General features: G+C 41.0%; 4 protein-coding genes across 5 annotated transcripts in view; 2 read left to right on the plus strand and 2 right to left on the minus strand.

Annotated features, from left to right (window-relative positions):
* The first annotated feature begins 2,352 nt into the window (after positions 1-2,352).
* LOC114436423 (G0/G1 switch protein 2-like) lies at positions 2,353-3,456 on the plus strand. The gene is made up of 2 exons (XM_028406685.1): positions 2,353-2,469; positions 2,642-3,456. Exon 2 carries the CDS (start codon positions 2,663-2,665, stop codon positions 3,041-3,043), a length of 381 nt encoding a protein of 126 aa, XP_028262486.1. The 5' UTR covers positions 2,353-2,469; positions 2,642-2,662; the 3' UTR covers positions 3,044-3,456.
* Positions 3,457-12,452: 8,996 nt separating this feature from the next.
* On the minus strand, positions 12,453-20,303 carry ldlrad2 (low density lipoprotein receptor class A domain containing 2). Of its 2 annotated transcripts, none has more exons than XM_028406756.1 (5): positions 20,084-20,303; positions 16,700-17,185; positions 15,684-15,833; positions 15,449-15,586; positions 12,453-13,343 (listed from the first exon to the last, which is right to left on the minus strand). In XM_028406756.1, the coding sequence occupies exons 1-5, from the start codon at positions 20,181-20,183 to the stop codon at positions 13,042-13,044; spliced, it is 1,176 nt and encodes a 391-aa protein (XP_028262557.1). In that variant the 5' UTR covers positions 20,184-20,303; the 3' UTR covers positions 12,453-13,041. The 2 variants fall into 2 exon arrangements, with proteins under 2 accessions (XP_028262557.1, XP_028262556.1); XM_028406755.1 differs by having other exon boundaries at positions 15,449-15,589.
* A 3,477-nt stretch (positions 20,304-23,780) lies between these two features.
* nampt2 (nicotinamide phosphoribosyltransferase 2) lies at positions 23,781-39,641 on the minus strand. Its single transcript, XM_028406348.1, has 11 exons — positions 39,323-39,641; positions 35,287-35,422; positions 34,848-34,951; positions 34,632-34,760; positions 34,147-34,305; positions 31,862-31,992; positions 31,540-31,765; positions 30,557-30,676; positions 28,953-29,093; positions 25,122-25,247; positions 23,781-24,565 (listed from the first exon to the last, which is right to left on the minus strand). The coding sequence occupies exons 1-11, from the start codon at positions 39,368-39,370 to the stop codon at positions 24,422-24,424; spliced, it is 1,464 nt and encodes a 487-aa protein (XP_028262149.1). The 5' UTR covers positions 39,371-39,641; the 3' UTR covers positions 23,781-24,421.
* Positions 39,642-64,329: 24,688 nt separating this feature from the next.
* cadpsa (Ca2+-dependent activator protein for secretion a) overlaps positions 64,330-72,089 on the plus strand; it is a 158,598-nt gene continuing 150,838 nt past the window's right edge. Inside the window, exon 1 of the mRNA XM_028406129.1 lies at positions 64,330-64,977. Coding sequence (XP_028261930.1) covers positions 64,585-64,977 — 393 coding nt within the window. The 5' untranslated portion in view covers positions 64,330-64,584. The remainder of the gene's footprint in view (positions 64,978-72,089) is intronic.

The raw sequence follows: 72,089 nt of genomic DNA on the forward strand, positions 1-72,089 counted from the left end.
TTGTCCAGTCCTCTTGTGCCATCTCTGCTGTCAGTTTCTATGTGTTTCTGTCTACATGGTGGCGTTTGTAAAATTCACTGCAGCTGTCTGCGCACCAGCAGGTAGAGGATGTGTGTTGTTCGGCTCTGTTGCTCATGACGTGCTAGTTGGTTTGACTTAACTCCATTGACTATGCTCAGATAAGCCATGGTAATAGGCCTACCAATACACATAATAATATTAATAATATTAATATCAACATTAATATAACAATAAATATAATAGTAATAATAATAATATTGATGATTGGGGACCTTTCCAGTGTGAAATGTTCTTTAGAAATTAAAGTTTATTGATCTTTGAAAGGTGCATTATATGTCGTTATCATTATATTAGTTGAACGTGGTCTCAAAACGACAACATTATCGCTTATCGCAATAATTTCTCTTGGCAATGAATCGCCTAGCAAAATTTGTTATCGTGACAGGCCTAGACTCATGGCACCATTATATGGCTTACTTTATGCATGCATGTCTCTATTCTGTTCAGAAAGCCTCTTACTGTGTACAAACCAGAAACCTGTTGTGGAACACCACTCTGCTGCTCACGTGTATCAGTCAGCCAAGGTCTCATAGGTGAACTTGGGCTCAAAGCAGATTATAAAGCAGACCTACAAATGTTTTTCCACCACTTTTTGACCTACTTTCACTGCCTTACAGATTCCTTTTGAATAATGAGGTCAACATTTATTTCTTATTATTGACATTTTAATAGAAAACAGAAGTTTTAAGTGTGAGATATATTTTAACAATGTCAATTTTCCTAACTTGCTTTATCTTGTAGGGCTGCCCAGCTCTCAATGAGTGAGAGTTGGTGCGCGCGCCCTGGACAGGTTGCCAGTCTATCACAGGACCACATGGAGACAAAGAACCAAAGGGTGCTGTCCTGCTATCTTTAGTACCTGTGCTCATCCATTAATCAGTGTTGAACAGCTATGAAGTAGGCTGTGGAAATAGCAAGTTAGAAAGCTAGTGGGTGGCTGGATCTTGTAGAGAAGAGACTGGGGAGATGAACAAGGAGCCACACTGTCGCAGCCATGCTTTCATGATGGGAGCTGGATCTGGATGTTAGCAGGCTAGAGGTCATCTGTCTGACTTCTAGCAGTCTGGGGAGATTGGCTGGTGGTTTTCAGGCTGATAGCAGGCCAGGGCTGCTGATTGTGACACCTCCACATTGGCATGATTTTTCAGTGCATTTGGAACAAACAGCCACAATTTACATACTGTATATTAAGCAAATTTGTCACCATTTTGAACAGACGTATCTATCAGTATTGCTTTCAAACCTGCTGCATGATGTGTCTAATGTAATAGCAGACATTATAGCACACTGCTGTTGTTCATTTGGTAACAGATTCACAGTGTTAGTGTGGTCATGTGTAGTATTGTTGTTAGCTGCAACTGTAAAAATCAAAAATGTATTAGATAGTCATCCTCCATTGTCACTGTCTTGGCATGTGATGTGCACAGACACTGATGTTTCTGCTTCTACGTGACAGTAGTAAGTTTAATGTCTTGTTATGCCTGCTGCTGTGTGTGTTGGCAGAGAGAATTAGGTCAAAGTGTTTTGGTGGCAGCACTTCCTGGTCTGCGTTAGTCACCATCATGAGAACGTGTGGTACATGTGGTTGTGTATGTACTAGCCTGTCCAGCTTCTCTCTGACCATAGTTCACAGCATAAGTGTCAGTGTAGCAGCATTAAAGCTGCAGGGTACCAGGATTTACATAACCTTTCCCCTGATTTGGGGACTGTTGATGTGGAAGAGTCACATCAGCAGATGGGAATAACCCTGATCACCTGTGTGGATTTTAGACCCTCTGCCCAGATTTTATTAACCTGGCCAAGAATCTCTGGATAAGATAAGAACCTGTTGTGGCTGAATGTTTATTTTGATTAAATGCAGCTGTGTTAATGAAGTGTAATATTGTTCTTCATTTCGCTTTCTCTCCCTATTTATTTTAATTGATAAAGGATATCAGTCTACATGAAGATATTGGACAGAATTTCCTATGACTGTGTGAATTTTATTTTTACATTTTAGTATTATTTTTATGATTTTAATTATTATTTTTTTTCTCAATTTGTTTTATTTTAAATATTAAATAAAAAGATCCCAAACATGCACTACACACACAAAATAATAATAACAATGTGACTAGGTGTGTGATGAATGTGACTCAAAGTGCAATAGTCTGAAGCAGCCTAAGAAGGAACATTAGCCACAGTGTAGACTGTGTCATAAGCCTACACACAAGTGGGTCAAAGGTTCTAGCCCAGAGCCTGCTTTGACTTTATGAATATTCAGCTGCTGTCACTGTGTGGGTGGAGGCAGCAGGGGCTATAAATGACCACACAGTGTCCACACACAACTGCCACAGCGTGGAGCTTCTGAGTGAGGTGAACCTGTGATCAGAATAAAAAGATTTCACAGTAAGTCTTTTAAGGAATCAGTGTTTTTTAATCTGTTTTTTTTTAGAATACAATACTACAATATCCGAGCTGTGTAGTTAGAATGTATACAGTGTGGATCTTGTGTGGATTTACATTTTTGTAGGTGCTACCCATAAATGATGTCTGACATTTCAAACCACTTTTTTTCCAGGTTTACACACAGCTGCTAGAAATGGAGAGCTTACAGGAATTCATCCCATTTGCCAAGGAAATGCTGAGTCAGAAACCCAACAGGGGCTTGCTGAAGGTCTACCTGGTGGGCTCTGTGCTGGCCGTGCTGGGGACAGTCATCGGCTTGGTCGACACAGTGTGTCACCCCTTCTCTTGCGGCGAGCCACTAGATGCAGAAATTATTCTCATGATGGCCCGGGAGCAGAGGACTTTGGAGGCTGGGGTACAGTTCCAAGGAGAAAAGGAGGAGGAGGAGGAGGAAGAGGAGGATGAAGAGGAGACACAGACACATGAAAGTGGGGCTACAATGCAGAATTTGACCCGTTTGAAGACACAAAGATTGAGCCAGCGAAACATGGCCAACCGGCTACATGCTTCCTAAGAGGGCTCCAAGTCATTGAGGTACTTATTAGGGGACTGCTCCTGCCACACCACTGAGGTGTGCAACACGCACACAGCCTGAAGCTTTAAAGAAGGACCAATGAGGAGTCCTTGTTGCCATTCTGTGCTGCCTAAAGATTGTCTTCATGTCCTGCTATGGAAGAATTGAGACTTTGTGATGTGAATGATACAGTATCAGGTACAGGCAGGTTTCTGAGATGATGGGTACATGAAGACAGCACAGTCAGTCTGGCTGCTGTGTAGCACCATCTGTTGTCACATGGACGTATCTGACATGCCACTCCACCCACTTACTGTGTTAAAAGAGAGCACAGTTTGTTGTAAATTTTATGCTATGTGCACTTAATGTAAATAAATGTTTTCACATTAATAAAGCTTGTTTTGTTTACTAAACCCAGTTTCTTCCCTCATTCATAAAGCCTCACACAGCTAAAACACAGTGTAAAGTCTCCTGTCCTGTATGATTTAAATAGACAATGATCATACATATTTTGTATGGCAAATTGTGTCCACATGCACAGACAATGGCCATGACCCGGTGGTTAGTATTGTAAAGAATTGGAAGTCTGCTGTATTCATTCAGGGAAATTTAATATGATTTTGTATTTGTTTTAATTATAAACCTGAAAACAAACCCCTTCTTCCTATGCTATCCTAGGTCTCAAGCAAGGGTTAAAAGGTAAGATTTTCAAAATAAAACTCCAGAATTACAGGACATTAATAAGAGGCTTCATATGTGTTGTAGGAGTTGGAGAGTCTACACCTGAACACATCACTGGTCTCTGGATACAAAGAAATGGTTGTTTCTTTCTGTATTTCAATCTTGATTTCTTTTTGTTGTAAAAAGAAAATCAAATAAGCCCTTGTTTAATGTTAAATGAGTTAATAATTTTGTCAGTCATGCACATTTAGTTTCACAAATTGTGACTAGCCTAACCACTAGCTGACGGTCCTGTGATCTGCAGCTCGTGAAGCCTACAGTCCGTTGAGGTTTACATTAAAAACATTCAACATTTAACATTAACAACAGTGTGACACCTGTATTTTCTGTTAAACAAATTATTTAAATTCAACAAATACTTTTAACACACACCTAAACCTTTTGCTGACATCACTTTCAAAATTATGTGGTTTCTCTAAAATGATCGCACATCCTGTTGTCAGGGCAACAGAGCATCCTTTCCATGCAGCTGTTTGAATGTGGTGCTGGTGCATAAAAGTGTTCATACCTGGTTTAACAACACCATCTGGTGGAAAATGTTAATGTTGTGATCACCTAAGTGAGTGGGAGCAGTGTATGTGTGAGTATATGTGTGTGTGTGTGTGTCCCTCACTTACAAGAGGAGTAACAAAATAAACCTGAGATATTGTGGATTATTTTTCCATTACTTCCCCTGTTTGTTTGCTCATGGTTGAAATGGACATTAGAAGCTTATTTAGTTTTCTTCATAAACATATTTCTCAGCTTTGCTGACTGTTTTTGTCTCACAGGTCTCCTTCTGGAAATAATTTGGAGAGGAAAGTAATTGACCTGGACTTCATTACAAAGTTAAAAAAGGGAGCAACTCATTGAAGATAACACTGAGGTGATAAAGTAACCGATGATAAAAAGTGTTTTTAATAAAAATGCTTTATAAATGTCATTATCAGGTAAATGCTTAAACTTAAAAAGTGCTTCGCCATCTAGTGGTGAAGAGGAGAAATTGGCCAATTCCACAGACGCACCTGAACACAATGCATTGATGATCAGGACACATGGCAGACTGCTGGAGCTGGATCCAACAGGTGGCTTTTTCCTAATTGCATTTCAATCAGACCACATAAAGACCTTAGTATTGCAATTAGAAATGCTAAAACCACAGAAGAAGTCTATGAAATTCATATTTCATAAGCCTAACATTATTCATCCAGATTTTGAGTTTTTAATTTTGGAAATAGACATTATTGTTAAAGTTTGTGGTGGTTGTTTTTTAATCAAAGGATACGTATTTCAAGGTCTGAACAACAGAAATAATTTTAAATATCATATAGTTTTAAATATTTTTGCAAAATGGCCACTAGGGGTTTCCCTGACTGCAGAAAACCTTTCACAGCAAGCAGATGCACAAACAGGGAGCAAATGACCTAGATGGAACACCACTGTTGTTATTATGGACATAATAATTGGACTGTACACTCAAGACAAATAAAGACGAGGCACTCCTGAATCAAATGGGTTCAGACTGCAACGGTTTAGGTCTAAAAGTGAAAGCAAGCGTTTCGCCAATTCCCCAAGTGGCTTCTTTAGTTCTGCTGTGCAGTTTTTTTTCCTGGAAAAGCCCAGAATATTGTTAAATAACTGAATAAGCATTGTGTCTTAACCTGTAGGAAGATGATGTCATTTCTACTGTTGTATTTCTGGGAGCTGCAGTTGAGTACCAGGTTTAGCACTATTAACCCATCCCTGCCCTGTGTGTTAACCTGAGATACCCAGCAGGACACATTCAAGTGTTGACTGTTTGACCTGAGCCCTGCTGTTTTGCTGGCTGGCTGCAGGGTTTATAGGGTCAGAGGATATCTCAGCTGAATCACTAACACACACGCCAGCATGGCTTGCTGAGATAGCGCTTCAACAATAGGACAATGCTGCCTGACATGTGAACACGTATGAGTGGGAAGCCAATATAACGCTGAATCAACATGATGCTTTAAAAAAAGTTTGACTGATGGTCTGTGTCAGGACTTAAATCTGCTGAATGTGAGTCTCCTTAACAAAAAATAGCAGTGAGGTGTCAGTCTGGGAACATTTTTATTGGGTGAAGCACCTTAAGGATTGATTTTGGGCCCACTGCTTTTGAAATCTGTTCATTTTACCCTCTTGCACACAACACCAGCTTTTATTTTGTGTTCTCTCAGCTGTTAAGACATTTACATTTTAATGTACCTTTTAATGAGAATAAGCTTTAGTTCTATTGCATCATTTGATTGTTCTTTACTATATGGATATTTTCTGGTCCCCTCACATGTAATTGCTTTTTACTAATTTTTACATACACGTATTTAATGTTAAAAACCTTAAGAAAGAATCCAACTCTGCATGCCATCAATGATTAACTATTGGCCCTGAAGTCTGCTTTGGAGTTTCAGTCACTGAAGCCACAGTTAACTGGTTCTGCAATGGTCAATCAATGGTACATTAGCAGACAATTGTAAAGTTAAAAAAAAATGTAAATAAACAAAAGAGGAAAACAGTGTCATGTTACAAACAATGACTAAAATTCTCTCCTTACTTGAACTACAGCTTTCTTCCCTTGTTCCCTAGTTTAGCCTAGATTTAATGGCATTTTCAAACATGGTGCATTCAAGTGCCATTGGATGCTTAAAGTCCATTCATTGTGTCTGGTTTAATACTTTTTTTCTCTTTTTGTCCTTAGCCAAGACACTTGACCCTAGGTTGTACTCAAAGCAAATACTCCCGGTGGTGAGTGTACAATTTCAGTAGGTAGAAAAACATTATATACACTGCTAAAAAATAGGGAATAAGGGAACACTAAATTAACACATGCTAGATCTCAATGAATGAAATTTTCCAGTTGAAAATCTTAATTCATTACATAGCGGAATATGTTGAGAACAAAATAACATAAAAATGATCAATGTATTATTATTATGTATTATTAATTATTACTTATTAATTATTATTAATCCCAGTAACCCACAGAGGTCTGAATTTGGAACCCTATTCAAAATAAAAGTGGAAAATCACATTACAGGCTGATCCAACTTGAGTGGAAATTCCTCAAGACAAGTCAAAATGAGGCTCAGTAGTGTGTATGACCTCCCTACTATTGATGACTAGTGAAGTGGCATTTGCAATGGGTCATGAAGATAATAGCTTCCATCCGCGCATCCACCTGCCTCTGTGACAATTTGGCAGTTTGTACGTACATGTACATCAGCCATGATGGCTGGGGGATGTTTAAAGACAATGTCAAATATGAAAAATTGGGTCAAACCAAAGTAGGAAAATCCCAAAATATCCAAAATCATAGTTGGTCAATGACAAATACCTCAGACAAACAACATCTAAGTTAAGTCTTTCCAGATTGATGTGCAGCAACAGTTGCTTCTCTAACACCATTGTTTATGTCTTTCTCTCTTGTCATTGTGTTAACACACAACTGAATGTTCCAGAGCAACAAACTGTCAAACCGCTCAAAGCTTAAAGTCCATTCATTGTGTCTGGATACTTTTTTCCAATTAATTGATCTATTAAATAAACAGTATATCACAGTTTATAAATTACTGACAGATTAAAGTCAATTCATCTATTTTTTTTAATATTTATTATTTTAATTTAATTTTTAAAAGATATTTTTTATATGTGTGTATATGCACAAAATAAACAATATTAAACCCTAATCTTTAGCTGATTAGGACTAGGGTCTGGGGGACTAGGGTCTGTTAGATTAGAAGTTTTTACTTTACTTTTAAATTTACTTTACTTTTAAACATTTAAATATACCTTGATTAAACTTTAGTAAACAACACACTGTATGTAAACTCTCTTCAAATGGTTAAAAATCATGTTCTGACATTAATGCCTCTACAGAAATGTCACCATGTGTCAACACATTTGACAAAATTATAAACCCCACAAGTTGCCCAACTTTCCAATTTAAGTAGAGGTCAGAAGGTCAATTACAGATAGTCAAATAAAAGTGACAAAAGAGTTGGGAAAGATCTTTTGCAGCCTTTCATAGAATCTGGGATTTGACTTGAAAGGTTGCCAGTGGATACCAGAAGCAACACACACAGTGTGAACTGCTGACTGTTTGCCAAGCCCTCTCCGGTGTCAACCGGTTGGCCTCTGAGTCAAATAGAGAACAACACAAGCTGCTCAGTGCTACAGAGCAGGATGTGGTCACATCCTGGTTTGAACTTTTACAGTTTTTTCTGATTGCTTAAACACTAACAATGATTCTTATAGCACAATTTCTAAAACTATTAATAGTTATAGCAAAATCACTCACTGAGTTTGCAAAACTAAAAGCAAAAAAAACTGCTTTACACTCAATTTGCACTTTTGTAACACACAATTTGCAATTGTATAAATATAATAAACTTCACAGCACTCTTTTTGCTGAACTGTAAACACAACTCACTGCTTTACACACAACTTCCAAATGATCAACACACTCCTAGTAAAACTACACACATTTATGGCTGGTATTTACACTATTTTGCCAACTGTCTGGCTACACTGTCACATGTGAGAACTGTTTTACATCATTAGTTCACTTTGCAATCAGCATGAGCACTGTAAATAAGCCACAGGTAAGCTTCAGTGTGGAGAACAATGGAGGGAGAAGAAGACTGAGAAGAGAGAGAATTAGAGGAGGATGAGGACATGAGGAAGCAGGAGGAAGAGGACGAGGAGGTGAAGAGGAAGGAGGAAGGGTAAGAAGAAATAGAATTACTGATGTCATCGGAGCTACAATAGTGGATCATGTGATCAACCATGGAATGACCCTGAGGGAAGCTGGACAACGGGTTCAGCCTGAGCCGCTACACTGTAGCAAGCATCATAAGGACATATTGATGAGAATGGGTTAGTACAGTTCCCTCACACTAAGTTTTGTAGGTGTACCATACTCTAATGAGAAAAACAACAATACTGTACATGTAAAACTGAAACTGTTACTCCACAGAATTACTAGACATCCAGCATCTGGAAGGAGGCATGCGAGGATATGGACCAGGCATCATGTCAGGCCTGGATACAGCACTCCAGGAGACATGTTCCCCGGTGCCTTGGACTAGAAGACATTGCATGAGACGATGAAATTCTGTGGCCGGACCCAGAGAGACAATGAGACTGATTTTCTCTCTCTCTCTCTCTCTTTCATTGAAATTGTATGTTTTCTTGTGTTTGTTTTGATGTGTGTGAATAAACATTCATACTTGAAATTTGAATCCCTGTGTGTTTATAGAACTATTTATGACAAAAGTTTGACCTCACATGGACAGACCTTGTGCACAGAGAAAGCAAAAGCCAGATGTGTTTTCAGTTAATACCATCAGTGTGTAGTTGGCACATTGTGGCACATTTGGTGTAAGGTTGTTTTATTTGTGTGTAGAGTTTTGCACAAATAGCCAATAGTTACAAAAATGTGCTTAAGCAATCAGAAAAAACTGTAAACGGAATCATCAAGTTCAATATGAGAACTGTCCTGTTGGCAGTAGCATCTAGGACTGCTGACCTTCTCCACAAAGTAACACATGTGCAAGTCTCAGTGTGTGACTAGATGTATACTTTGTGTGTGTTGTCTGAAGTGTGTATTACTGTACAGTCTCAGCAGAAAGCAAGGCAGATAAAGAAGTCTGCATACCTAAGTGTACTCCAGCCTGGCAACCTGAGGGTCAGAAACACACTATTTGTTTAGGCATATGGCCTTATGCCTTACCCAGGACACAAGTCAAAATGCTTAAAAAGACGGAGCGCAGGGGGCTCTGTGTGATGTGGTTACACAACACACAGTATGGCAGAATGAGGAAAGGTTATGGAGCTACTCCATCTAGAGGACGCCACAAAGAAAGTTTGCATGGTGGACACATGAACCCCTCACATGGAGCATCAATCTGAGAAAAACCTTAGAGAACAGGGGGTTTTGCAATCTTTACTGTACATGACGCCATGTGAGAGGCCTGAGGACATCAATCCCATACTTAACACCTCGTCAGGTTAAAAAAAGGCATTCAGAAGTGAGTCTAGTGTTAGGCTTAAGCAGATGATCCCCATTCCGGAAGAGGCATTGTCTTTGTATAAGAGGGAGAGCAAACTCTCTGTCACCTGATTTTCATCCTCAGGTTAGAAAGTCCTCCCCAAGATGAGAAGCGGTAGTTACATCACTGCTGCAGGTCCAGAATGCTGGATGCTGCACCCAAGGCAACCGGACACTCAAGATTTATTCTGATCTGGACCAAAGTCACCAAAAAGTCACTGTGGTGGGTCTCATCTCCGGTGGAGATGAAACACAATACAGGAATGAGGTGCACCTTCTGGCCGGGTGGTGCAGAGACCACAGCCTCTCCCTGAATGTGGAGAAGACAAAGGAGATGGTTGTGGACTACAGGAGAGCACAGAGTCAGCACACCCCTCTGACCATCGACGGTGCTGCTGTGCAGCAGGTGAGCAGCACCATGTTCCTGGGTGTGCACATCACTGAGGACCTCTCCTGGACTAACAACACTGCATCCCTGACCAAGAAGGCACAGCAGCACCTCTACTTCCTCCGCAAGCTCAAAAGAGCCAGAGCCCCTCCCTCCATTCTGTGCACCTTCTACAGAGGGGCTGTTGAGAGCATCCTGTCCAGCTGCATCACTGTGTGGTACGGAGCCTGCACCGCCACCTGCAGGAAGACGCTTCATCGCATAGTGAGAGCAGCTGAGAGGATCACCGGCGTCCCTCTCCCCTCTCCACATCACAGGAGACCCCACCCACCCTTCACACCGCTTCTTCAGTCTGCTGCCATCAGGAAAGAGACTGCGCAGCCTCCGGGCCAGGACCAGCAGACTGAGGGACAGCTTCATCCACCAGGCTGTCAGGAGGCAGAACTCTCTCCCTGCTGTGCCCCACTTTCTCCCCCTTCCCTGACACCACCCCCCACCCCACCCCACCCCCTACCCCTACCACCATCCCCCCCACCCCTACCACCACCCCACCACCCAAGATAGGAACTCTTTGTACCAGCCACTTTACCAAAGGAACTCTGTGCACCAGCCACTTTACCCTGTGCATTCTCTTGCACCTTAGTCATGTCATACCAGTCTCATATAAGCTGCTATAACTTAAACTATTCCTGGACTGTTTACATTATGCCAACTGCACTGACTTGCACCATTACATCTTTTGCACTCTCATACCAGTCTCAATAAGCTGTTATAAGTTAAACCATTCCTGTTTATATTATGCCAACTGCACTGTCTTGCACTATACATCTTTTGCACTCTTACTGCTTTGTGCCTTCATTATGTGCCTTGTATTTTGTGTGTGCCTCATTGTAGGTACATTTTTTTACACTTTATATTTATCTTTAGTTTTTAGTTACATGTTATATGTTGCGGAGTGAAGAGTAACGCAATTTCGATTCTCTGTATGTCCAGCACATATAGCAGATTTGACAATAAAGCTGACTTTGACTTTGACTTTTGACAAAAAAACTTCACTTCACTATTAGCACAACATGTCTTCCTGTCTGTGACTCCTGAAAGCCCCTATAACGTCTCTGACAGGAGGTAGGAGGGCTCACATTTGAGTGTCACATTTAAATTTAATGTGGTGGTGTACATAGGGCAAAGCAAAAAAAAAAAAGATCACTGTTGCAGTATTTATGAACCTAATTGTATGTGACATGGTTAGCATGGTTAGCAGCCTTGGGTTAGCCTTTTTAAATATCAGGCTTAAACAAAAGAAAGAAAAGAGAAAGAAAGAAAAGGGGTAAATGATTGTATTTAACACAATTTAAATTACTCAAAGCACTTTACATTAATCACACACATTCACACTACTAGTGCAACTACTTGGAGCACTTGGCGTTAAGTATGTTGATGAAGATTCTCAGTCATCCAGGTCATCATACGTAGAGAAGATTGAAGCAAGGCGTCTGGACTTGTAGAGTTTTCTAGAAGACGTTTCGCTGCTCATCCAAGCAGCTTCATCAGTTCTAACTGTTTGGTGGGGAAACATGGTTTATATGTGGTTACAGACCTCAGTGGGTGGGTCTGGGTAAAACTTAAAAAAACTTACAAACAATAGCACTAAATGTTTCCATACTTACCTGTGATGTTCTGGCTGACTGGGCCAGGTGTGTCTAACGACTGGCTAACGACTATGAAACTGCCGGAGGGGGACTGGTTGACAGCCCTTTGTTCTTACTGTGAGTATGTGCAAACTTCCTGGGAATGGATGGAATCACTGCATTGTATGTGGTAGAAAGATGATGTCTGAGGCCACCACCTCTGTTAAGGGAAGGTTTTTCCAGCTTAACATAGATGGCTTCCTTGACTCCTCTTTCATACCACCTTTCCTCCCTGTCCCTTGGCGTTAAGTATTTTGCAAAAGGACACCTTGTGGTCTACACAACATGCAGGAGGAAGCAGGTCTGATTCTGATGAACATTTTTGGTTTGTATGAGCTTTACTGTCATATTTACAACGTATTTACAGTGGTGGAACAAAGGCATGCATTGTCAACAGCCTGGCAAAGTGTATGAATAATGCAACAATTATTCATTTTATGTGTTGCTACATACTTTTAGCATCACACTTTAGTTTTCACCGATTGGCAATGACACACTGTTGTGACAAACAATGACCTTCACCTCACCTGAGTTAATGCAGGTGAGAGAAAGCATAAAAAAAACATGTCAATAGTCTAAAATGCATAGTTACTGCACACAGAGTGTCATTAGAACTCACATGTTGCCATACACTATGGCATGACATGATGATGCAACCAAACGGTTTTAAATAATTCATGCTTCATGCTTAAAAATTTCATTTTAATTTTTCAGGCAGAGTTTTTGCCGTCTGCCATCCATAGTTGGTTTTTAAAGAAACGACAGTAGACTGGGAGAAGAGTGGAAAGAGTGAAGGAATTTCTCCAGTGGAGAACAGCTGCTGTCACCATAGGGGGGGGGGGGTACTTTCACTGCATGACCAATTTGTTACTTCGAAGACAAAGTAAAAATCAAGTACATGACTAATAACTGGACACACTAGCAACCTACTACTGATCATTCTCAAACAGAGTTCATACTTTCATACAATCTATAGTCACACTGTACCCTGCTTTACCTTCTCACAACACAAACATCATCACATTTAATGCACGCAAACCACAGTGTATGTGTGACACTGCTCATAATCTGCATCAGTCCAACCTTTACTGGCCACAGCTTAGCTTCATGACACACACGTCTGTACAGTCCTCCCGCATTACACAGCTGCCATGGTAACATTCTCCTCAGCGCTGTTGGCAGTGGCCGATGCTCCCGTCAGCACCCCATTCACCGGTGTGTGTGGGGCAACTTTTGCCAGCCGGTGTTCCTTGCTGTTGGTGCAGCTGCGGGCGCAGAACTGGCAGGAGGCGCAGGCTGAGTTGCAGCAGGGCAAGAAGCGACAGATGCTGATGTGCCACAAAAACCAGCCGGGAGACCAGCAGCACCAGCAGAGCACCACGCCGCCCACCACACCCAGGATGATGTAGAGGACCAACAGGGACAAAGAGGCAGGAGAGTCTGCAGGTTGTAGAATTAGAATTTATATTCAAGTCATACAGTGCATAGCTTGTGATCATTTGTTGTAAATTTGGTTCTTATTATTTGTTTTAACTGGAAGTTATTAACCTGAAATCTTGGGCTTGCACAGAATTAAAGACTGCTGGGGCTTGCCACTTGGCCCACAGACTGAAGTTAAAGAACAGGTGACACAATAAAAAAAAAAAAAAAAGCACGCATACATGGAAAATATGTCATGTTATGGTGATAATTTTATCATGATTATCCTTATCTTGACTAACCCTTAGCTATCATCTAAGGCACATATGTCAAAGTCAAGGCCCGCGGGCCGAATCCGGCCCGTGAATGAATTATCTATGGCCCCCGGGATGATATTTGATTAGTATTAGAACCGGCCCACAGGCCGTAGCCACCCGCTGGTGTTTTTTACATTTCCCACAATGCAACGGTAACCCACGAACTCACTACAGCGCAGCAAGTGGACTTCGGCTTCATCATTCATTAGCAGTCAGAGCAGATGTCAACTTTCAGCTACCTCCTCCCCAAAAAATGGCTAAACGGAAGGTGGATGCTGAGAACAGGGGGTTTCAAGCTCGGTGGGAGGCAGAGTACATGTTCACTGAGGTAAATGGCAAACCTGTGTGTCTTCTGTGTGGAGAAAGTTTGGCTGTAATGAAAGAATACAATTTAGGAAGGCACCATGAAACGTCTAAGAAACACACAGACAAAGACAAGAATATGGACACAGAACAAAGGCTACAGAATGTACAGGACATGTGATTTTTCTTTGAAGGCAGTTTGTTCTTGTCTGTGTGCCTGCTGAAAAATGTTTTCCCGATTATTCATTTAATCATTAAATAATACACTGTGTTAGGTCTTGGTTCAATAGGCTACGTGCAATCATTTCAATATGTTTTATTAAACATTGAATCAGTCCGGCCCTCGGCTTATAGCCAATTGACATCCCTGATCTAAGGCTTAGATGATAGCTAAGGGTTAGTCAAAACTGCTCTAGCTGTGGCTTTAGCAGCTTCCAATTTGTGTTTAACTTCACCTTTCTACTTTTCAGAACAGATACAATAACATACAAAACATCAGCTTAAAAGGTAACTACATAAAATAAGTAAGTACAACTGGTTAACCTGCCTAGCATTGCCTTGAGTCAGTCTGACCGGATTGTACAGTATACAATGATGGGTCCTATAGGGACAAAGCAGAGGGTGGAAGCAAAACCATAAAAAAACACCATAGTCTTGCTGGGACACAAACAGGCATGTACATGATTACATGAATTTGAGGTCTAGTGTGACCTTTGTGTGCAGTGTTGAGCCAATTAGGACAGGACTGTGTCATCACCTTACATGTAAAATACAGCTGTTGACATTTAATGAAAAGAGCAGTGGCTTCATACTGAAGTATGAACCTGTAGCATTCCCTTCTGTTGAACAGTATCAGAATCATCAATAACAAATCGAATAAGCTTGGAATCTATCATAGAATCACCATAGACATACACACAATGAGTGTGGTCAGATCCAAGCCATACATAACTACTTCTTCAAGCACACTGATTGGTCAGTTTGACACAGATAGAGCACTAAACAGTAATTACAGTACAACAAATAAACCATACATACATATATGCATGGAGACCACCAACTGTTAAAACCTGAAAATTCCTTGTAAGCACACCGGAGTGCTTTGTGATGCATCCAAGCTCATAAAACAGCTGGTAATTTGCACAGCAGGCGAATGTGAGCCCCCTTTCATCGACTCCACAGTCACAACAGCAGAATAGCTATTTTCTTAGGCCTGACTTGGCTGGGTCTTAAAAGTAATCAGAAGCTGTCAGGCTGACCCAGACAGTCTCTGTTTGCACCACTGACAGTGGAATAGAGACGGATCACTCAAAAGGCCGCTCTACGCCGTGAGAATCCATCACCATTTATTGGTTTACGAGTCTTTTGGCGAAATTAACAGCTCAATGGTGACCACCATTAGTTCTATGTCCCGTCATCAGGCCTCTTTGCATCCAAATGGGCACAAGCATAAAACAGTCAGTCATTCTGGCCTAAAAAGGGAGTCTTCCTGTGTTGCTCACTCACCTGATATTGACTCATGACTTGGAGAGCTCTCTGGCAGACCACAGTTCCTATGTGTTGGAATGGGTACTGTGGGTGGATTCACGATCGATGGAGGTGGGGTCGCTATTGGTGGTGGTGGTTCAGGAGGTAAAAGCTGACCTGCTGATGAAGCACAGATCATGATTATGACATTATGAAATTACATAGTGTGGTTTATAATCTGGGAAGGCCAGTATCTGACAATTACATCACTGACCTTTGCAACCAGTTGTGAGGTTTTCCTCCAGGTCACTCCCATCCCCACAGTTGTCAATACCTTTGTCATCACACACTAGACTGAGCGGTATACACTTTCCATTCCTACAAGTGAAGTAGGGCTCACTGCTGCACTCTGTTTGGTTGAAACCTGAAGTGGAAGATGACAATAAAGGAGATCTATTTAGCTGCCCCTGTCATTGCAGTGACTTAGCTGACTAAGGTCTAGCTAAATCTGGTCCTCTCTAGGATTAAAAAATTAAGCAAGTGTGGAAGTGCCAAAAACTGCAGTTCATCAAGCGGCCAGTAGAGGCTGGCTCCAAAAGTGAGTCAATCCCCATGTATTTTTATGTGAAAAAATCCAACTTTACTACAGAAATGACATGTTTACCGCCTGATAAAAAAGCTGATTTGATCAAGTTTTCACACAAGTCATGCAAGTAGACAAAGAGAACCCAAGCAAACAAGTTAAAAAGACATGACAGGCAAACAAACCATGATACTACCACCACCATGCTTCACAGTTCGGATAAAGTTCTTACATTGGAATACAGTTTTCAATTTGAAAAGAGGCTGCTTTGCAGCCTTCAAATTATTTATTGATTGGAAAGATTATTGAAAACTGCTACTAAGAATTAAAAACGAATCAAATCTGCTAATAAAATTTGCTAAAAAAAGAATAGAAGCTCTACAAGCTGTTGGCATTTAACTTGCATGCTCTAGAAGCATTTTTTATTGTATTCAATGACTGCAGAAAGCCCACAGGTCAGCCCAAATATTTAGTGAATTTTTGTTAAGTGCTGTTCAACAGTGAGTCAATCATGATGGCTTCCTAGTTGTGCTGGAGAATGTAGAATTTATTTTTGAGTTTAAGCTAAAGCTAAAATTTTAAATAAAATCATTTTCAGCTTAGATTTGGTTATTTAGCCTGCCTCAGAAATAATACAAAATATGACACAAAGACATGTCATTGTTTTAAACAATGACTGAATTTCTCCTTTAACCTTAACTACTCACCTAATCTAAAGGAGGTGAAGTCCCCCACAAAGTCTACCCTGGGTTGAGTACCCCGTGTTACCAGCCTCAGAGTCAGGTGGTTCCCTGTGGACAGCACTGGCCTCGGCGGACTCTTCCCACAAAGCGGAGGTCCAAGAGGAGGCGAACTTCTATCACGACCATCGTAGAACTGAACATATGAGCCAGCATGACAGGGGTCTGCCGAGCTTTCACCAGAGGTGGGCTCCAGTCTGGGGTTTAGAGGGATGGAACCACGAGGTGACTCTGGGAAGAAAGGGGCAGGGCTCAGAGGGGCCACTCGAAGCAGGCTGTAAACCAGGAAGAAGCGGAAGTAGAACTGGACCTTGTCTTTAGGAGAGCTGGCCTGCATGGTGAGGTGACAATCAGTCCCCATGGTCACAAAATAGTACTTCTTGGATTCTTGGTGTGAGTTGATGATCATGCCGTCACCCCGAATCGTCTGACCACAGAAGTCCACAACGTTCACTGTCAGGAAAACACACAGGACGATAAAAACAATATACATAAAATGACAAGTCAATGTTTGGACAAGCTGAGAATGATGTGTTTTGTTAGAGGTTAAACATCTAACAACATTGCTAATATAAAGTGAATAAATCTCTGCGAAGACATCGCTGCATATGATTATGCAAAAACTGCAGTCATGGGACAAAATTGCAATATTGTGAAAGCTTTCTGCTTTCCATTTGTCACCCTAACCATGTCATATATCTGTAGTTGCTAATCAAACTGTAAACAGTGACATGTTAAAGTTTTAGTATCAGCAAATATATACAGTGGATTTTAGTGGACATGTATTTTAAAATAAGAGCCTGATTAACTATTAAATCCTTGAAAGATATTAATTAAAGAACAGTCTATTTCTTTGGATGATCTTACAAGACACTTAAATAGTGCAGAAGCAACATCAGGCCACATATGAAGCTAGAAGGTAGAAGCTTTTAGCCGATCAAAAACACAGGGGGTGATAGTTTGAAAAGCAGCTCATCCAGAGGTAGGACCAGGACAGATGGTTGGGCAGATCTGGCTTCGGCAGCCCCCACCCGGTCACCCACTTCCCCCTGCCTCTGGGCTGCAGGCCAAATAATGAGAAAATTTATGACCACCCCTGGAGTTTATTAGCTCCGTTTCCCTGGGAGACAACTAGATCCTCCTGCACTGACCTCCAGGAATGTCCCAAAGCCCAGGAGCCCCTGTTGGTGGGAAACAGCTCATCCCCTCCACACTGTGCAAGTAAATACGAAAACCTCAAGCTGTCCAAAAACACGGGGGACCAGAGGACGCCAAGTCCTCTGTAAAGATTTTTACAGGCTGAAAATTCAACTCTTTTTAAACACAATCACTGTAAATGGAGTCCGTTTGAATGAGCAAATCCAGAGGGCGGGCGAGGGTCACAGTCCTGACTGACACACTGTAGTGAGACGTGTCTCTGAGACAGCATTGTGTGGAAAAGGGCAGCGGCCTCACTGTCCATCCATGTCTTATCCTAACAGGGGTGATGCAGTGCAGGCTGCCATGACACCACTTCAGCCCTGCTTTATGCCAAACTAAGTACAGTACATAAACACAAACCAGGCATTCAAACAACACCGATTCTGCTATTTTTAATCTTTCAGTAATAATTTTTAACCTGTCTCTAAATTTGCCTTTGTAAGTTTTAGATAACAATAGTGTCAACACAGCTTTTAGCTTACTGAAAAGGTGCATAATGTCCACTGCTGAATGTCACAAAATCAGCTCCATCACAACTCCTAAACTGAAATTATATTATTCAATCTGAAAAAACCTCAAACACACTAAAAATGTTGCTCAATCCTGTTTCTAATTTTGCAGAGCTAATATATGATAAGAAGTTGTCAGAAGTGACACCCTTTGTGCTCTTCTGCTGCTGTAGTCCATCGGCTCTAAGTTGAAGAAAAGTGAGGCAACTGGACTTCTCTGCTCCTCTACAGACCCACCCACTGAGGTCCTCCACCACATATAAACCATGTTTCCCCACCAAACACTTAGAACTGATGAAGCTGAAGGAGGAGCAGAGAAACGTCTTCAAGAAAACTCTAAATGTCCAGACGCTTTGCTTCTATTGTCTCTACGAATATGACCTGGATGACTGAGACTCATCATCAAGGCTTCAAGGTAATGGTGCATTCACACATGTTCTTCTGCAGACTTTGGTGGGACTTTGTAGTTCCTGTTGTCTTTCCATCAGCACCAGTCAGTCTACTAGGACTATTTTCCTCTCATCTTTGGCATCAACAGTGCAGTGCTGCTCACTGGATAGTTACTCTTTTTCAGACCGTTCTTTGTAAACTCTAGAGACGGCTGTGTATGGAAATCCCTGAAACACTCAGACCAACAACCACGGCATGTTCAAAGTCACTTCAACCGCCTTTCTTCCCCACTCTGACGCTGACTTTGAACTTGAATTAAAACTGCTTATCTTCACCATGTTGACATGCAAAAATGCATGTGAGACGTGCCATCTGATTAGAATAGATTCTGTATTAACAAGCAGCTAATTAAGTCAATACAGCAACAAAACAAAAACAAGACATTGCACAATGTACAACTAGAGTAGCATAAAATAAAAAATAACTTAACACAAAAACAAGGTAAAAAAACGACTTGCTACCTTTCAAGTATGAACATTTTAAGTCATTACTTTTTCTCTATTCTTTTAATGTGTCTGAAGCTTATTGTTTATGATTTTGTTCATTCATTTTAAGCATCATCCACAACAATACTGACACTGTGTTTATAATAGAATAGAAATACTTGTGTTTTCATTATAACTTCACATATTTTGCTCTAAGTTATTTTTTGTGATTTTAAAAGTTGGCCATTTATTACAGGAAGTGTTAAAAAATCCACAACCCTCCTGACCCACTATGTATTTAGTCTATATTATTTTAGCAAGTACTCTGAATCACTCAATAAAATTTTATTTTTTCCATATATAATGAGCAGAAGTACATACATATTTTATTCTAATTGCTTTTTATGTAGTTTATTCTTCTTTTTGTAACACTTTAGTGCTAGCAAGTGCTTTATAAATAAAATTCAATATTATTATATTTATTATTATTATTATTATTATTATTATATTGTAAAGGTTAGAACTTTTTGTTTTTTTGTCACATTATACCTGACATCACTCTTAATAAACGTTTAGTCAAATTACACACACAATACTGTGAGTTATCACTTCCATATTACTATTATTATGATTAAAATACAGCTGCCTGCAGCAGTGTTTTCACAGTGCGCGTTACGCACACGGCTGCGCCCCATTCACTGCGCTCCAGAGCTCATCTCCCTGCCAGTGTTTCCACTGTGAAGTTATAAAAGTGGGTAAAGTCTTACCGGTTTCGATGGCAGCACTGCGGACAGTCATGAGGCAAAAGAGGAGGAGCAGCGCTGTGACCGCACGCTGCCTGCAGCTCTCCACCTCCACCTCCATCATCTAGACTGGGAGCGCTCCAGCAGAGAGTCCGGTGGGTCAGCTCACAGAGGAGACATCAGAGTCCCTCTGACCTCACATGTGTCCACCAGAGAGGAGAAGACGAGCTGCAAGGCGGGAGGATTCTACCCACTGTGTGGTTCCATCAGAGGCAGTCTCTGGCTTTTTATTCCAGCTGGACCTCCCTCTAGGTCCCCCCCGAGTTCACGTGTACTCTCATCTCCATGACAACGTCTAACCAATCACCCCTTGCACACACGCGCGCAAACGCTCTCTCGCTTGCACACACACACACACACACACACACACACACACACACACACACACTTTATGTAAACTTTGTGAAGTTAGTTTTAGGGTAGAACATGACGGATGGAAACCCAAAAAAAAAACAATAAAGATATCTTTCTAATATCATGTCCCCCAAAACTGAATCAAACTGAGTCAACAAAACGTAATTATTTTATATTTTTGATTTAATAAAAACGAGGGATGTAAAATTAATAATATAATAGAATAGAATGTAATTATGCATCAAAATTAAGATATAAAGAAAGACAGAAAAGAAAATTGTTCTGGTTTAATGCAAAAACAAACAAACAAACAAAAACAGTGAAAGAGAAACAGACTTCCACTGTGCAGAAATCACCAGCAGTTTGTTCTCACTCTATTGAAAATGTTTCCGTCCTCCTGCCCATCCTCTGACTGACCTCCCGACCTCACTGAGAATGTCTGTGACATTGAATTGTCTTCTTCATGTCACTTGGGTGGTTGCACAGTTCACGTCCAGTTCATGCAGCCTGCAGTCTCTTTGGTTGCTGCTGGTGTGGAAATAATAAGTGCTTCTTGGCATGTGCAGGTGGGATAAATAGCCGAGCTGCTGCTTGGAGCTTCGTTTCACAGATCCCAGCTCTGCTGGGCTACGACTCCCTCTTGTGGCTATCATAAGGATGCCGACATGGATCTGACCCAGAGAGAGAGAGAGAAATCTTATTCTCTGAACCGTTCGTTCCAAAGGGGGCGAGGGGGGAGACCAGTCCAGAATGTAGTACCGTAATTCATAATTTTTGTAATCGTCATGTTTTCTCTATATAGCTTGAAAGAATTTGTGTAATTCCAGGGAGCAGCAGCAGAGCAACTTTTATTCTCTTTATTCTCTTTTATTTCCTTTCCTAACACAAAGATGCTATATAACTGAATTACACTATCTTGTAAAGGAAAGTTTTGAAGAATGATTTAAAAGCAGATACTAAAGTTGACATGAACATGTCTGATAGAGTTGATAAAGTCTGGCAGCCAAATTTTGATTTAGCTGAAGATGGGAGATGGTCTTTAGATTGAACCCCGAATAAAAGGATTTATGCTGTAGCCATGGTGAGATGAAGATGTGCATACCTTTTTCAAGGTCTACCTAAGATGGATGTTTGATTTTAGTAAGTATGATTTTCTGGATCTTGGAGATATGAAAAAGGGTGATCGGTCATGCTTTTTCACACATGGATTGGCCACCTCAGAGTCCAGACCTTAACCCTTATTGAGAGTCTTTAGGATGTGCTGGAGAAGACCATGTGCGGTGGTCCGACTACCATAATCAATACAAGATCTTGGTAAAAAATTAAATCTTGTGCCATTGCAGAAGCTTATTGAAACAATGCCACAGTGAATGCATGCCGTAATCAAACCTAAAGGCAGCCCAACGATATATTATAGTGTCTGTAGTGTCTTTGTTTGTTTTGGCTATACTTTTTTTTTTGGCCAGGCATTGTACAACCTCGAAATTTGCTCTGTCTGAGTACATGAACTCACCAAAGAATGAAAGAGTTTCAAATTTTTTTAATCTTACAAAGGGTCAGAGGATTCAAGGATACAGGTCAGTTAAAACAAATCATTTCCCACAGCATTACACAATATTACACATGATTAGTGCTGGTTTAGAAGAGGCAAACTACATGTCTAGTGTTGGTGGCATCATCAAACAGGCTCTGACCTGCAGTCTGAAATGGGATGTTGCTGCTATATTAAAAAACAAAAAAATAAACAAAAAAAACAGCAAAAAAAAAGAAAAAGCCAAACAATTCAATGCATAGTGCTGCAAGACTTTTCTCAAAAGGTAAAATCCACCCTGAGTACACGCCTGCAGGCTAATCCCACATATATAACTAGCTGGTGTTCATTGGTAATACTTCTGATCTGCTCACACAAATCAACAGCAACAACTGATTGCCCCAAAGTATTGTTGGTTAAGGCAGGTAAAGAGATGACAGCTTCTATAATAGTCTTCTAAAACACATGTAGTTACAGTGTCTGTGTTCATTTTGTAAGGATTGTTGAAAAGGCTTTCTGAGAAATTAAATAATTGTTGGTGTAAACAAGGCAGGTTAGTGGGAATGTTAGTACACTAACATCAAATAGCAGGTGGCTGTTCAATCAAATCCAGCTTCATTATTTCACCAACAATGCCTCCATTCTATCATCCAGTATATACAACAATATATACTGTCAATTAAGCAGTGCACAATAGCAGAAGTCCCAGTCAGTGTCTGCACAGATCCTAAAACAAATTCACATTTAAGAGTGGGGACTAAACACTTCTGAAATAAAACTTAGCTTGTGGGTGAAAATAGTAGACACTGCTTAAATTGATCAATTTACACTTCATTTAGACAGCAGCAGAATTTATTAGAAGACCGGATGATGAAGAAAAGGCTGCGTGTTTAATAAAAAAAGTAATAGGAAGAGACTGTAAAATATCTAAATTTTACATTTAAAAATTAAAGTCTTTGCATAAAAGATCCTGTAATTATTTTCTAAAGGGTTCATACTACCTCACCTTACAGCCAATTTCTACATTCACCCTCTTGAACTAGTGAAGTGAACAACTGCTAGCCAATTACCTGCTGATTTGACAGAAACTAACATCTCCTTTTTTCCTGTGGTAAGTAGCTACTACTGCTAATATGAGCTAATCACTACAATTCTGAATGATATTCCCACAGTTTAAAGGCATTAGCAGGCTTACGCTAGTCATTAAAAGCTAAAGAGGTTAATTCTCTGGATAACAGAGAGAGAACTGGCTAAATGTGGTAGTGAGACAGGCAGAGAGAAGCATGTTGCAGTCAGGTTTTTAAAGTAATTGTTTTGCTTTAGATTCCAATACTTTGCTTCCCAGAGACTGAATATGTAGCTATTAGCTAGCAGCTAATGGGATATGTCATGGGAAAACAACGTACACACTGCATCTGACATGTGTCACTGCAACTTAGCAGCTAGTGGCCAATAGGAGATGCTCTGGGATGAACACTGGATACATTTGACATGCTTGCTAGCTTAAAATCTAGCATGAATGGCTAAAACCTTGTTAATATAAAAACAAATGGTGCAAAGTTATTGATATATTACAGTGTATTCTTAAAACTCTCAGTGTTTTCCAGTTATTAATTGGTAAATTGTAAACACACACTGCTTTGTGGGCCTACCCCTTAAATGTACTGCTTGTGTTTTTGTGCAAACCGCGGCAGTGTAGCTTTATTTATTGTGCAGTGCTGTTAGTAAAAATGGAGCATTGTGCTTTGTGTTTTTTCATCTGTAATTTGAGATGTGTTAAAGACTGGATTTTTATTTTGAATGACAAAAAAGAAAGAAAAAAAACAGCAGACAGAAGACATTGATCTTGAATTAAATATGTTTCAAGCACTCAGCATAACTCCTACTTGATGATGTAGCACTATTATAATAATGAATAATACTGTCAATTGTTTATTAATGTGGCATAAAATACTGCCTCATATGATTTATTTTAAAAGAACATGAAGAAGAAGAAAAACTAAAGGTAGCTTGGAATATTTGGACGTGTAGGGGTCATTTTTGGCCTGATACTGCATATCACATCTTTAAAGCTACACTTTAAGGACCAAACTCAGGTGTGTCTTTAAATCCAGAAATGAAAGTATAAGAAGTGAAACTTAGCTTATCATATCTGACCCTGAGCTTCGACAGGACAGTGTAATTGTTCACATAGCAGCAGTCCTGTACATACTGCTCCAGAAGACAAAGTGAAGGTCTACCTGAACATGATTGGCTCCTTAGGATGAAGGTGTTGGAGGTGGTGTTAGTGTGTGGTGTTGACTGAAATGCTTTTCACTCCTGCTCAGTTTATACTGTGATACGTGGGCTCCTTAAAAATCACACTGCAGTCTTCATTCCAGCACCCCCTGTCTGTCCTGTGCATGTGAGAGGTGCTTTTAATGAATGCCGTTGATGATGTGATTATGGTTGTGCAGGGTGGGGTTCAGGTCCTCGTCATACAGCCGGGCGTTTTTCCTGATTTCCTCCAGGGAGTAGTCCTGCACCAGGCTGCCGTTCTCAAAGACAGTCACCAACAGATCCTGAGGACAAAGAAGACACACTGATCGCACAGCAAATACAGGAACCACGAGAACCAAGAAAAAACATGCTCCAAATAATTGCATGCTGTGCTCAATTTAACAGGAAGGACCTATGCAGAAAACATTTTCAGCCCTGCTCAGAAACATATCGAAAACGAAAATAAAACCAACACAAAAGGACATTTCAAATACATATGTTAGAGTTATTCTGTAATGTGTAAAACTCATTTTCAGTAATGTAGTAATTATAAGACATTATGTGACTTACTGCACCACCACTGCACTGCTGCATGTGCTGCAGACAGTGCTGAGAGCATTGTAAGCTTATGAGGTGAAGCAGCTAAATATGTGATGACGCATAAAAATAGCACCTTTTCTGCATGATGTTATATATTCGCTCATACTACTTTATCTGTGACAGTGCAGTATCAGCACTTAATAGAGGTCAATAAGTATATTGGTTTTGTTCTAGTATAGTATATATATACAAAAATGTGTTACATACTCTGACAAACAGTATGGTGCTGGGACGTGTCAGTGACATGCTGTGACTAACCTCTTCAGGCTTGCCAGCTCCTCTCTCTATTGTCTCTAAGAATCCATCAGAGTTCCTCCTCAGTGATAAGCGGCCCCTCTTTGACCCTTTGGATGGGTCAGTCACGGGCTGCTTGTACACATCCATCTGAAAGGTGAGAATAGAAATTGTCTCAACCACTCAAGACAAATGGAAAAACACAGTCTTTTGAGGATTACTGAATCTGTGTCCTGAAAACACCATCAGACCTTCTTATTGATGTATTCTGTTTAGTGACATGTTTACAGATGTAAACAGATAAACAGACAGCAGGGCATGTACTATGACAAGAAAATTTAATGTTGACAGAAACTGCTTTATACTGTAGCTAAGACCTTGGCAAAGTATAGCTGTACAAGTGACACCTACTCCTTTTCCCCACTGCACTTTAAAATGAGGTGCTTGACTATGCTGAACTGTACGGTAAAGCATGTGGAAACTCCACAACGCATTTAGGTGTGACCACAGTGCTGAAGCTGACATGCAAAGGGAACACTTAACACAATGTAACTCCAAGTCAGTCACACTTGTGTGAAATCAGCCTGTCCAGTTAGGAAGCAACACTGACTGTGAATCAATTTCAGCTGCTGTTGTGTAAATGGAACAGACAACAGGTGGAAATGAGAGGCAATTATCAAGACAACCCCTATAAAGGAGAGGTTCTGCAGGTGCTGACCACAGAACATTTCTCTGTTCTCATCCTTTCTGCATGATGTTTTGCTCACTTTGCATTTTGTCAGATCTCCCACCCCTAGAGATAGCATGAGGCGGTGTCTTCAACCCACACAAGTTGCTCAGGTGCAGCTTATCCAGGATGGCACATCAATGAGAGCTGTGGCAAGAAGGTTTGCTGTGTCTGTCAGCACAGTGTCCAGAGCATGGAGGAGATACCAGGAGACAGGCCAGTACACCAGGAGACGTGGAGGGAACCATATGAGGACAACAACCCAGCAGCAGGGAGGACTGCCAGAGCCCTGCAACATGACCTGCAGCAGGCCACTAATATGCATGTTTCTGCTTAAACTGTCAGAAACAGACTCCATGGGATAATAATTTTGATTTACATTAATCATTTTTATGGTATTTTGTTCTCTACGTATTCCACTATGTAATGAATGAAGATTTTCAACTGGAATATTTCATTCATTGAGATCTAGGATGTGTTTTTTCAGTTTTGCCTTTATTTTTTGAGCAGTGTATTTCACCGTCAGCTCCCTTGCCCAACTTTCAGAATCTTGGGGTTTCATTCTTTTCTTTTTAAATTAGTTTGAATTCTAATGGTTTTCTATGGTAAAGTAACTTCACGACATCTGTGCTGCTCTGTGTGCAAACGCTTCAACATGCCTGTAATGCACGCTCAAAGTAGATATAGTATGCACAGGATAGGTAGGAGGAGCAAATGACCCCAAATACTGTTACAAATTAAAAGAAATTATAACTATAATTTATATATAAAGGTAGATACTTTAGTTCCTCGTATCTTATTATTAATTTACGTAAATATTATATACTTTTTAAAAAGTTGAGCTGTAGATCCTGCAGAGTCAATATTATCTTTCTAAGGTAACAAAGCCTGTCTGGCCTGTTTGACAGAGAGTTCTGCCTATAGACAGCCAATAAATACTCTCACAATATTGTGCAGTCACAGTACTAGAGACTAAGAATCCTCGAGTACCATCCATGTTTCCACCATCTGAGCTGAGATGTCTGGGAGGTCCGGCCTCTACTTGTCAGTATTCAGTTGCAACAAGACAAAAAGAACACACCAAGGAACTCAGAGAAAAGATCACTGTCACAAGTCAGAAGATGCTACAAAAAGATTTCCAACTCACTGGACAGCCCATAAAGTTCAATCCATCATTAAGAAATAGAAAAAGTATGGTTTAACCGACCAGTGGCACTGAAGTTACACATCCTGAAGACCCTGGAAGGTCTCATTCTGGAGCAGCTCCGGCCTACTGTTAGGCCTCACCTGGACCCTCTCCAGTTCACCTACCAGCCCCTGCTGGGAGTTGAAGATGCCATCATCTTCCTTCTTCTACACCCACCTGGACAAGCCAGCGAGCACTGTGAGGGTCATGTTTATTGACTTCTCCAGTGTCTTCAACACAATCAAACCGGCTCTTCTAGGTGAGAAACTCACAGCGATGCAGGTAGATCCCCCCTTGTGTCATGGATTGTGGACTATCTCACTGGTAGACCACAGTATGTGTGTCCGCAGTGGTTTGTGTAAGACACAGTGCTCAGCAGAACGGGGGCCCCACAAGGGACAGTCCTCTCTCCCTTTCTCTTCATCCTCTACACCACTGACTTCAGCTACCAGACAGTCATGTCACCTTCAGAAGTTTTCTGATGACTCTGGCATAGTTGGATGTATCAGCAAAGGTGAAGAGTCTGAGTACAGGACTGTGGTGATTTGTTTGCCGTTTTGTGCTAGGGCAGCAGACTGAGAGCAGCAGTTACAAACAGACTCAATAAACTCATCTGAAGGGCCAGGGATGTTGTGGGGGTGGAGCTGCACTCCTTGACAGATAGAAGGATGCTGTCTAAGATGTATACACCAGTTATATTTTACTACTCACAGTATTCCAGTTGTATTATATTTAACTACCACTTAAACTTGGATTGTTTAGAATTGTTTTTTTTATTTACTTGCTAATTCACCGTACCTTATTTTATATTTCTAACCTGTTTCTGAGCATGCATGGAGCACCTGGAATGTAAGCAATTTCCCCTTTGGATTAATAAAGTATTTCTGATTCTGATATTCCATCACAGCCCACATACATAAATTAGAAAATATCCCAAAATAAAACATATGCACTCACAAGATTACTGGTGGATTCTGACTGTTTTTTTTTATTTACAACAGGCTTCTTGACTGACAGTAACTGTCAAAATCTGTCTGTTTGTTACATTGCTAATGGTTAGTGGTGAAATTCTAAGAAAATTCAAAACATTTCTCCTTATAATTAAGACTAAATCCTATAGTAAAGATAGAAGTGATTCACAAAACATCTTAGCCCTTAAGAAATGGTCTTAAGGTGAAAAAATGTTAAGAGTATGAGGAGGACTTTCAGAAGGATAAAGAGTTCCTTACAAAGAGAGGACATGGTGGAGCAACAGAGAGAAGAAACTTTCTCCAAACTATGAATGACAGTGAGCTATTAAAACACTACAGATTGGATGGAGCGTGTATAATATTTGTGGTTGACCTCATCTTAGATTGCAAGACATAACACCGCTTTTAACACTCCTCACTTGTGCACAAAATCAGGAAGAAGGTGTTAGATTGTACCATAATAACTGGGCTGAATTTTGCTTGGAGAACATTTTTTTCTCTCGTCTACTAACTGTGCTCAGAGTGTTTGCGTTCTTTTACCGCTTTCCATTTTGGTTGCAAATTTGCACCAACCAGTCCTCTATTTAACAGACAGCAATCACAGAAAGTTGACGACAGCTGAGTCAGTAGTCCCACAATATTATCATATGGGCTGAATTACATCCAAGCCCTTGGTGTTTATGATCACATCATCATTACAAGACTTCATTTCACTGTTCATTCTATGCTGTTTATAGTATTAGGAATGTATTCTCATGTTGCGTCACTTAGCAATGGGGTCAAACACCCCTCCTCACTCAGATCTGATCCTTCCTTAGAGCCGCTCTGAAGATGTTCTTAAATCACTTTTGAGTCAAGAGTCCTTACTAAGATTTTTAGGCTAAGATAAGAGCTGTCTGACAAGATTCTTAGAATCTTTGTGAATACAGATGTCCCCAGATATCTTTATGAATGTCACAGCATCCACTCACCCCCTTGCCATTGGTCTCAACGTAGCTGCACTTAAAGGCGCAGCTTAGTGTATCTCTGTTGAGTTTCTGAAGCAGAGCGCTGCCACAACCAAAGAAGACGTTCTCGGCACTCCATCCTTCATCACTCAGCTTCTGGAGGATCTGCAGAAACACAGCAAAGAGGGCATAGGAGCTGTGTTGGGGAATTATATAGCACATTATGAATATTTACACGCATACAAAAGTTAAATTGCTAAGCTGAACTACAGCTTTTCAGGTTGTATTTCATGTTTGTGTTTTGTTAAAGCCTGTTCAGTGCAACAGCACATTTTTCATTTTGAAGTTCCAAACTTTTCAGGATTTAAAATGTCAGATTTTGCTGTAAATTTGTTAGATTATATTTGTCATTGATTACAACTACTTAGATGTTTATTATGGAAATACAAGTTAAAATCCTGGTAAGATGTATGTTTCTAATTATATATGAATGAATATAGTAGAAAACAACAGTTAAATCATCTTTGTACACACCCTTGTGACCATTTATACTTGTCTTGATCACTGTATTAGCTGTACATTGAGTTTTAGCAAGTGACCAAGGGCTACTTGTCATCGTTTGCACACAAACACCAAGTTGAACCATGTTTTTATGCAACTTACCAAGTGACACAACATGTGTGTCAGTTATCCTTGTTTTAGTACAAGTTACCAACTGCATGCGAGTGATAGAATTATCCTTATATAGGTGAGGGATCACATGGTGACCAGTTAGGTGAGTTTTTGTGCAATTGACATTTTATGCCTGCACAAGCAACTGATTTATATTTGTGTTTGCCTGACTGATCAAGTGATGCTTGTGAGCATTGATTGAGTTACATTTTTGCGTCTATGTATGACTAATAATATGTGTTGCACATCCCCATACCTCTGCAAAGGAATGACTGGCATGAGACTGAAACAAAGTTGAGCGAGAAGTCAGAGTCAGATAAGGTTCTGTTTTAATACACGGTATGTGGACATCTTCCTTTGTTAGTTATTTCCTATGGTTTCACAAGACAGGTTTTTGCAAGTGCACAGTTCATCAAATGCTCTGTGCCTTTTACTTTAAAGCATTTCAATATTGCCCAAGCCAGGGTCACATTCAGGCTGAAGCCACCTACAGTCATGTGAAAAGTGCATCACATGAAAAATGCTTAACATGTTTATACAGTGCGTACAGATTGTGTGCCAATGATGAAAACCTTCTTCAGGAGTGACAGGTACCACACACACATTATCAGAATTAAAAGAATGTGGATGACTTCTTGTTTACGTTTAAAAGTATATATTATTTATGCATTATATCTAATGCACTGCCGGTGCTGAACTAAACAGGCAACACTAGAAGGTGACTACAGATAAAATGGGTGCTGTTTCATTTGCAACCCTGCAGTTCATACAGGAAGTCAGAATTTAGATGCAAATGATGTCTGCACTTCAGCTGTAGTCTGCAAGTGAAAAGAATACTATCATGATAAACACTGATGTCCAAATAAATTAGTGAACGAGCCCACATTGACTAAAAAATGAGGTAATACACAAATATAATACATGAAAGTAATATGTCAACAGTTAAGCTGCCTTACCTCGTCAACTGACTTGAGGTCAATGCCATCACCTTGGATAATTCGCAGGTAGGAAGGCAGCACCTTGTATCCCACAGAGTTCAAAGAACAGCCAAAACGCTCCTCCAAAATCTTGATGACCTAAAAGAGGCATTGTCATACAGATATCATATAGATATCAGTCATGTCTTGTTAAAGCTATCCTCATTTCTTATATCAACATTTTATTATTTTCAAAGAACAATCAATTTACAGTAGACAGAGTGTTTTGACACTGGTGCAATAAACACACAATTGTTTGTATTGAAAAGGGAATTTTTGTATTAGACAGAACTCATGTTGTACTAAAAATATTATTTTTGGAATTTTTATTTGATTTGATTTTTTTTTTTATTTTTTTTATTTTTATTTGAATTTTTTGTTTGAAATAGCAAACATTTCAAAAGCTGCAGGGTAGCTACTATAACTAGGCAAGGTCCTTGAGGTGTCTTTATACTACATTCTAAAATGTTAAGACATTGGGTGATGATCTTATGAAGGTAATGGGTAAGACTATGTATTGCTTAATTACTAAACTTGCAGATGCAAGTAGGAAGAGACAAGAATTTCTGCTCTCCTCATTAACTTTTAAACTTTTTAAATTTCACCCTTTGACAACACAAAGAGAAGGGGGATAAATACCAGAAACAGGGATTGAGTTAACTCAGCTCAGTATGTTCTAATAACTGTACATGTGCCGTTATTATAAATAAACACACGTGTAGTGTGCAAATTCAAATTGCTTGCAGTGCAGCATATAATGAATTGTGCTTATGTTAACCAAAACATGCATTGTACATAAATATGGCAAATAAAAAGAAACAAAACGATCACAAAAAATATATATATATATTTATATACACAAAAACAGACATCTGCCTAATTTCATTTAGATGTGAAAAAAAAAAGTTTTTTTAAAGGATTCAGACATTGAGAGTGTGCCTTATATGTGTGTGTGTATTTACCTCAATAAGAGTCTCTGCTGGGTCTCCAGAGTCAGGCCGGATCACCAGGCAGGAGTCCTGGCTGCGCTCCATGACTCGCTCCTTCAACTTGTCACCCCAGATGTGCTTACAGGCTTTAAATATATCATAGCTGTCGCTGACGACTGACACAGGCCCAGAGGAGAATTGATCCAGGATTTGCTCAAATGCCTCCTTCTCTCTGGTCCTTCCCCAGGAGATGATAGTGCTGCAGAATAGGAAACGATGACAAGTCAGATAGTCAGATGATACACTAGATTTAATATGCACATTTTACTATCATATCTGTGTGTATGGGTGATACCTGTGCTCAGCTGCTGGAATAGAAAAGCCTGCCATAGGACAGCCATAGTACCGTTGAGCCATCAGTAGCCCAGCTACTGTATCTGTGCTGCAGAAATTAACTAGGTGAGCTGCTCCACCCAAGGCGGCAGACTGCAGATCAAAAGCAGAAGTCATTAATCACTTTAATAAGTTTCTTTCAGTTTGAACTCACACTTGTACATAATTCAGCAAACACCAGTTTGTAGCAGGATTATAAGACCTGGATTGTTCTCTTTTCTTTAGTAACTCAATAACAGCTTAGACCAGGGGTCACCAACCTTTTCGAAACTGTGAGCTACTTCATGGGTATCAAGTCATATAAGGTGCAACCACTCCTCTGAAATAACAAATCTGCTCTCTTTACCTTTAGTTTTATAGAATTTTTAACGATACCTATGTGAAGACACTGATCACATTAATGATTTCTTATAATAATGATCAACAATGACTTAACAAGGGAGGAAAATAGAAGATATATTCAATACTTTAATTCTATTATCTCAGCATTTTCTTTTACATTTTCAGATGATCACTTCTACAATATTTTATAGATTATACAGTCTTATTTTTGCCTTGCAGCTGTTTCCCAGTAATGTCCGTTAAAAATGCAAGGTCAAGTGTCCACCCTGTGTCCTCGAGCAGGGAGGCATCTTCACCTCTGGACTGCATGAACTCTTTGATTTCACCCAAAAGTGACAAAAAACGAAGTAAAACTCGTCCTCTGCCGAGCCATCGGATTTCTGTGTGTAGCAGCAGGTCACTATATTCAGCTGACATCTCCTCCAACAGCAGCTTGAATGTTCTGTGCTGTTTCGCTTTGGAGCGGATGCTGTTTATGATTTTCACAACGGGAGTCATTACGTGATCAAAGCCGATCACTTTGGCACAGATCGCCTGCTGGTGAATGATGCAGTGGTAATGCAGAAATTTGGGGAAGTCTGGGTCACCTTTACAGTGAGCAATGAAACCTGTATGTCGGCCGATCATAGCAGGAGCCCCGTCTGTAGTTACTGCTACCAGCTTTTCCAGTGGTACCTTTTTCTGCATGAAAAGGATGAAAGGCTTCGGTTGCTTTTTGGGATTTTTTTCGCCAGCCTCGTGAAAAAAGACTGCTGCTTACCGAAAGACACCTTTAGCTCACAGGCTTTTTCTGCCCGTAGCGCACTTCCCGGTGGGTAGTTAGCATGATTGCTCCTGTGACATGTAGTGAAGTGTCTCTCGACATTGTGCCGCTTTGCTGTCGCCACAGTCGCTCCACAAATGAGACACACACACGTTTCTCCATCTTCGCTGTGCCTACTAGCTTACTCTCCACAAGGGCTAAAGTTTTAACATGCACACAATCTAACCTAACTAATATAAAGGAGTCCTTGATGCTTAAAAGCACATGTTTAAACTGTGTTTCTATAACTGCTTTCACCAACTCAGTAGACTGGCTCTACAAGAGACTTATAAGTGAATTAACATTCCAGCTTTATGCATATTACGTAAATCTGTCCACCTGACTTCCATCTTGATCTAACCTTTGTGCCTGTGATCAGTGACCTAATCAGTGCTTGTTTACAATGATATGAGACTGTCACAGTCACTCTTCACTTGTTATTGGACTGGGTTTTGATCGTCAGATTTATATATTAGTGTCAGAGTTCACGTACAGTTGGCAACTGATTAAATTACTGTGCTTGTTCTACATCCACAAACTTAACAGTAGGGACAAGCTACAGCATGAGGGAACGGCATACCAATGGGATACTGGAAACACCGCTGGCAAAAAATCCAAATATTGGATTTTAATATAATAAATTTGGCCCAAAACATCAGCAGATTTTTACACAGTCCAATAAGTTGACAGTTTAAGAAAACTGAAAAACTACAGTGCGCATGACAGGATTCTATGTTTTTATGGTGATGATAACTGTCTTGTGAGACATTGGAACCACCACAAATCAAGCCCCACAACAGGCTGCTCAACAACTTCCCAAAAGCATGACAGTGTAGCATTCATGTTTTTGATGTTATCCATACTAATACAAGCAGGCTTTCAAAATGTGTCATGAGAGAATATTCTAGTTACGTACATAGCATATTGTCCTACAAAACTTCTGCTGAACTCTTCTTTAAAAACAGCAAAAATTGAATATATAAAAAATACTATGTGACTGCTTCAATTTGTTAGCCATGTGATCTCAAGAGATTTATAAAGTTAACTAAACTCTCTCATTGTATATACAACAGTAAGATACAAAAACAGAAAGCCTTCCTTACCTCCTGCGAGGAGACTCCTCTATAGCCAAAATCATGCAGTTTCAGGTCCAGGCCTTCCAAATTTCCTGAGGTGGCCTTCAAATGTTTGGCCAGGATCTTCTTAAACTCCCTGGATATGGTTGCTACAGTGATAGGATACCACATCTGGACCAGCATGGTCTGCAACAAGAATAAACATAATGTAATGTTGATTATAAAAAAACTCAATGTGTGTTGGAGGTCAAGACAAAAGCACTGAAGCTGAAATGAGAGTAATGAGTAACTTTTGCATTAGTAAATTATGAGGTGAAAAATGAGGTAAGGACACACTGTACTGCCAGGTCCAGGAGTGTTTTGGGGGAGTGCTGGAACAATTCACAAATGTATACTTCAGTCAAGACCAGTATGGACAAAGAAGTTGCCCTGTTCTGGAACCTTGCTGCCTAGCTGCGACCACCTGCCAGGTGCAGAGCAGATGCAGCAACAACAGATATGACGCTGATTACCTCAATGTAGTTGGTGAGCCAGTAGAAGCCAGGATCTGTGTTCTCCACAGTGAAGAGCACATTGCCTCTTGGCACAATCCTGCCTTCAGGGACAGCTTTAATCCGGATAGGAAGACGACCATCATGTTTCTGACGATAAGTAACGCATTTTACTCAGATTGGATACGTGATAACACATTCTTCTGCATGCAAACAGACTAATGTGTCATTGTATACCTCAAGGACTTTCCTCCAGCCTTCCTCGTCGAATACAGCCTGTTTGAAGTGCATCTGATAGAAAAGCTTTGCTTCCTGAATTTTCTCTTCTGTGACCACTGGGCCTGCAAAGAAGAACAAACTTTTCACTAATTCAGTCACATGCAGAGAAACACAGGACTGATTCAACACCCAGCACACTGTCAGAAGTCTCATTACAGAGAACACTACAATTGTAGCCAATCTGTTTTGTTTCCAATAATACTGGTTTGTACAAACCATAAACTCACACTTTTAAGGTGTGAATTCACACTTAAATTACAATGTGCTACTGGCTGCCAACAATATTATTTATATTGTTATTTACTTTTTTACATGTATTAGCCATACACAGGCACCATTTTCTTCTCTTTGCTATATGGGTCTGTGGGATCTCTTTGTAGGACAGAGGAGAACAAACCTGTAAGGTACTTCTTCAACAGATACTGAAGACCAAAGAACACCACTTCACTGAACTGGGAGCCTTTTTTGCACCTGCATTCAAAGTAGGAGTAGATTTTGCTGACATTTGGAGGATACTGTTTGTAGTGCGTGATCTGAAAGAAGAAACAGACAGAAGAAAGAGTTTTGTTGTACCATGTGAGTATGTAGAAAGTCAATAACTTGTGGTAATTTCTGGTTTGGTAGTGGAAAATTGAACAAATGGAGATGATTTATGTCAAACTGACACCTTCCAAATGGCTATACCACACTGTTATAGCAGGGCACATGGGGGGATTGTCTCCTCAATGTAATGCTTGCATGGTGTACAGCACACTTGTAAAAAGCACAAGTATGTCTTTGTGCTCTTGCAGCACTAACTGTATAATTAAAAGCAACAACCTTTCAGAGACATCTACATTCTTCTGCTATCTCCCCTGCTCATGCTCTAAGCTTAGCAGAGAAGACATGGAAAGTACTGTACACTGGATTTGTATGCATCATACTACATAAATATTTTATTTAAAGATCAGAAAAATTATCCTTGATTTCACACCTTGAATCATGGCTTTCTTGCTGTTCTGAGGAATGCAGATTTTTTTAACAGAATATGTCATTTTTGTATTCATAATGGGGACATGTTATAATGAAGTGTTACAGTTTTGAAGCATTACAAGTATTAGTGCAAGCCAGCGAACTATCACCTCCAGAGACAGTGCAATTAAATTAAGCAAGTAAGCTTAGCTAACTAGCTGTAACTTAGCTACACTTCACTGATTTAGCATTGGTTAATTTGTAATTTCAGCTGGTATAGTTATTTCAAAAGTAGTATAATACTATCAACTATGCACCATGATGTGATGTCCATAGGTATCTAGGACTGCCTCCACTTGGGGATATACTTCCTGCAGTTTTTAAAGGACCAAACAAGGGTTGGTCACGGTAGGACCCTGAACACACTACTCTAAAGAATCAAGGACTGGCAAACAGCAGGTATGTGCACACACCAGTGTGATTACAGTATTAGCATGCTGGTAAACAAATCCATGAAGGAAGTATTGGGAGCTGCACACTGCAAGGCACGAGGACATCAATGAATTCCTCACAGATTTCAGCAGTGAAAGCTTAAGCTCACACTCCTCAGAGCATGGTTAATTATTACACAAGTTACACAACAAAGATTTTGTGCAGAAAACAAAAACACCCAGTCACATGTAGAACATTGGCTGGAGCTTAAATGAAAATGCTTGCAATGCCATTAGTACTGTGATAATTACACAAGAGTAGATAATAAAAATCTGTGGCTGGTAATTGTAATGCACAGTAAACATATGTCTGGTGTGTAGAGAAGACAAAAACTCGCTGTTCTGGTTGATGACAATTTGCATCTTAATCAAGAAGTTAAAATAAAAAAATGATGCCAAGTGCTAGAAAGTTTGAGGTGATGTAAAAGAACATCAGTGACCAACATAATGCTGCCATCTCTTTTTAAAACCCCAACAGGAGAATGTTCTGTGGCTGTGATGCTTTGTTCATCAATAAATTGTGTGAAATAAAAGTGATTATGTCACTCTAAGGGCAGAAAAACTAAATACTAATTTTATTGTGTGCGATACTGTGTTGAAACACTTGTAAACCCAGTGAACTTTCAGATGAGGTCATCGCAATCTGTTTACGGAATCCTCTTGCCTGTGTTGCTGCTTTGGACTTGTTTTCAGGGGTCATTGGAGCTAATAAAATGGACGGTTGGTTGGTCACCATCCAGATCTTTGCCATTTGGCTGCAGTGCCAACCTTTGAATGACATATAACAGGGATATCCGACATTCAACTCTACTGACCTGAGCATATGCTGATATACACAGCCTGTCCGAGCAGAGGTCTGACTTGAACTGGATTTAAGTTACAAATTGAACAAAATGAAAGTAAAAGCTGCATAGGCTCTCAAGGGCGGGTCTCCCTGATATGCAGAGGGCCAGTATTACAATTGATGGAACGTGACTTGAACTTCAAGGACAGAGTGTACTAGCTGGACTTATGCCTGGGTGTAGCATTACCTCTGACTCAGAATTTAAGATTGACTTTTGTACCACTTGAGGCTGTTACATAATCCAAGAGAACAGAGTTCTCTTGTTCTGGCTGATGACATCACATCTTCTCGGAGCACTCGTTTGGCATGTTGCGCAGGTCTCACAGGTTGTTCTCAACAAAACAACAAACGTCTGAGAAGAGGTTTTTGTCTTGGTTGTGTCCGAGCCCACCTCATTTTTATCCATCATTTTTTAGATACTGTATTAATCCCAGAGGGATTAATCTGCCAAGCAGTGTCATACAATGACTAGCAAGGCGCGCCACAGGCTAGGGTGAAGTGTCTTGCCCAAGAACACACAACAGTGACTAGGGAGGAGTTGGGATTGAACCACCAACCTTCCTGGTTACTGGACAACCCTGCTATACCACTGCGCCACTGCTGCCCTCTGTTTGGGTGATATTTGGGTGATATTGGGGCAAACAAGCAAAACCGTGAAATACTAGCAAACAAATCTTCCTCCGCCATTGTTCAGCAGCGAAATGTCTTCAAAACCCGTGTGTGTGTGAAAAAAGGACTATGATATGCATTGTAAAAATAAGGTAAAATTAATTATCTTGTTCACAGGATAAATATGAAAAGAGCATTAAGACATGAAAGTGCTGTGTTTGTATTCCAGAAAGTGCCTGTGTTTGCTATTCTAACTTTTTGTTTTTGTTTGGCTAATGACTCTGGAACTGTGGTGAAACTGTGTTGTGAAACTGGTTACTCACCCATTGTTTACTGACAGTAGGTCAGTAACCAGTTTCATTACCATGTCATATGTGTGTGTGTGTGTGTATATATATATATATATATATATATATATATATATATATATATATATATATATGTATATATATGTATATTGGGAGCAGTTAAGAGTGTACATCAGTACACAAGTAGCAAACATTGGCAACAATCTTGGCGTTGCATATATTCACTGGAACTGGCATCATACAAGCAGGCGCTTGCAGGCGCCGAAAGAATCTACCTGATGCATTTTCTATCACAGAAGAGACACATTTGTTGTCCACGTTTAAAGAAACCCTTTGAATGGGACAGTCTTGTTGCTGATCTGATCAGTCCTAAGTCTTGCCTCTAGTGAAATTACCTTATCAAATTGGGTAATTAACTTGTGATGTGGAAGAAATGCCAATGCTGACCTATCACGGGAAGACAGCAACAGTGTTAGCAGTTTTTTAACACATTGGCTGATATTTGCCAGTACTGATGTTTTCATAATTAAAAAAAGTATGTCTATATAAACAGGTATTCTTTATATACATTAAAGCTTTTTAAACGTGATTATTATCATAAAGATTGGTGTGTTAAAAAGTGGAAAACACCATTGTTTTTTAACACTACATAAAGCTTAGATATACTGAGTATTATAAGCAGAATTTGTTGAAGTACTCTCACTATGTGATGACAGCATGTGCTGGGAAAAAACTTATATCGGATACCAAAACATCTGTCACCAATATAAGAAATGATTGATATTGTCCATTAGAAGACCAATATATCTAGTTGGCTCAGTTGTAATGGGAGTTATTCATACAGACACTATAAACACATATATGTACAAACCACCTTATATGTACCCATTCTCTGCCAGTCATCAGTTATCATCTGATAAGGTGTCATGGACTTAACGAAACGTCTCTGACTGGTACTGTGAACTCTATCCTGCTCCTGCTGTTAACAAACGTAATGCACTGGTCATAAGTCACCTATTGCTGCTGCTTACTTTCGGTTTTCATCTCTTCCAGCGCTGTAACACGCAGTCACAACTAAAACATGCTACGGCTAACGTTAACTGTGATGCGTCGTGCTTTGTAGTGAAATACTGATGTTTATAGTTATCTGTATCCCAGAATGAATTCAAATTTTGTGTGTTACAAATGAAATGATGACGTTAACGGAGAAGAAGGAACGGGCCAACTCACCTTGTAAGAATCAGTCGCGAGCAAGAAATTAAAATCCTGCGCTGCCATTGTTGTTGTGGTTGAATGAATAAATGTAAATGTCACTTCAGGCTCCTTCTCTTCCTAGCTAAAGAACAGGACAGCGACCCAGAGGCCAGATGCAGTAGCTGCTGTCAGCGCGAAGATTGACTGTAGCTCAGGTAACAAGGAAAACGAGCCTTCGCCGTCGACTGTTATGGTTTGAACCCCTGTTTTTATCTAGCGAACCCAAATTCCAGCCTCACTGCTTTCCTAAAGCAGGCACAGCTCGAATCATTCTGGAGGTTGGGGGGATTGTTAAGGGGGCGGGTTTTTAGTGCGCGTGGGACTACGCACACGTCTTCTCCCCGCCTATCTGATCCTGTACGTCATGCTGCATTCAGGTACATTTAGGATTTTTTTGGTACTTTTAGTGTTTGTACGTTATCAAGCATTTTTTTCATTTTCCCATTAACATTTTCTGCTAATATGGATCTCTAAACGCCTTTGTTAAGATTAGTTGGAGTAGACTTTGAAGTTTAGTTAAAAATGTGTGGTAAAAACAAACAAACACACACACACACATACAACCTGTCCACACTATTTCAATGTACAGTAATATCCATCCATTCTCTTTAACTAATGTTCCTGGAGTCCCAGCTGTCATTAGGTAACATGTAGGGTACACCATGGACAGCTTGTCAGTCTGTTGCAAGGTCACACAACCACTCACGCTCAAACAAATCACTCAGATTGTAGTGTTTAGCCTAACAGATGTTTATTTGTCTGTTTTTTAATTAATACTCTGTTTTGATAAAAAAAAATGCTTATATAATTTATTGGCTACACTAATTATATACACTGACAGGGGTTTGCTGGTTAACTAACTTTATAGGTAGTTGTTAAGAATGAGGCTTTGTTTGAGTATGTTGTAAAAAGAAAAGTCAAAGTCAAATTCAGCTTTATTGTCAAATCTGCTATATGTGCTGGACATACAGAGAATCGAAATTGCGTTACTCTTCACTCCACAACATATAACATATAACTAAAAACTAAAGATAAATATAAAGTGTAAAAAAATGTAGAGGTATGTGTGGTGGTAGAGGTAGGGGGTGGGGGGTGGTGGTAGGGGTGGGGGCTGTTGTCAGGGAAGGGGGAGAAAGTGGGGCGCAGCAGGGAGAGAGTTCAGCTTCCTGACAGCCTGGTGGATGAAGCTGTCCCTCAGTCTGCTGGTCCTGGCCCGGAGGCTGCGCAGTCTCTTTCCTGATGGCAGCAGACTGAAGAAGCGGTGTGAAGGGTGGGTGGGGTCTCCTGTGATGCGGAGGGCCTTTCGGGTGAGACGGCTGTCGTAGAGGTCTTGGAGGGAGGGGAGAGGGACGCCGGTGATCCTCTCAGCTGCTCTCACTATGCGATGAAGCGTCTTCCTGCAGGTGGCGGTGCAGGCTCCGTACCACACAGTGATGCAGCTGGACAGGATGCTCTCAACAGCCCCTCTGTAGAAGGTGCACAGGATGGAGGGAGGGGCTCTGGCTCTTTTGAGCTTGCGGAGGAAGTAGAGGTGCTGCTGTGCCTTCTTGGTCAGGGATGCAGTGTTGTTAGTCCAGGAGAGTTCCTCAGTGATGTGCACACCCAGGAACTTGGTGCTGCACACCTGCTGCACAGCAGCACCGTCGATGGTCAGAGGGGTGTGTCGACTGTGTGCTCTCCTGTAGTCCACAACCATCTCCTTTGTCTTCTCCACATTCAGGGAGAGGTTGTGGTCTCTGCACCACCCGGCCAGAAGGTGCACCTCATTCCTGTTATTTGTTTCATCTCCACCGGAGATGAGACCCACCACAGTTGTGTCGTCCGCAAACTTCACAAAGATGTTGGTGTTGTGTGTTGGCGTGCAGTCATGGTTCAGCAGAGTGAAGAGGAGGGGGCTCAGCACACATCCTTGGGGAGCCCCGGTGTTCATTGTGATGGTGCTGGATGTGTTTGTGCCGACCCGCACTGTCTGAGGTCTCCCGGTGAGGAAGTCCAGCAGCCAGTTGCACAGCAGGGAGTTCAGCCCCAGCTGGTCCAGTTTGTTGATGAGCTGCTGTGGGATGATGGTGTTGAATGCTGAGCTGAAGTCTATGAACAGCATTCGAACGTATGAGTCTTTATTTTCCAGGTGGGTGAGAGCTGTGTGGAGTGCTGTGGAAACAGCATCACTGGTTGACCGGTTGGGCCGATATGCAAACTGGAAGGGGTCCAGGGAGGGAGAGAGGGCCGTCTTGATGTGTTTCATGACTAACCGTTCAAAGCACATCATGATGATGGGTGCTACTGGACGGTAGTCATTGAAGCAGGCGGGGGTGGACTTCTGGATGATCCTGGTGGCTTTGAAGCAGGTGGGGACAACAGCCTGGCTCAGTGAGATGTTGAAGATGTCAGTAAACACCTCAGCGAGCTCCTCAGCACAGTCTCTGAGCACACGGCCAGGTATGTTGTCAGGACCAGGAGCTTTGCGTGCGTTGATCTGGCTGAGAGATGTCTTCACGCTGGCTCGGGACAGGGAAAATACCTGGTCAGTGGGAGAGGGTGTGATTTTTTGTGCAGGAGTGCTGTTGAGTGCTGCAAAGCGTCCAAACAAGTCATTCAGCTGGTTCAGCAGAGAGCTGTTGCTGTCACAGGTCTGTGGTGGTCTGTGGGTCATTGTTCAATTAAACTCATTGGACCATCATCTGCACAGCTGTGATGCAAACAGCACAAACCAAGCGTTTTTTCTGCCTATCATATGCAAAAAAATATTACATTTACATTACATTTACATTTACATTACATTACATTACATTACATTACATTACATTACATTACATCCAGTGCTTGTACCTGTCAGGACAAAGAGAGGGGACAGCCTTGGAGCTTTGGTTGATCTCGCCTCTGATACCAATTATATCACACATCATGCTGCAGAAAGGCTCAGACTGGTTGGCAAGACAATCTCACTTGTTGTGTATGGTGTGGGCAAAATGAAGGTGTGGGTTAAAACAAAAAGGTATTTTGTGACAATAAAGGTGTGGCCCCCACAAAGAACCTTAACGTTCCATGAGATGATCTGCTATGGGTTGGAAGAAATTGCTAAAGTGGATCATGTGGTGAACTCTGGACAACTGGAGCAGTTTTTCCCTGAAGTTAAGCCAGGAGAACTGACTCGCCCAGAGAAGATTGATCTACTAATCAGTGCAAGAGAAGGCCGCCTAGCTCCACAAAGCTCGCAAAGTACTGGTGACCTGGTGCTGTGGGATGGTCCTCTAGGCAAGACAGTAAGTGGTGCGCATCCTGACCTCTTCGAAGGAGTGGAGGTGACCAAACAACACTCGAAGACGCACTTCACACACTCCATGAGGGCAGTCGCTGTCAAAGTGGAGGAACACAGTGTGGTAAAAATGGGAAACCACTTGGAGCAAGGAAGCTCAGTGGAGGTTCACAGATAAGGGTCCTTGAGTGGTTAAAATGGGACAGCATCGGAGCTGCCTGTGATCCTATCTGCGGAGGATGTTGTTGTGGAAAATGCCCACCAGGAGGAAAGGAGATATCCCTAGCTGACGAGAAGGAGCTGGAGATAATAAGGGCGGGCCTGAGCTTCAAAGAGAGTGACACCCACAGCAACCAGCCTCACTGGGATGCTAAGTATCCTTGGAAGGAAGACCCAGCTTTTCTTCCTAACAACCAGAAGGCTGTGGAAGCAACGTTTCTGAGGACAGAGAAACGGCTCATGAAAGACCCCCTGTGGAAAGAGGCCTACAAGAGACAAGTACACGAGATGGTGGCGAGAGGAGCCGCCATTTAACTCACCAAGAACGTGATCCTGTGTGGTGGGTGAGCCATCTAATTGCACCTAATCCACACTCAGTGACTACGCCAGTATGTCTCGTATGGCTATGCTGTTACCTAACCAACTAAAGGTGGAAGACAACAAAGCCCTTGGGGTTGGTTACATGGTGCAAGAGGATAAACTCTTTGTGATGGTATCCATTAACTTCTCCAGAAGGAAGAAAAAAATGAGGACGGAGACTGATCTTACCAAAGAAGAGGTGGAAGTAAAGACACCAAATCCCCTGACATGTCAGGTTCTACTGAGCCAAATCGCAGGGCTGTACGACCCACTCGGTCTTGCCACACCCATGAAGCAGACAGGGGTGATTCTCTTCAGAAGAGCTTTCCAGGAAGCAGGCAAGCTTACTAAGGACACCTGGGACCAACCTCTTTCTGACAGCTCCGAGGGAAAGCAATTGAACTATTTAAGGAATATGCCCACCTATGTCGCATCAAGTTCCACAGAAGTATTACGCCTGCTGGCTGGAGAGGCAAACCTCACACATCACATTCTCCGTTGGAAGTTGTGAATCCTATGGTGCTGTGCTGTACCTGCGATGGGAGACGTCGGATGGTGTGGTAGTCCGACTGGTTGGATCGAAGGCTAAACTAACCCCCCTAGACCAAAAGGGTGATGCAGTTAAGGCTGAGGTCTGCGGGGCTGTCTTTGCCACACGCTTAAAAGGGTACATGTTGAAGCATGGGCGATTGGACGTAGAAAGGTGGTACCACTTCATTGACAGTCAGACAGTGCTGGGAGCCATTCAAAGGGAGAGTTACGGCTTCCAAACATTCTTCGCGAATAGAATCGGGGAGATCCAGAAGGCTGGGCCTGTAACTGACTGGTGGTGGATCCCAGGTGAGGTCAATGTGGCTGATATGGTCACGAGGGGATGCTCTCCTGAGCAGTTGGACATGGACTCTGTATGGCAGAGGGGTCCTGACTTCCTGTCTACTCCTGTCGAAACCTGGCCCATGAAGTGTGCCTCAGAGGTGGCGGCTGGTACTAGAGAGATGGTAAGCAAACTTCAAAGAAAGGCTTTTTCGGCAGTCCTAACCAGGGCTCAGATCAAGAAAGATTCAAAGCCAGATGATCCTGGTGGCAATGCTACGGCGGTTAAGGATAGTGGTAACGGAGCTTCTGAGTTCTCAGGAAATGGGAAAACTTAGCTGGAATAAGAAGGATAGAGATGCTGTGGGGAGCTGGTCTTGTAGATCAAGTGGACCCATCGAGGTACAGTTCTCTAGTTAAACTCTGTGTAGTAGTAAGTTATTTCCGCAGAGCTGTGAAGAAGTGGTTGGCCTGTATTGGGAGAGCCTCCGTACCGTCAAAGTGGGAGGTAGTACCGACAGTGGAAGAACTCAAGTCTGCATTCCAAGACTTGTGCTGGCAACCCGGGAAGGTGTAACATTTCCTGTGACGACACTGGATAGGCTCGTTGTTAGCAGGGATGAAGCTTCAGGGCTCCTTAGATGCTATGGCAGGGTTCAAGCTGTACCCCTGCTTCCCTACAACGCGTGGGTCAGCACTCTTCTCACACGGGAAGCCCATGAAGCTAACCACGAAGGCGCCGCGGGTACAGTTCTTCGGGTAAGATCTAAAGCATGGGTGGTACAGGGGCCAAGGATTGCTAGGAACATCATTGACTCTTGCAGGCACTGTTGAAAAACCAAAGCAAAGATGTGCAAACAGGTAATGAGTGAGCTTCCACTCGAATGGACTAAGCCTGCTTCGAGTTCACGACACTGGACCTCTTCGGCCCATATGTCATCAGAGATGCTATAAAACGGAGAACAAAGATGAAAGTGTGGGGGGTGGTGTTTGGCTGTATGGCTTCCAGAGCTATGCATGCGGACATAGTGGAAGACCTGTCCACAGAAGGATTCCTAAATACGTATCAGCGCTTCACAGCCCTCAGGGGCCACCCATGGAAGCTCTGGTCAGATCAAAGCACCAACTTTGTGGGTGCCAGACCGATGTTACAGGAACTGTATGAGTTTCTAACTGACATTAACAGGAATCAGATTCAGAAGAAGGCAGCAGCTACAGGAACTGATTGGACGTGGGTATTTCATCCAGCGGACTCTCCCCACCGAAATGGGGCGGCTGAAGCAGCTGTCCGTGTATTTAAGAGGGCGTTGAGCAGTGTTGGTGAAGAAAATAACCTAACAGCGTTGGAGTTCTCCTGTACTTGGCCGCTAACCTGTCAAATGACAGGTTAGCGGCCAAATGAGACCAATTGGTGCCAGGGCCCAAGTACAAGCCCAAGTACAAGATGAAACCATGGAAGTCATCACCCCTAACTCCCTCCTGCTTGGCTGTGCAGGGCCTAGTGGGGATACCAAAGGGTTTGAGTATCCAACTTACCCTACTGTACGACTGAGAGCGATCCAGATTGAGGTTGATAAATTCTGGAAGCGAGGGAGTCAGCTAGCAGGTCCAGGTCTCTTCATCCGTCAAAAATGGCATGCACCCGACCGGAATGTCACGGCGGGGGACCTAGTATGGTTAGCTGACCAGAACGCACGGAGGGGTCAGTTCAGGCTGGGTCGGGTGGCGGAAGCCTTCCCCAACATAAAAGGGGTGGTACGAGATGTGAAGGTGAGGACATGCCAAAGCTGTCCGGTTTTCAGTGGACAGTCCAGGAGAAGCCAGGATGTTGAGAGTTGCCCCTCCAGCAATGGTTTGTTTATTATTTCTGATTGCCCGTCGGAACCCGCATGACGCATCGGTGAGTGGGCATGATTAGTTTTGAAATGTTACAGTCAAAATGTTAGCCGTTAATAACGGTTTGTTTGTGTGTTTTATTGCAGGTTTACAACCTGAAAGTTCCTAATAGAGCTAAAAGACCACTAATAGATCTAACGCCACTAATAGTTCTGATGGAAACTAAAAGTTCTAAGAGTTCTAAGACTTACTAATAGTTCTAAGAGTCACTAAATATTTAGCTGGAAGTTAGTCCAGCTCACAGTTTATGTGGTATGTGTGCGTGTGAAATAAAGAGTGTGGAAACTACGAGTTGTATCCACCGTGCTTGTTCCGACAACCCATTCAGAGGGGAGACTAACGAAGAGTAAATCTGGACATACATTTTATACTTTACATTAGAAATTTAGTGAATAATATACTTGCTTGACTATTTATATTCTATTATGTTATATTGAAGTTTGGATTGCAATGTGGTACAATAAATCAACAAGTTTATTTTTTTCTGATAGAATCGCTAAACATGCATTTGTGTAGTACTTTATGATCTATGATATTTGTTTGTTCCTCTTTCGCTCTCCTTGATCCTCTCTGTCCTGTATACCTCTTCTTCTCCTCCTCTACTCAGCCGACTGTCAGCAGGAAGTTTCTCCTTATGAGCCGGGTCCTGTTCAAGGTTTCTTCTTGTTTAAAGGGAGTTTTCCTTGCCACTGCTGCTCTTAAAGGAGTTCAGGCTCTGGGTCTCTGTGAAGTGCTTTGAGACAATTCTAATTGTAAAATGTATAAATAAAACTGAATTGAATTGATTAGAATACTTTCAATGAATTACCTGAATTACCTAGATGTACCTGTCATAAAAGTAAATAATGATGATATGAATATGATATGACTGCCAACAAATGTGCAGCTCACTTTGAGATTGACATTGATGGCCAGAAATGTAGGCAGCAACAGAGGTCCAAAAATTGTCCATTATAGAAAATATGAACAGGTTAAAATAATTCTAAAATATGGATATCTTGGATATGGATCTTGGATTATGGATAAGAATGTTTATTAGATACCGACCACAATTACATTTTCAGTACAAACATCTGAAATAGCTGCCAAATGATGGACAACTTGTCAATCTAATGAATGTTTTTGTCATGGAGAAAGCAGTGGCCATCAAGTAAGAAGAGAGGCCTTAAAGAAGAAATGCTTTAAGACTGATACACTTTCTTGTTCACTGAAGTAAACCAGCAGCCATCTTAGTTCTCTAAAACAGAAATTCAATTCAATTCATTTTTCAGTTTTATTTATTTCTATAGCACATTTTACAATCAAGATTGTCTGTATAGGTGCTTTACACACACCCAGAGCCTGAACCCCTGAGCAAGCAGACAGTGGCAAGGAAAAACTTCCTTTTAACCCGTGTTGGAATGTATTTGTACTTCTTTACTGTACTTAAGTCATTTTTTTATGTATCTATATTTTATTTAAGTAAAAATAAGACTAGACTTTTACTCCATAACATTGCATTTTGTGTTTTTTCATTACCTGTTACATTTTATGATTACAGTTTTGCCAAAATGTTGCCTTGATCTACACAATTGTGGATTGTGTTACTGTCTTTGAAGTTTAAACCAATCAGGTGGCTCTATCAGGTAAATTGATAGCAGAGCTCATGTTTGGCAGCAGCATGACAGTAGATAGACTGTCATTGACCTCCTGTCTTTTGCAGCTATCCTTACCATTGAACATGGATCAAGAGTCAGCCTCCACTGAACAGATTTTAAAGGATATGTTTGAAATTAGAGGGACCAAAACTATTCATCCAGCCTCAAAGAAAGGAATTGCTGCCATCGATTTAATAGTGACATCTGTAGAGGCAGAAGTGTTACCACGAGCTATATCTGCATTCTTTTTCAATATGGCACCACCCACATATTACACTTTTACTTTGAATACTTTAAGTACATTTAAAAGTACTTAAGACTTTCACTTAAGTAGGATTATTGATGTATCATTTGTCCCTCTACTTAGGTATATATGTTGCTGGGTGATTGTACTTTTACTTAAGTACCAAGCTTCAGTGCTTCTTCCACCACTGCTTTTAATGGGAAGAAACCTTAAGTTTGCTTTTATTCTGCAGTGACCACCTGAGGCTCACAGGCTTGTTAACCTTCCTGGAACTGCACACTTAAAGTGTACATATGGAGTGAATTAAGGGTGACAAATCAACTAGCACATGAAATGTTTCTGAAATGCTGAAAATGTTACTTGTAAATGTGCAGAACAAAGAAATGAGGCACAGCAGACCATATGTCCTATTTCCTATTTTTTTGTCACTATTTAGTAAATGGCACAGCAAATTCTATTTTTCGAGCATGTTTATTGTTGTTCAACTATCACTAATATATATATATATATATATATATATTTTTAAATTTTACTCATTATGATTTAAGACTCCAATAAGTGCAGTCAGTAAGTGGTGTGGAGAGGCATTTCTTTGGAGGGCCGCACATCCCTCCATGTGCTAGCCAGAGGTTCTGGCCAAGTCTGGGAGGAGATCCCTCAAGACAACATCCACCGTTTTCCAATGAGACACAGAGCTGCATTTCCTCGTGCTGGCTGTTTTTCAAAATAAACTCTAATTTCAATATTACAATAAAAACCTTCTCTTTACTGAGCACATATAGCTACTAGTGTGATCAGTGTCTCAGAGATTGTAGCCACTTGTAGCACTGATCACACTGCTAACCTAAAACATGGAGGACATTGATGTGAAAGAACTGCTTTTCAACCTGTAGAGGGCACTCACTGCACACATTTATAACACTATTTATAAAAATTAAAATCATATTAAAAAGATTCGACTGAGGGGGTGGTTGGACGGTGAAAAGAGTACTTTGAGGGTCTCCTCAATCCCACCAACACGCCTTCCATTATGGAAGCCGAGGCTGATGACTCAGTGGTGGACTCGTTTATCACCTGTGCCGAAGTTGCCGAGGTAGTCAAAAAGCTCCCCGACGGCAAGGCACCGGGGGTGGATAAGATTTGCCCTGGGTACCTTAAGTCTCTGGATGTTGCGGGGCTGTCTTGGCTGACACGCCTCTGCAACATCGCGTGGCAATCGGGGGCAGTGCCGCTGGACTGGCAGACCGGGATGGTTGTCCCTCTTTTTAAAAAGGGGGACCGGAGGGTGTGCTCCAATTACAGGGGGATCACACTCCTCAGCCTCCCTGGGAAAGTATATGCCAGGGTACTGGAGAGGAGAATTAGGCCTATAGTCGAACCTCGGATTCAGGAAGACCAATGTGGTTTTCGTCCTGGCCGCGGAACACTGGACCAGCTCTATACCCTCCGCAGGGTGCTGGAGGGTTTGTGGGAGTTCGCTCAACCAGTCCACATGTGTTTTGTGGATTTGTAGAAGGCGTTCGACCGTGTCCCTTGCGGCATCTTGTGGGAGGTGCTCTGGGAGTATGGGGTCCGTGGCCCTCTGTTGAGGGCTGTTAGGTCCCTGTATGGCCGGAGCAGAAGTTTGGTTTGCATTGCCGGCAGTAAGTCAGACCTGTTCCCAGTGCATGTTGGACTCCGGCAGGGCTGCCCTTTGTCACCGGTTCTGTTCATAATTTTTATGGACAGAATTTCTAGGCGCAGCGAGGGACCGGAGGGGATCTGGTTCAGGAACCATAGGATTTCATCTCTGCTTTTTGCAGATGTCCTGTTGGCTTCATCGAGCCAGGACCTCCAGTGTGCACTGGGATGGTTTGCAGCTGAGTGTGAAGCGGCTGGGATTAGAATCAGCACCTCCAAGTCTGAGGCCATGGTTCTCGACCGGAAAAAGGTAGTTTGTCCTCTCTGGGTGGGAGGAGAGCTCCTGCCCCAAGTGGAGGAGTTTGTGCATCTCGGGGTCTCGTTCACGAGTGAGGGAAAAATGGAGCGGGAGATTGACAGACGGATCGGTGCAGCTTCCGCAGTAATGCGGTCGCTGTACCGGTCTGTTGTGGTGAAGAATGAGCTGAGCCGGAAGGCAAAGCTCTCAATTTACCGGTCAATCTACGTTCCTACCCTCACCTATGGTCATGAGCTCTGGGTAGTGACCGAAAGAATGAGATCGAGAATACAGGCGGCCGAAATGAGTTTCCTTCGAAGGGTGGCTGGGCGCTCCCTTAGAGATAGGGTGAGAAGCTCAGTCACCCGAGAGGAGCTCGGAGTAGAGCCGCTGCTCCTCCACTTCGAGAGGAGCCAGCTGAGGTGGCTCGGGCATCTGGTTCGGATGCCTCCTGGACGCCTCCCTGGGGAGGTGTTCCGGGCATGTCCCACTGGGAGGAGGACCCGGGGAAGACCCAGGACGCGGTGGAGAGACTATGTCTCTCGGCTGGCCTGGGAACGCCTCGGGATTCCCTCAGAGGAGCTGGAGGAAGTGTCTGGTGAGAGGGAAGTCTGGGTGTCCCTGCTTAGACTGCTGCCCCCGCGACCCGGCCCCGGATAAGCAGTTGAAGATGGATGGATGGATGGATGGATATTAAAAAGATGAGCAACACAGCGTCTCTTTAAAGTTACAGTTCCAAGGTAAACTATTTTTATATGTGTTTACACACTCAGCTAACATGCTATCTAGTGTAAAGCTGTTGTGTCACTAAGAAAGGTTTTCAAAATCTGCGGTGATCCGGATTCGAACAGGAGTTGGTGCGGACACAACACGACGAACAGAGTACTAACCACTATACGATCACGGCGAGCTGTCCTGTGGAACAGTAAATGAGTCAACAAACAGAACTTAAAATGCTAAAATGAAGATCACATTCTAAAATTTTCTTTGTGACATAATTCATCCATCACATTACCTTTTAATAATAAGTCTGTGGATGCTCTCATTAATCCAGGTAAAAAAATTCCTTGAGTCCAGTTGGCTCAATATAAACTCTTGGACAAAGACACTGAGTGTCTGAGTAAATATACGATCTACTATGTGTGATTAGTGTCTCAGAGATTGTATTTAGGCCCCGTTCACACTGGAGAAAGTCAAGCCAGCTGGAGTGGAATTCAATCTGGATAGCTTTTACGCTGGATACGTTCAGACCTATTTTCAAATCTGGCATTGACATGTGTGTCCGCTCTCTATCCAGCTGAACCTGGCTTATTTGTTGTCCTCCAAACTGCTAGTGGAGCATTGTAAAATTCAGATCGTTCAGGTCGTGGTAGGAGAGTGAGCGCACATGCGTTTTTTTCTCTATACTGACAGTGCTGTGAAAAACTCTTAAGGCAGGAAAGGTGTGAGCGTGTGGGACAACACATTTTATTTTTGATTTCATCTATTAAACCAAACATTTCTGCAGCAGGTGTATTGCATTTTAAAAATGACTAATGTCATGATTCCCAGTTTTGTGTTAAATCACCTTAAAACCATGATTCCTTCTTGAGTGCACAAACAGAGCAGCTCTAAGCTCTATGTCTGTTCTCACATTTGAAGCAGCTTTCATGTGTTTTTGGTTCTTGTGCTTCATCATCCATTATTTCCTCTATAGAAACATCTGCATGTCACATGTTGATGAAGATTCTCAGTCATCCAGGTCATAATACTTAGAGAAGAATGAAGCAAGGCGTCTGGACTTGTAGAGTTTTCTCGAAGACGTTTCACTGCTCATCCAAGCAGCTTCATCAGTTCTAACTGTTTGGTGGGGAAACATGGTTTATATGTGGTTGCAGACCTCAGTGGGTGGGTCTGGGTAAAACTTACAAACAATAGCACTAAGACCCTGTTTACACATAGCCGGGTATTCTGAAAAAAATTTCCTTCCCTCCGTTTTCCAAACTAACATCGTGCACACATCATTGTTTTCAAAAAAGTTTCCATTTACATTAACCCGTATAAATACTAAGACTATGCCAGGCCTGTAAATGGCAGTGTAGGAAGAAGGAGAAAGCCGAGCAAGCCAATCAGAAGCCTCATCGACACAGTCTGGCTCTTTGTGTCAGAAGTTGTTCTAAAGTTGCTGAACCTGGAGACCTAACATGTCTCTGCTCCTCTACATAGTAAGAGGAGCTGTATTTGCAAATGCAAACATGTAAAAAGTGCTGACACCAACAGAAATGCAAACGCTACCCGGAATGCTTCAATTACTAGACTATAGCCTACTCTGGCAGCCGTACTACACAAAAAAGGTCGCACAAACTGACGCGCAGGCTGCCACAAACTCCGTTTTTCTCAGTTTCTGTCAGTTCACATTGAAACGCGAACATGGCATTTTCCAAAATCTCCACTTTTGCCAGAGTTTCTAGAAAGATTCGTTTTCAGAGGCGAAAACTGTGTTTATGTGTAAATGAAAGGCACAAATGAAGGGAAAATTGTGAGTTTTTCAAAATACCCGTGTATTTGTAAATGGGGTCTTAATGTTTCCTCGATTACCTGTGATGATCTGGCTGATTGTGCCAGGTGTGTCTAACGACTAGCTAAGGACTATGAGACTGCTGGAGGGCGACTAGTTGACATCCCTTTGTTCTTGCTGTGAGTATGTGCAAACTTCCTGGAATGGATGGAATCACTGCTTTGTATGTGGCAGAAAGATGATGTCTGATGCCACCACCTCTGTTAAGGGAAGGTTTTTCCAGCTTAACATAGATGGCTTCCTTGACTCCTCTTTCAAACCACCTTTCCTCTCTGTGTAGGATGTGGACATTGTTGTCCTCAAAGGAGTGTCCTTTTTCTTTTAGGTGGAGGTGAACAGCCGAGTCTTGTCCTGAGGAGGTGGCTCTCCTGTGCTGAGCCATTCTTCTGTGGAGTGGTTGTTTAGTTTCTGTACTCTGTAATCTGTAATGTACAGATCAGAGCATTCCTTACTGCAATGGACTGCATATCACATTGCTGATCACACATAGTAGATTGTACATTTACTCAGACACTCAAGGTCTTTGTCTGTTACTTTGTCTTCAGCACATTTTGTCTCATGAGCTAAAACATTTATGTTATGATGTTGTTTAAAGTTATTAATAAGGTTTACTAATGTGATGGATGAATTGTGTTTCAAAGAATTTTTTTGAACGTCATCTTCACAGGACAGCTCGCCTTGATCATATAGTGGTTAGTCCTCTGCATTGTGGCCACAGCAACCCTGGTTTGAATCCAGGTCTGGGCAGATTTTGAAATCCTTGTTAGTGAAAAAAGAGACTTTAGAGGAAATAGCATGCTAGTGTGCAAATTAGTAAACTGTGTGGTACTGTAACATTTAAGCTGCTGTTGCTTCTGAGAGACGTAATCTCTGTCTTCACACGTATATCCATTTCTTACGCTTAAATGTACATAATGTTAAGCAGCCGAGTTGCTTAAGAACATTTTTCAGATAGGTAGCGCTTACCTGCCTTATTTTAGCATGCCTACATCACAGCACATCACAACATGATGAAAGCCTTCTCAGAAACAACTGAGACCTGAGATCTACCCTGGACCTAATCAGATGTGCCTGAAGGCTAAAGGCCTCATGTCCTACCTCAAAGTCATAGCTAAACCTGTCTAAAACAATGACTGACAAATAATTCAGCCCGCTAAACTAAGCTAAACTAAAAGCTGTTACACTCCACGAGAACAGAGAAATGCCTTCTCTCTCTCAGCGCTAACATTATTTTCTTCACATCATCTGAGCAGAACTTTTTTCCTTGAATTGTGTCTGAAAACTATCTCTGGAGTGGGTGTGGTGAATACCGAACAGTGGAAAAGCTTACTGTCTGCCAGACTTATTGTTTAATCTACTATAATGCTATGAGCATGTTCACGTCCACCTCCCTGAATATTATCCCCTCATTATCATCCCTCATTCAGATAAACAGATATTTGGGCAAACATGCAAAACCGTGAAGAAATCTTCCTCTTCCTCCACTTGAAACATGTTCGCTTCCTCCTCCTTTATAAATGATACTCTGGTCTATTTTAAACTCCTGACAACACAGAGACAGAAGCTGCCTGGTTCACCCGAAGGACAAAATTCCCAGGGAGAAACACAGCAATGTGATATATGCAGTCCAGTGCAGTGAGGAATGCTCTGATCTGTACATTGGAGAAACCAAACAACCACTACACTGAAGAATGGCACAGCATAGGAGAGCCACCTCCACAGAACAAGACTCAGCTGTTCACTTTCACCTCAAAGAGAAAGGACACTCCTATGAGGAAAGTAAACAATGCAAATAGTCATCAGGTGGATACTATTTCTGCTTTTAAGTTTCGTTTTCACTGCTGGTTTTACTGCCTTCTTGGCTAGGTTTAGACACAAAAACTCTTGGTTAGGTTTAGAAAAACATCATAGTTTGGATCTTGGTCACCATGGTTACAAATTCATGACCTTCCACAATAAGATTCACTATTTGAAAATTAAACTGACATTTATTGCTGCTGATAATCACTTCCATTTAAATCTCTCTGACTACTGTTCATGTATAAAAACTGAAAAGTTACCTTCAGCTTCATGTGATGCTGATTATGCATCCATGTGATATGTTGGAATGAGTTATAAAGACTATATATATATATATATATATATATATATATATATATATATATATATATAAAGACTAACTGCTGTAACAGATTTGACATGCTAAATTAGTCTCTCTATATATATATTATTCATAAATATAATAATTCATATACATTGGGAACACAATGAAGGTGAAGTGACTGAAGACGAAAATATGGAACAAATATTACAGAGCTCTGACTCACTCAGTTCATTTTGACTTAACTTGATACATGTGCTAATAATTACAATTATAATGTGACAAATAGTAAAGAGAAAGATTAGTAAATCGTTTTTGGAGAAGAAGAGGAAAGCAATACAAAGGATTAATGGATTCATTATAACACAAAGACAGCACAGCAGAAGATTTATCATTTTAATGCAGTGTGTGGATGTTTGTTGTTTATGTTTTTACACTAACATTTTTTCAAGATGGATTAGATGCTTTACATCTTTGTAAGGAGTGTGGGCAGACTGTGCTACAGAGGGTAAGCAAACATTAAGTATACCTTGTAACAGCCACAGTGGGTGTGTGTATGTTGCCTGCTGTATAACCCTCACCATGGGTGGCACTGCGCTTAGTTTTGTGTAATAGAAAGGTTAGAAGAAGAAAAGAGATCAAAAGGCAAGAGACTGAAGTTAAGCTGATGGTGAAAGTTGTGGAAATGTGGACCTTATTTTATTATTTTTTCAATTTTGTCCTTGGATAAGTACCCTCCATTATTGTTTAATTCCTGTTGCACGCATGTTTATTGATTTATTTACGTTTGTATTGATCTTGCCACAAATGAATAATGTATTTTCAAGGTGATTCATTAAAGTCAGCAGTAAAAGGAAACCAAAAAGCACCAAACCCTAACCACTAGACCACCAGGGAGTGATGAGACAATTTACTGTTTTCTTGCACTTTTGGTCTCGCTTGACTTCCTAGACACTGCTGACTGAACCTTTTTTTTAATCTTTTTTTTTCAGTAGGCTATGCAGTGATCACTCTTTTGACATAAGGGCTTGGCTCTTGAACATCTTTAAAGTCTGACTTTACATCATAGTAGCCTATATCCTAAAAATTCATCAAAATGTCTTTATGATGTTTCATACTGACAATTCTAATGTGGGCACCATTTCTTATCGCTCTGGCCACAGTATGTCATGACTCGATGTTTTGTTTGTGAGTTTATCCTTTGTTTTTGGTTATTTTAGTGTATTTTGGGTTTTTGATTGTTCTCTTGAGTTCCTGGTTGTTTTAGAGTTTTGTATTTTCCTGTTTTATTTTGAAGGATGTGTTCCCTGTGTTTCTGTGTGTTTTACTTCTTCCTGTGTCTCCCTCTGTGTCTGAATGTCTCTCCTTCCCGAGTATAGTATTATTTATCAGGTGGGTCTTCCCTTTACTCTGTGCCAGTTTGTATTGTCAGTCTTGTGTGTCTTTCAAGCTTGCTAACCCTCTCCGGTTTGTTTTGTTTTCACCCTTGGTGAATTCAGTTGTGTGTGTTTTTTGTTCCTTGTGTATCTCCAAGCTTACCCTTCAGACCTCTGTAGACCTTTGTAAACCTGAGAATTACTGTAGATTGTTTCTTGGATTGCCTTAGCCTTAGTATCTTTCGTAGAGAAGATTGAAGCAAGGCGTCTGGACTTGTAGAGTTTTCTAGAAGACGTTTCGCTGCTCATCCAAGCAGCTTCATCAGTTCTAACTGTTTGGTGGGAAAACATGGTTTATATGTGGTTACAGACCTATGTGGGTGGGTCTGGGTAAAACTTAAAAAAACTTAAAAACAATAGCACTAAATGTTTCCATACTTACCTGTGATGTTCTGGCTGACTGGGCCAGGTGTGTCTAACGACTGGCTAACGACTATGAAACTGCCGGAGGGGGACTGGCAGTTTCATAGAAACGTCTTCTAGAAAACTCTACAAGTCCAGACGCCTTGCTTCAATCTTCTCTACGTATGATGACCTGGATGACTGACAATCTTCATCAACTTAGTATCTTTGTTAGCCTTTTTGTTTATGACCTCAACCTGTTCTCGACCAGCCTTAGCTTCAGCCCTTTTTGTTACAACTGTTTTTCTGGACTGCCTTTTTGTGTACTGAATCCTGGCCTGTGAATTAAAGGACCTTGCTTTTGCCTAAACCAAAACTGCCTGCTGTGGAGCATTTGTGTCTGCCACCTTAGTAAACCCTGACACAGTAAGCTCTCAAATGGATTGCATTCAGAGGGCTACCACTTATGTCATTATGTCTTTTTACTGTGGAAATAAAAAAAAAAAATATTTAAAAAAATAAAATAAAAATAAAACAGACCCCTTCAGTTGCCTAAAACATTTGAGGCTATGTCTAAGAATTTATTAAGTTGTAAATGTATTTTTCTGATCATGTCATGAGAGCTCCCTGCCGTTGTGCTGGTTCAGTTCCAGCCTGTGCTACCTTGTCTTTCTTACTCCCTTGGCTTCATTGTAGGGTAATTATAATAACCATTAAATAATTTAAGTTTAAAACTAAGTTACAAAGTTCACAGACATCAGGCCCCAGCTTTTTTTTTTACCTGTGCACTAAAAGCCTCGTAGATGAAGATGATGAAGAATTTTATATGGAAGAATCAGGTGTAGACAAAGATGTACAACTGAGAGACACAGATGAAGACAATGAGCAGGTCACTCAAGTGACTCTCTTCCTGCCATCAGATTCCTAAAAAGCTGAAAAAGATGCAATATCAAACACATAGAGTGATGTTTGGTTACCACCCTCGAGAACCCATGGCTAGTTAACTTGATGACACTTTAATACATTAACCCAGCCTGCAATTTGAAGTAGATGACTTGGCCATCACGTACACCACACTTCCCTCCCCAAGCACAGCACTCAGTACTCTGGACACATCACCCATGAAGCAGGGAGTTCAGCAGCTTTGTATGATGATGTATATCGTCAGCCTAATAGCATATCTGCCTAACTATTTTTTTCAGGTTTTTGGAAAAAAAGAAAAAACACATTTTTTTTAGCATAGTTGTAGGAACTTTTTATTAATATGTTAATGGTAACTCCCACCAGATGTGTGAACAAGTTTGCAATAAAAAATATAAACAATAACTATTGCATAACAAATAAAACTGACTTGTACGAATCTTGCAGGTAAACTCAACTTGACTTTTTTTTTCTTACATAGGTATATACAAATATAACCAAAGTTGTTCACCTCCTGAAACATACCCATGTTGTTTTATGTTCTTATATATATATATTCAAGTTATTTTATTTGGTTCTCTTAGTTGTTTTATTTTCTCTAACAACTTGTTTTACTTGCCTTAACATAACCAGGTCATTTTACTTAAATCTTAACCAGTATCATTTTACAGGCCTAACATTAACGGCGATGTGTCACTTGCCTAACCTTACCCATGTTGTTTTATTTGTTTTGATGAGGGAGGTTATCATAGTAGTCATGGACCACTCTCGGTAGTACCAGCTTCATTGCTTGCAAGTCCTGGAATTTCCTGAGAGTAATTGGCAATTGGGCAGGAAAGAGTTGGACCCATTGGAATGGTTCTTTGGGGATGGTCAATCGCTGAGGCAGGTCCTCCGACTCTGACTCAAACTCTAATTTATACCGAATTGTACCATCAGCCAAGTACTGGAGAGCCCGAAGGTCATGCACTGTGGGGTCGCCAGGTTTTCTACCTGGCTGGATGTTTGTGACGTAGGCCCCAGATAACTTCATGGGGATGGGTTCAAACGGGCAGTCTCAATGATGACAATGTAATCACGTGGAGTGTAAATGTCTGTCCTGATACGCCGTTCAATGCAGCTATGTATGGAGGCACACTCCATTTGTGTGTGCCCTGCAACCAGACATTTTTGTTCAATGGTGATACCATGCTTCATGGCCAGATCAAGGTATGCATTTGCAATGGTGCAACACCAATTCTGATAGCCGCAGTAATCACTCCAGATTATGACTTTTTAAATGTTTGGGTTGGCCTCTAAGACGGACTCAAAGTGTTTGAACTGCAAATGGGCAAAAACCTTGCTGCTGAGGGAGCCCTCATGCTCCTCCCAGGGGTAACAATAGCCATCTTTGTTACCCAGGTTGAAGCAAGTAAAGTTGTGCATCTGTAATTTGGTTTTATAATACATTGTGCTCGCTTGTGTCTTGGGGCACAGAAGAACACACTGCAGGTCTATTGTCCACACTAAAAGTTTATCACTGGATTCCTGTTTATCCTTAGCTTTTTCACCCTGAGCTTCAGCCTTTAATTTCAAGTGAGCATTAAGGGTATCCTAATCTATATTTCCTGCCTTGGCACCAACACATACATCACACTGGTCTTTTCGTGGTATGACCACAGAGTATTTCAACTCACGGAACACTTGGCGGAAATACCCCTCACTCACGACCCATGCTCCACTCTCACCAACAGCTTTACAGTATTCTTTGTACAGATCACAAATAACTGTTCCAGGCTCCAGGTACTTCATGTCCTGATAGGAGGGAACATGGCGACAGTAATGGGATGGAATGGTGGGCAGACAAGAGAGCCAATCTTTCAGGAAGGCCAGGTTAGCATCTGATATGGGCGCATGGGGACCTAACAAGTACAAAGAAAACATGGAAATTAGAATGGAGATACACTATAGACTTGCAAGGGAACTAAAATAACAGCTTGGCCATTCAACTATACCATTGCTAGATATAATAACAACTCCTCTGCCCCAGCAATTTAAAATCCAATTTACAAGGACATTCTTTATTTTGTGATTTACTTACCAGTCTTGTTGGTCTTGTGTTTGGTTGGATCTTTATTGGTGTTCTTGTTCAACCATGATCCAATGGTTCTGGGGGCGAGGTCAAGTGTTGAACAGAAAAGATTCTTACACACAGGTAGTGTACATCCAGTTGCAAGTAGTATAATTGAGATTTTTTTCTCCTTGATGCAACACCATCTTTGTTCTGCTTTATAGGCACCTGTAGGTAAAGGAAAGTAAAATAGCCAATCATTATATGTTCAACTTAAAGCTGGTTGATGAGCTGAGGAAACAACAGAGATGATAAATATGCTGTAACTAATCACTTACATTTTCCACTAAAGTCTGGATATACAGCTTTCGTGTCTCCCAGGAGGGCATGGACCAGAATTTTTTGAAAATATCCGTCCTCTCTTCACAACTAAGCAGTTCACAACTTTGCTTCGTCGACCTTAAGCAGTGCTGTGATGTGCAGGGTGGGCCCATGGTCTTTGACTTTCCTTTTGCATTTTTGTAACTTTCCCCCTTAAGACGTTTCTCTTTGATTATCTGTCGCTTCCTCATGTGTGACCTTATGACGTTTAAGAGCAGGTCCTGTATCTTCAGGATCTTGTTCAGTCTCCTCTCCTGTTTCTTCCTCACTGCGTTGAGTTGAGTCTATATCACTTTCACTTCCTGACCAGTCTTCTGTCTTCGTTATATAGTCATTATCCAAGACAGCATCAAGTTGATTTCCTGACCCTGAAGCAGAAAATGCAAATTTCAGTTGTATTTTTTTGTTTGCTGTAATAAATGCTAAATATAATACTATAAAATGTATAAAACACTGAATGGCAATTTTAGTTGCATCAGGCACATTTTGTTTGCTAAAATAAATGCTAAATATTCAACTCAACAGCAGTATTAAATGTTTTAACAGTTTATATCTACTCAAATCAAGAATTTCCCTCTATTTATTGGTAGCATTATTTTAACATGCAGTGCATAGGACTTCTACCCTTTGCAGCCTTAGCTTTAAACTAACCTAGCTAATTTGCAGTCCTAATTCCTTTGTTGCAGAAACGTGATTAAAAGTTTAAACTCACAGCTCATAAGTACATTTAGTGTATACAAAGTTTGAGAAACATCACTTAGCTTAACTGATGAATCAAAGATGGGACTTAATGCTTCACTTATGCTCAGACGAGCCTTGTTCTTCATGGGGTCGGCCATTGTTGTTTACCGTCAAAATTGCTCAAGTCAATTTGAGATGACTTGGGCACCTTTTTATATGGCATCAAAAAATGCCCAAGTCAACCAGATGACTGAGGCAGATGTCAGGAGTGGGAGAGTGTTTTTGAATGTTACAAGCATTCTGATTGGCTGAGGGTATAGCCACCCTGCAATTATGCAGGGTGGTGCAGCAGTGTTAGGAGAGTAGAGTTAGGCCAATATCTCAATTTGGCCAAAAAATTAGTTAGGCAGATATGCTATTAGGCTGACGATATGTCACTTTGAAACTTCACAGCATCAATCTTCTAGAGGAGATGATTAGCCAGTTCAAGGAACCAGATCTCCTCAAACACCCTTTGAAATACACATATGTAGATGAAAAAAAGAGGCTGATGCAGATGGTGTCTCGAGATGCATCTGCTGAAATTTGGACTGAGTTTAAGGACCGCATGGCTGAAGGAGAGGACTTGAGAGTTTCAACATTGTGTCCTAAATTGCAGGAAGAAGATTGGAGATCTATTGGCCCAATTTTACTTATAATACCTAACTTATAATAATTTCAGGACCATGGATACTCTTTCTGCTGCCTCGCCCCTGTTTTTACAGTGGCACATGGGTACTTAAATTTTTCACTCTTTGTTATATTGCATCCATTTGCTCAAATCATTTTAGCAGATTTTTTGTTATTTTTTTCCCCTCATTAATGTACACACAGCACCCCATATTGACAGAAAAACACAGAATTGTTATACATTGAAGTCAGGTGCGTCCATCTCTTCTGATCATCCTTCAGATGGTTCTACACCTTCATTTGAGTCCAGCTGTCTTTGATGATACTGATTGGACCTGATTAGGAAAGCCACACACCTGTCTGTATAAAACCTTACAGCTTACAATGCATGTTATACTTTAGTTGGTCACAAAGATCTGTTAGTAAGACTTAGACAGTTCATAACCCTTATCTCAAAGTGCAACAATAAAATAAATCAAAGTAAGTCCACACAGAAAACACAAGAGATATAAAATGACCCAGCGGTGAGGAAAAAAGTGCAGAAAAACCTGAAAGGGAAATACAAGAAAGAGCCTGCAGGTTGACTGTTGTTGGCTCCATCTTCTGAATCATGTACATGGTATCTGTAAATGTAACTACACTAACAAACACGTTGACATTTTGAAATACATTGGCAAATAATAGGCCAGCCTCATGCACTTCTTCTCAGACAAATGACAAACAGCAGAGGCCTATGTTCCTTCCGAGGTGTTTTATGTCGATAGTTTTAGGTGAGCTGATGTACAAGGGTAGGAAATTATTAAGTTGATCCATATAGATATTTTTTTCTCTGCCAAGGTGAGGAAATGAAAACAAAAACACAACAACTATCTGGATAGTTGTTGTGTGGATTGGCTCGTTTACCTTGTCTTCCTGGTTCTTATTTTGATTGTTATTTTCTTCCTCTGGGTCTGCGTTCTCTTCCCTGCTCTTTCTGTCTCCTCTGCCTCCCAACCAAGGCTTCAGTTGGCATTAAGGTGTACCTAAATCCTCCAGACACTGAAGTTATTTATGTCTCTTAAGTTTGTATGCATTTAGAGATACAGCTCCACCTGAGGTGGAGGGTGACAGTAAAAAGTTCTCTGCCATTAAAAGGTAACCGTTTTATCATGCAGATAAGGTCCTTTCTGTTCACATTCTTCTTTACAAGCCTCCAATGCTTCATGTGAGACTTTCAGGTGATCTTGTCCTCCAAAACAACTGTGTACATAAAAATGGGACAGCAACTTGAAGCTACTGCTTTTCTGCTGTGGCATAATGTTGTTGTCTTAAATGGCCAACTTCTTGCCGCTCTTCCTGTAAAACAAAATTACCAGTGGTGTTATGTGCGGTGTAGTTTTTAACAGGACCCAGGCACAGACAAAGTGCAACAAAAAGGGAGCTTTATTTAAAGCTAACACAAAAACCAGTCCAGAGGAGCAGGTGAACTAAAGGAGGGTTACTGGAAACAGTGCCAGTCAAAATGCAAAAGTACAAATAAACATAAAAGAATAAACAAAACCAAACCTGAGGAAGAAGGGAGGACGACGAAACGGTGGATGGTAGGTAATCACAAGAGGTTCACACGGGGAAGAACTGACAAAGGAAAGCACAGGGCTTAAAAAGAGGAGAGACGACACAGGTGAACACAATTAGGGAGGAGCAGGTAATCAGAAGGAGAGAGGGAAGGACTAAGGAGGAGCAGAGAAAGAGGAGGGAGGAACAGAAGGAGAGAGGGAAGGACTGAGGAGGAGCAGAAAAAGAAAAACACAGGAAACTAAATAACAAAATAAACAATATAACAACAAAACAGGGAGCCAAAACCCTGGCTCATGACAAGTGGTAAAGTAAGTATAGATTATTACAGTAGACATTCTGCTGTAACTGATCACAGGATCAAATATTAGCCTGACTTAATGAATAATCTTTTGGTCAAGGTGCTACACCACGTTTGTTTACAGGAGGAACAAAAAAGAGAGGGGCGAGAGAGATAAATCCACAAATGGAAACAGAATTAAATTGGTTGATGGAGATTCTCAGTCATCCAGGTTTTTATTCAGAATGTTGAAGCAAGGCATCTGGACATGTAGACATTTCTTGAAGACATTCTTCTTTGAGGACAACAATGTTCACATCCTAGACAGAGGACAGATGGTTTAAAAGAGGAGTCAAGGAAGCCATCTATGTTAGGCTGGAAAAACCTTCCCTTAACAGAGGTGGTGACCTCAGACATCATCTACCACATACAATGCAGCTTCCATCCATCCCAGGAAGCTTCACATCAGCTTTTGTTATTTACCCATTCCCAACTGATCCGTTAGTATAGAATTGTTCAGTTTTGTGACCTTATAATATAATATAATAACTGAAGCCATATATTGAGTCTTGAAAAGCCACCAATTGTTCCATTTATACACATACCAAACGGTTTTAACTTGAGTCAACATGCCACATAAAATGTGGCCCATGGGTTAACATATGCGCTGAATCAGTCGATTTCTCTTGCATTTCAAAATTACCCTTTTCATGTTATAACGTGATAAATGTTATTGTTGTAATACAAAATTGACTGTTTATAAGCAACCGTTGTGCTGCTCGCTGCTATCAGAACATGAGTCATTTACAGGAATGAATTAGGATGTATTTCATGCTTGGATTGAGACATGGTGAGATTCTGTCCTTAATGCCCACAGTGGATGATATTGCCACAGGTATGTGGACACTCAGAATGGATTTTTTTTTTAAAATCAGAGGGACACAGAAGCCTCAATGGCTACAAACTGCACCACCTGCGCCGCATCAAAGCCGGGCGACACAACGTGATTTTTTAAAGTTTCTAGACCCTTGTGACATTGAGCAAGGAAGAAGAAAAATCGTCCAATGCGGCGCATACGTTAACCCTGGGCCTAATTGTTAAGTTTCACGCTATAATAATATCACGTTATAGCGTGATGGTGATAAAATAAAATTATATCGTGGCAGTTCAGCACTTCCGTAGAATCATGTACAGTCTCCATACAGTATTTTCTACATGCAGACTGGATTGACTAATATTTGTCTCTATTTAATGTAATTATGCAGCTTTCAACATCCCTTGTTGTACAAATAATTTCGACATGAATCGTATATTGTGGCCATTTACTCGAAAGCAGTAGTGAAGCTTTTATTGTGAAAGCCACCCGCTCTGATTCCGGTCTGCTGCTGTCTAAATCTGTCCTCTTTTGACTCAGCTGGATCATCAGGTGTCCGTTCATCACTTGAGTTCACAGCCTGCTCAAACTGATCCCAGAGCAGCCTGGTGTCGGGTTTCAGCACCGCGGTCAGCTCCGAGCCCTGCCTCTTCCTCCTCCAGGCACCGAGCATCAACAATAAGCCTGCCCCCCCACCACTCCGCCCCCCCTCTCTCTTTGCGACCCCTCCCCCTTTATATCAGCTCTCATAATAAATCCCTCCTGTGTGCTATTGACTGGCAGAGTTGAAAGGCTTGAATATCACGCAGGCAACTAGTCTCTACAACACTTTTCATTTTTTTCTTGCGTGGATTGACTCGTGTGACGGCTGTTTTTTTTTCTTGAGAAGCAACAGTCTGAGGCGCTCATCAAACAGGTTTTGTGTCTCCACAGCGGCTCCTCTCGGATCTCTCCCACTGAAGCTGATCAGCATCTTTCGTTTTCTACTTTTGTAGTGTTACCTATTAGAGCAGGTAGGCTAAAGCCTCCATCCAAACCCCAGCGGCAGCATGTTGGATCCGTCTTCCAGCGAGGAGGAAGGGGATGAGATACAGGAGGTGGAGCGCAAAGAGGTGTCGGCCCCGAAGAACGTCGGAGGAGCTCGACTGTCACCGGGCCGAGCCGCCGACGGCCACGGCCGCGGAGGGCTCCAGCCCAGGGGCCGCGGGAGCGGTGGCGGCAGCGGTGGTAGTGGCGGCGGCAGCGGCCGCGGTGGTGGCGGCCGACCCTCCAGCCCCAGTCCCTCGGTGGGCAGCGACAAGGAGAAGGAGGACTTAGAGAAGATGCAGAGAGAAGAGGAGGAGAGAAAAAAGAGACTCCAGTTGTATGTGTTTGTGATGCGCTGCATCGCGTATCCATTCAACGCGAAACAACCTACAGACATGGCCAGGAGGCAGCAGAAGGTAAGATCAGAGTGAAAAACTCAGAGCTGAGCTCTGACTGAAACATATGCTCCGCTTATAGCACTCATCTTTTTGATTCATGCCACCAACTGTTGCTTCAACAGCCGCTCCATGCTGCACACTAATTGGTATACAAAGCAAAAATAAGAGATGCAGCACAGTGATCCACAAAGCTGTGTTGTAATAGTTTTCTCTTCTTCACCTCATCATGCACAATCTGAATCAGCTGGCACTGAGAGACAGACAGATTCAGGCTTTTTTCCATCCATTGTAGTATGCCCTGCAGATGTGAATTGTCTCCGAATATAGCAGCATCGTTGTTCTTTCCTTGTCTCTCATTAGGACAATATGGAACATGAGACTGAGCCCCTCTCTCTGCACCTCTGAATGTGACTGTCTGACAGAGCTTTGATATGCTATGTCTGCGGGTGTATTACTTTTCTTGAAACCAAGCTATGTTGCCATGGGGTCTGGGAATCGGGGGTTTGCAGACCCCTAGTTTTCTGTTTCGGTACTGCACACCTTTAAGGACAGCATGTTGCTGCAGGGGAAACACACTGGGAGGAGGTGTGGAATGGGGTACTGTTGCATTTAGTGAGAAAAAAACAATCTGCATGCTGGATGTGCACAAAAGCTGAGTCCACTCAGCAGTGTGGCTGATCCTATTTTTGTGGCACTGCCTTAATTTTAACTGGGTTTAAAATTTAATTGCAAAACTGGTTTTCCCTTTTGTGTGCCTATTACAAGACCACGCAACACTGAAAGCAAAAAACCTCACAAAATAACAGAAATCTTTATCAAAAACCCTAAAAGATGATGAGCCAGTCAGGGGCACTACACTAACAATCAGCAAACAAGGTAATGAATAATGCACAAAATGCAAATATACATCTCATTTCCATTACCAATGATGATTAGCAGACTACAATAACTTCAAAAGACCCATTATTAATAAGTGTGATATCGGTCTCCCAAACGCATTGTGATAGCCTCTGGGGATGGAGTCAGTGCCAGTTAGTGGTTTCAGTTCTTACATTGTTGGACAAAGTAAACATTATATATAAAAAAGAAGTTTTTCACAATAAGAAAATAGAAAACTCAAAACTAGTCCTCTGCATTTTTCCAAACAACTCATTGATCAGCTTTCGAGAGAGAGAGAGAGAGAGGTTAACAGGATTGAAATACATGCTCAAAAATCACCCAATTACAGTCTGTCATAGAGAAAAACTGTAAAAAAAGCACTGTTTTCCCTACTTGATCTTTCAGATACCACTTGAATGCACCATGCGTAGCATAAATTCAGTGACAAAATTGACATATGAAATGTCATAAACACTATTTGAACTGATAAGATTCTGTGGAAAAAAACTGCTGTTCTCTTTACTGGAACTCTCATAGACAATGATTGACTTGCAACCAGAAAATCAGTAAGTATTTGTCAGAGCTGCAGGGAGAGTGAAAAAACTGGTTTATAAGATGTAAAAATACAGTTTCAGTTATGTATCAATGATCATAGAAATTCAACTTTTTGTATTACTTCAGTCTGTCTAACTTGGTAATACTGCACAGATGTTACATGTCATTACATGTCAGAGCTGCTGCTAAAACAACCTTTTAAATGAGCACATATAAACAAAATGGAAATGGCATCATGTTTTCTGGATGCATTGTTTGTTTAACCCTCGGGCGTCATTGGGGACTTTTTTGTCCATTTGGGTAATTTTTGCCTCTTTACCTGGCCACCATTTTATCTGTGTTGGTGCATATGGCACAATTTTTTGTAACAAAGACTCTCTCTAGACACATTTTAGAATTCCAATTTAAATTTTTCAAATACATGACCAGAACATGGTGAAACAAATTTACTACCATTTTGTATCATTCGTGGACAAAAATGTCCACTTACAAAAAACTGCTATAAAAAATTAACAGATTAATATTTTTTCTTACATTTTTCTGCATAAATATGTTAAACAACTTCAGCCCTGCTCAAAACTACCAAACATTAAATCATTTTGAGGAATTTAACCCTTTAAATGCCAGTTTGATTACTTGATGTCACAGTAATTTCTTATGAAGAAAACTCAAAAAATGAGTTATTTTCCACAAAACAAAAGTTAGGTGGCTGAGGCATTATTTTTACTTACTTACTTAATAGTAAATTAAAGTGACGCCTTGTGTTTTTGTCATGCAGGATTCAGATTCCAGTGTAGATTTTTATGCTAGTGAGCAAAAAACTAAACAAGTTAGGGTTAGGGTGCAGAAACGATTCGGAATTAGAAATTCTGAATACAGGTTTGATAGAGTAGCATCTAATGAGCGTTTCAAGACTAAAATGGAGTCTGTAACTTGAAATTTGTAGGAGATAAATTTGGCAGATGACACTGAAATTGCTTAATATTTGAAAAACTATATTTAAAAAAAAAAAAAAAAGTTGACCCGGAATGTCCTCTGTGAGATGAACATTTTGATAGCTGAATGGCTGAAATCAGTCAATGTATGCTGAAGATACACTGCGCCAAAAAACTTACGGAAGAATAAAAAAGAAGAAGAAAGAGAGTGAAAAACAAGAGTTTGCAACGGCAATCAAACTAACTCAAAAAGCATTTCCTGAAGAAAATGCAAGTTTTATTGCTGCAGCTGAAGCATTGCTTTGAATGCTGATGTGAAGGATTGCTCTGAATTGCTGGAGAATCTGCAATCTGAATTTAATTTGCTGAAACACGATTAAAAATTTAAAAAGATGAAGCTCTTATTTTAAAAAGTAGAAAATCTGAGTATTAAGAAGATATGAAAAAGAAACAGCTGAAGACAAGAACAGTATGAAGTCATGACCTTAAAGAATAGCCTGTGAATATACCATATGAAAGGTCTGAGGCTGGAATAATACCATAAGACAGGACGACTGGTTGCAATCGAGGGAAAGATGAATGCGGCCAAGTACAGGGATATCTTGGATGAACCTTCTCCAGAGTGCTCAGGACCTCAGACTGGGCCAAAGTTTGAAACTTGTTGCATCTTTCCCAAAAAGACTCATGGCTGTATTAGAGCAAAAGGGTGCTTCTACTAAATACTGAGCAAAGGGTCTGAATACTTAGGACCATGTGATATTTCACTTTCCTATTTAATAAATCTGTTAAATATCAACAATTATGTATTTTTCTTTGAACATGGAGTGCTGTTTGTACATTTATCAGGAAAAAAATGAACCTGCTGATGTCCTAATAACAAAACAATAAAAGAAACAATAAACAATAAAAAATTCTTGCATGGTGCATTGTGGGCTAGAGTAAGGGTAAAGGTGGTCCACCACATTATTTACATTATTCTGAGTGAGTATACATCTGAGAATATTTTGTGCTTGGCTTTTTTAATGCATAGTGTCCTTGTACTATAGGTGGCTTTGAATACAGCTATCGTGAATATGAATTGGAGCTTTATTTCTGACTTTTTCCAAGCTGCTGCTGTTGTCATTTTGTAACGACTGACAGGTTTTTGGCAGCTCAGGTCATGTGAAATATCTTTTCTGCTGAGGATTGTGGGTAAGAACAGTCAAACATATGGTGTTTTGCATAGGGGACCAGATGTGCTAAAACATCCTGGTACTTTTGGCTTACTCTATTTGATATTATATGTATTGGGACATAGCCCACTAATTCTTTTTCTAGCATACTGAATAATTTAGAAGTATAGATATATGGATTTATTCGTTCACAGTGTGACTTCAGGTTCCACTGGAAGTTTAAAAATGTACCTATAGACATTGAATGTGCTGGACACTGCATACGTTTAAAATATGCTAAAAAAAAACCTGCTGGAAGCAAGAAAAGCATTATTATTTTTCACACTTTCAAACTTTCAGTCTTTTAAATTGACCGGATTCTCTCTTTTTGCGTCTGACTTACTGCCTGCTCTATCTGGTTGGTGCAGATTGATGCGGCTGTGATGGAGTGTCAGAGAGTGGGACACCTCTGAAACTCACTTCAAAGATTCTTGTGGCACTTTGAGTGGTCTCGCAGTGATCAACTGCAGCTGGCACGGTGCAGCTGGAACATATTACGTAGGGTAATACTTCTAGAGTTTGGAATGGAGTTTTAAATTCAACCTAATTGCACAAAAACAGCAACACTCACCTATATTGGAATTGACAGCTACTGTATATTTACACTGTTAAAACAATGCAGTTTGGCTTATATTGCCTACTTGGAAAAGTAGTTTTGATACCTGAACTTACTGAGTGATTAATACCAATGCAATTGAGCATCATGGAAAACTTGCTCTTCGGCTTCTCCTACATTTGGTACGCTCAATGCCATTGTTGTAAATACTTGTTGGAGTTGGAGCTATATATGCAGCTTGGACTATATTCATGAGGGGAATGGTGCCATAAACAAGCTGCATAAAGTCCCACCTGGCTAACTTTATCTTTGAGCAGCTATGGAGATGTATGCCTGACGTACGCTGTGAAGCAGATCAAATTATCATTACCGTTCATTAAGTTTTGGGTCACCACGCCAGCTGCAGTCAGCATAACAGTTCAGCTGTGCTAACATAATTACACAGGAGTTTTCTAATCATCAATTAGCCTTTTTAACAAGATTAGCTAACACAATGTACCATTAGAACATAGAAATGATTATTTGCTGTAAAAGTGCCTCTGTATACCTTTGTATATATTCCTGTCAGGAGTTGTGGTCGATGAGGACACAGATGCAGAGGCACAGAGCGGTGTAAAGTCAAAAGGCAGTCCTTTATTCAAGGCCACGAGGGCAAAAATACAAACAAAGGAAAATACGTAGCGTGGCAAAAACTCAGAGGAGCAAAACGAGGTTCTTAGCATAGACTCTATAGTTCAAAGCTCAAAACATGACGAAGCATAATTACCAAGAGATTCACAAGGTCAAGGCAAACAAAACATTTTTTTTAAATAAATGCATTTCCAAGTGACCCCAAACTTTTGTACAGTAGTGTAAGTGCTGCTGTGGACCTGCTCAGGCTGTGGAGTATGTGGCACACTGTTATGAGTTGATATGGTAGCAGAATGTTTTTTTTTCCTAAGCACTGATTTAAAGGGAAATCACTTTAATATCTAAAGTGAAGTTGCTTCTGTCTGTACATCGGCCCCATGGCCAGATTAGGTACCCTGACCATCCAGTGTAAATGTGACCATCTGCTGCTCTTGGGACAAAGCATGAATGTGTCATTCATTTGTGAGGACATATTGGATTTTTTTAGTATAGAACAACCAGAGAAGAAGATGAGAGGGGATGGAAGCATGCCATCTTGATTTCCTCTCATTTTGTGACTCCTCTTCACTAAAACCACATCCATCACACAGCCAATGATGTGATCATAATAGTGCATATGTTCACATCAGCATAGCATGCATTCAGAAAGTTAAAGGGGCGTTCAAGGCTGTAGCTGCCACGCTGCTGCCTGCATACTTCATCATTACTATTCCCATTTCAGCAATGATATTTGAGTTCCCAATCATAAAAGCTGTTTCTTTTGTTATCATCATCCCCTCCAACACTCAACCTTTTCCACTGTGTGACCTAAACACAATGTCCCATTCCCATCCACTGTGATTTGTTTCCACCAGAATTACTCACTGAGCTCCCACACTGAGGTTGGTTCATTCATCACTAACCTAATAGGAAAGTAATTTCAGACATTTTTTTTCACACCCGCTGCAAGAACGTAGAACCTTCAACCTTTTTTAAAAGACATGCACATGTTAGTTGGAACACGGTGTTATGAGAGGACATGTAGTAGATGGAGAATGAAAGTCTTAATTTGACATTCTGTGTTTAGATCACACTTTGGAGCTCATACGCCTTCTCAAACACATTTGCCAGTCAGCTGGGAAGTGGGTGGCACTGCACCGGGCCTGGGATGCTGTGGGGAGAAAAGAAATAATGCACGGCTGTTTGAAAGGTTTCTTTAATGTTCAAACCTTTCTTTTTTTGGTATTTAAAGGTGCAAGTCGAGTTTGTCTAAAATGGGGGTGCTATGCATGACATATTTATGTGTTTATTGACCCTAGTGGTCATTAAATCATTGTATGAGCAGAGTAAGGAACAGTTAGGTAAGTCTTTCTGATTGGTCATCTTAGTGAAAACTAACATGCAAAGTCCAACCGCACAGTCTGCTGGAGTGGTTTGATCTTTAAAGGTTTGTTTTTTTTAGCTTTCAGCTGAGTAAGTGACCAGAGTCTCAATATGCCTCCTCACCTCTCTGGCTGTGAAAAATCCATTAATTTCACCCTGAGAAAAAAATCATCGATAGAAGTGTCATAGGATTGTAGGCTACATAGAGTACATGTAGCAGAATCATTGTGTAGCCGGTGCATAGACTGTTTAGCAAAAACTGTTTTTTTCTTTTCCTCACACACTGCTCTCCCTCCTGGCCTGCTGACATCAGGCACCATGGAGAAAAAAGCCAGCAAATCATGAGGCTTACCCAGCAGTTTATTATACAGATTATTATTCAATCATTTCCAACTTAAACTGTGTCTTCCTCTCTTGTTGTATTGAGGACACTGTGTTGACTGACTACACCATGTTGTGGTACTAAGTGTTATTACTCAAGCAGCCTATAGCTATCTAGTTTATAATGTTAACTTCTAACTAACCTTTACTAACCTTTGTGGGGGGCAACTTAGGGTTAAGGGTAGGTGATCAAACCACCAGCCTCATAGACCACCATGCTACCACCTAAGCCACATGGTCTGTGCAAACTTTGCTACCCAGCCCCAGAGAAGCCTGGTCTCATGGTAGAAAGTTCAGCATGGCTTTGCCTCCTCCACTTTCTCTGTCCTATCTGCCTCTTCTTTTACCTGGCTGGTCATCAGCAGGAGGTTTAAAGAAAACTCACAATATTCATGTCACCTATATTATATTAAAGTCCCATACATCCTGTCTTAATGCTAATACAAATGATGTTGAATGTCAGGCACCAGATACTGTGGGCTCTTACATATTTTGAAGATGTAGCAAAAGTTATAAATGTACCATCCAAGAAGCTTTACTGGAGCTTCTTTTTGAGCTGCAGTAAAGCCTTTATTCCTGGCAGATGGCTAATATCTTTTCTTATGTGACGATAAAGCTTAA

Source organism: Parambassis ranga, chromosome 5, assembly GCF_900634625.1.
Source record: "Parambassis ranga chromosome 5, fParRan2.1, whole genome shotgun sequence".
Taxonomy (NCBI): domain Eukaryota; kingdom Metazoa; phylum Chordata; class Actinopteri; family Ambassidae; genus Parambassis; species Parambassis ranga.

Bases quoted from the DNA above. Each gene is read 5' to 3' on its own strand.
- LOC114436423 (XM_028406685.1), top strand. From the start codon at position 2,663: ATGGAGAGCTTACAGGAATTCATCCCATTTGCCAAGGAAATGCTGAGT.
- ldlrad2 (XM_028406755.1), bottom strand. From the start codon at position 20,183: ATGATGGAGGTGGAGGTGGAGAGCTGCAGGCAGCGTGCGGTCACAGCG. The intron at 17,186-20,083 runs GTAAGACTTTAC...TTTTCCTGACAG, and splicing joins CAGTGCTGCCATCGAAACCG to TGAACGTTGTGGACTTCTGT. The intron at 15,590-15,683 runs GTCAGTGATGTA...GTGCTTCATCAG, and splicing joins CCTCACAACTGGTTGCAAAG to CAGGTCAGCTTTTACCTCCT.
- nampt2 (XM_028406348.1), bottom strand. From the start codon at position 39,370: ATGGCAGCGCAGGATTTTAATTTCTTGCTCGCGACTGATTCTTACAAG. The intron at 35,423-39,322 runs GTGAGTTGGCCC...TTCTTCTTTCAG, and splicing joins TCGCGACTGATTCTTACAAG to ATCACGCACTACAAACAGTA. The intron at 34,306-34,631 runs GTAATCAGCGTC...TTCTTGTTGCAG, and splicing joins GGCTCACCAACTACATTGAG to ACCATGCTGGTCCAGATGTG.